The sequence below is a fragment of the Myiozetetes cayanensis genome, unplaced genomic scaffold (assembly GCF_022539395.1).
Source record: "Myiozetetes cayanensis isolate MyiCay16 unplaced genomic scaffold, myiCay2020 scf31, whole genome shotgun sequence".
NCBI lineage: Eukaryota > Metazoa > Chordata > Aves > Passeriformes > Tyrannidae > Myiozetetes > Myiozetetes cayanensis.
This window is the reverse complement of record NW_026087533.1, coordinates 261,437-318,366: the sequence shown is the minus strand read 5'-3', so window position 1 is coordinate 318,366 and position 56,930 is coordinate 261,437. Positions and strand designations below refer to the sequence as shown.

Here is a 56,930-nt window from a genome sequence, read left to right as displayed (position 1 = left end):
GGGGTTGGCCCTGCATGATGACTCCTGAGACACAAAGGGAACAGTGGAGAGAGAGATCGGTGTAGGACCTGTGTTGTGGTGGTTTCTTTGACATCTTGGTACAGGTGTTGCTGGGCAGTGGGCCTCAAGGGAATGAAAGAGGTCAGGGTTATTGAGAAATAGCCTTTTAATCCTTCCTTATCCATCATAAAGCGGCTAAACGGGATATAAGCCATTTCTTTTCCACTGCATTGAGTTGAATTTTAGTGTTGTGGAGATGCCCGTAGCCCAACCACAGTACAAAGTACATGTCCTTCTGTGGGCCTGCTTGAGGGTACCATCCTTCCTGTAATTCCAAAATAGCTTCATGCTGGGGGTCAAGCTTCAAGCCTTAGAGCTGTCCTGTGCAGGGCCAGGAACTAGATGATTCTTGTGGGTCCCTTCCAACTGAGGATATTCCATGTTTCTAAGTTAACTCCACAACAGACAGTTCCACTTTTCTTTATTGCACCCCAGATACAAAGTTTGTTGTTAGAGTAACCTGCACAATGAAATGGAAACTTGATCATTGGTAAAATCCAGAAGCTGGCAGCAAAATAACTGTAGGTGCAGAGAGGTGGCTGTGGGTGTGTGCATGATTGTCTGCCAGTCCCAGTTAGAAACCAGAGCACACCTGGTCTGAACTTCAGTGAACTCCATCATCTCCTCTGTGAAACCACCCACATCCATGTGACAGCTCCTCTACCTGAGTATTGTCTGCTGTGATGAGCTGCCTTATTATCTGTCTGCCACAGCTGCTGTCATTGCCTCCCACACCTGAGTTCTGCCCCCCAGCTCCCTCCTACGTGAAAGCTTCCAGAGCCTTCAAGGGAGAAGGTCTTCACACTGAAATTCTGTGAAATCTGGTACTTTCCATGCCCTGGCTGCCTCGGCTGGGACCCTGTGGCTCTGCCTGCCCTTTGCTTTGGGAGCCTTCCTTGGCTCTTGGCACCCCTGTGCAAACTGGAGCTGTCTCCTGCAGGGCAGTGAGTGTCTCCCACCACATTAGAGATCCTAAGGCCCCTGAAGTGCATTAAAATATTTGGGGTTTCATGATTTACATATGCAATTGCCCCCATCTTCCCTGTGCAACATGGGAATGATTTCACGCATCCTGTGCCTGGTGCTGCAGTGGGTGGGGTGCTGAGGGGCTGCTCCCCAGTGCCTCATCCAGGGCTTTGGCTGGGCTCCAGAACAGCATTGGGAGACCCCCTCCAGCCTCAGAGTAAATCTGTGCTGGGGCCACTGCTCTGTTTCTCCTCCTTACTGTTTATTAGCAAAAAGAAATGTTTTCCTGATGCGTGGGAAGTATGGCCCTGGCTGCAGCAGACAGAGATCCTGCTGTGGGATCTGCCCAGAGAGAGAGAAATACATTCATATTTACATCTGATACACAGGTGCTGAACCCAGAAAGACTCCTGTGCCAGGCAAAGCCCGAGTGGTGGCTGTGCCTGGAGAACTGGCCAAGCCAGGCCCTGTAGGCAAGGGCCCCTCTCCAAATGCACTCTCTTCAATGTGCTGGAGTTTTCTTTTACTCAGTGGGCTGTACGGTCTCGGTGTCCTAGAATTTGTAGAAGTACGGGACATACTGTGTTGCCTCAGGATAAACACAAGACCCAGCTGTCACCTCCTAAGCAAGGGTAGCCCTACAGTTGCTGGTCCAAATGTGAAGACCCTGCTAGACCTCTTCCCCAAGACCCAGCCTCCCTCAGAGGTCAGGCTGGGGGCAGCTGTTCCAAAATGCAGGCGTTTGGAGGAGTCTCTTCCCTTTTTCCTCTTCTCCCTTCCTTTTGGATAACCCAAAGGGAGGTGTATCCCTGTGCATGGATGTGGCTGCCTGAGGGCTCACGGCTACAGGAGTGGCTTTGGACGGTGGGTGCCTCCTGAGCAGCAGCATCCTGGCAGGAGGGAATTGCTGGCTGGATGACAGGTGCAGTGAGGATGCTGTTTCCAGGGATATGTGTGCAGAGGAGATGCTGTGACCTGAGCTCACAACTCCAGTGCATGGCTGGAGGCAGGACATGACTCCATGTCCTTCAGCTGGGCTGAAGAGAACCAAGGGGGGAGGTTTTTCACGTGGGATCTGATTGTTTGGCACATTTGGAAAGCTCTGAATAGAGGAGGTTACTGCAGGATCTGTGTGTCCCCTCAGAGGTGCTGTTTCATTGAAGTGTGGCCTTGGCATCTCCCTGGCATATAAGTCAGGACCTCTGCTCCCACTCTGCTGGCTGTCCAGGGCAGAGGAGCTCATCCCCCGTTCTGCCCTAGTCCTTTTGGTTGCAGGTTTGGAGGAAGCCACACCCCTGCTTTGGGAGGTTTGTGGCAGTGTCTCCTCGTGGTGCTCAGTCGGCAGCAGCGGGGGTTGGTGCTGCTTTGCCCACCAAACACTGCTGTGAGGAGGGAGGCACAGAGCAGGCTGGACTTGCAGCCTGTGCTCGTCATCCCTGTAGGAACTGTGCAGGGCTGTTGCATCCATCCCACACTGTAGATGTTGCCCAGCTATAACAAACATCATTCATCCAAGACAGTGGGGCTGCAGAAATCCACCCATCTTGGCTGGTTAAAAATCTTCAGTGCTTACCCCCAGTGAGGGGAATGAATTTGCAAACTCCCTAGGGCAGGCACAACAGAAAAGCATCTGTGGCCTGCAGGGTGAGGTGTCCCAGCACCATGGATGGTGGCTGCTGTGAGGGGCTGCAGAAGGTGACCCAGGACTGCCCTTGCACTGCTGGACCGTGGGGAAGGCACGAGCCCTGTCCTGTTTCTGCCCTGGAGGCAGGGGACACAACCAGCCATCCTGCTCTTGGTGGCTGTCACGGTGCTTCCTGCAGGAGCCCCTGGGTCCTCCCGGCTTGTGGCAGTCATCCTGCCTGTTCCTCTGTCCAGGGTTATGGAGTTCAGCACAGCAAGGGTCTCCTGGCTGCAGCTTTTTGCAGTGTCCTGGTAAATGATGATGATGGTAAATACAGAGCAGGGGTGAGGCAGAACACAGCCTGGGTGCAGTCAGCTGGGCTGTGCCAGCTGCAGGCAGCACCAGCGTAGTCAGTGCTTATCACAGGCAAGGGTTTGCCTTTTAGTATAATTTTCCCTTTGTTTGTTTGTTTGTTTTAATTGTACAAAGAAGACATAAAATAAAACACAGGTATTGTTCATGTTCATATTTTGTCTCTTCTCCTGGCTCCGTCCAAGGTGATTTGGGGTGAAGTGAAATCAGAATAGACACGAGTTCGAGGGAGTTCCTGATGCAGTGTAGGCTCTTAAAATATTTCCTGTGTAGTCCTGGCATATTCTGATCAAATGCTGTGGTGTAGCATCCTAGGGAGTGTGGTACAGAGGAGACTGCTTACCAGAGAGGAGGAATTTGATGATTTTGAGGACTACAGAAATAGAAGTAGGACAAATGCAAATGTGTTGAGTGAGAGGAAAGGATGGTCCCTTCATGGGGAGATTTTGCACCATCCTGGGTCTGTGATGTGACACCTTCCAAAGAGACACTTCTGAAAACTATCATAAAATGCATTTGCCCATGAGACTCCTGCTAGAACCATCTTTGTACAGGCATATCTGCCTGATCTAATGTTTACATAGACTCTTGTGAGCCTTTTGAGGAGCTCACATGAAGGTTTGGGTGGTCCATGTTAAATCAGCAGCAGCATCGGGAAGGCTCTCCCTGAGCAATACCTGCAGTGGGACCAAACTGGGACCGTGGCTGAGGGGGTGCCTGAGTTGCACAGGAAGGCTGAGGAAGCCAATCCCCCGGAGCCATGCCCTGCCACGTGCTCCTGCTGAGGGCACAGCTGGAAAGCTACAGAAAAGGTGTGGGCATGGATGTGCAAAGCAAAAATCGGCAGGATCAGCTGCAGATGAAACATGAAGAAACCATTGCCGGTTCTGTAGCTGCCGTGGCCTCGGGATGTGGTGGGAGGACAACAACTAAACTGCTGCTTTGGACACCTTCCAGCAGTGCCTGCTCTGGGCTGAGAGGTGTCCCCAGGTCAGGCATCAAATAGCAGAGGGTTCTGCTGCGTCCAGAGGAAGAGGCTTCTGTGTGAGAGAGGAGACAAACTCACTTGGATCCAGGTTGACATACACGGAGAATCAGAACACAAGGAAGGGCCAGGATGGGGTGTGCAAACATCACACACAGCCCTGCAGAGCCCTCTGACACCTGCTGCTGGACCATCAGCACACACATGGCCATGGGGCTGACTCAGCTGTCCGTGCCCTCTGCATGGCACTCATGTCCATTCCTGCTTTAGGCAGAGCCAAGTGTGAGGGATCAGAACACCCAGGACAAGCTTTCATGGCTGTAGTTCAAAGTCAGCTGCTGGGATTTAAAAGACATATTTGATTTAGGAGCAGGTGCCTCTGTGGTGACCAGCAGAATGCTGGGAGGCTCTCAGGTAGCAGAATCCCAAGGTACAGGAGCTGTGATGCTTCACATTTAAGGCCCAGCAGCCTCCAAAGTGCCTCATTCTCCCTCAGAGATGCCAGAAGAAAAGGGCTGAAAGCCTAGTTTAAAATGAGGACACTAAAAAGCACGTTGCATCAGCCACCTGGTGCGAGGAAGTCACTCTGACTGGGATGCACAGTCTGTAACACCTCCAGTGCCAGTGGCAGTGGTGCCATGTACTGAGGAAACATCGGTGAAATGTGGCTCAACAAATAACACAAGGCGCTTCTGGAATGAAGTTACAGCCTAAAAGCTAACGGGATAGCTGGAGCTGGCTCAGGACACAGAGGGACACTGGAAAGGCTGAAAGCAGGAAAGGGGGTAGCAGAGGAGGTTTCAATTTCCTAGCAGGGATTGGATGTGATTCTGGAACTGAGTTTAGGGACACCACACGTGATGAGCAGAGAATCGATAATGCACAAGAGAAGTGACTTTTGACCTGGCCTCGTTGAGCACAGGGTTTGATTCACCTGTATTTAGTATGATATATGTGCAGGGGCACTAAAAAGACAATCTGCAGTAGTTTGATGAGAAGTAAAAAGGTCCTGTTAAAGGTGTAAGAAAAGAACAAACCAAAGGGTCCAATACTTGCAGAAGGTGTGAAGCCTGATTGAAGATAAAATAGTGGTGTCTTATACCTTTTATGAAAGCCCTGAGGGCTCCTCAGCAAGGCTGAGAGAGCTCCTGGAAGTGAGAAGCCATCAGTGTAAAGAAAGTGATCCTGATTTTGCCCAGACTGAGGCTCTAAATTGGAGTCAAATGTTAGAAACTATTGGAAAAGTGCTTAAAAAGAATACAAGATGTTTTTGCAATGCTTTTAAAATCCCTGGCCTGTCTGTATAGTGATGTGGCTACAGCATCCCTGAAGAAGGCAGGCTGACAGGGAGGAGTTCAGAAAGGAGCAGCAAAGGTAACAGAAATTATGGAATAACTTGTGTCAGAGAAGGGACTGAACAGAACAGGACAGTTCAAACTGCACATAAAATGCCTAAAAAGTGTGTTCAGGATTATCTCATGTGGATTGGAGGGCTCAAATATCCTATTTACCTCTTTCAGAATAGGAGCTGGGATGTCAGAAGAAACTGGTGGATGTTAACCAAAACACAGCTGGTCCCTTCTGCCCTTGGCACACAGAGAGGCACGTGGACATGGTTGGCTGTGGGAGTCCAAGGCGTGAGGGCTCACATGTTCTCGGAAACCGGTCTGAGAAGAGAACCCTGTACCAGCTCAGGAGCCCCTGAGCCCCAGATGGGTCGCAGGGGGGTGGATTCTTTGGGAAAGCATCACTAAGTGCTGCTTGCATGATACAGGCCACCTGAGCTGCTTCATGGAGGCAGAGGATGCTGTGACTCACATCACCCCATGAGAACATTGTGCCCTGAAAGCTGACTGTGGCCAGTGGTAGTGGAATGAGGAGCCAGGTGAGAGACCTGGAGCTCCTCCAGCTGCCTCCTCTTCCAGCTGATGGAGGAGGTCAAGAAGGCATCTGAGAGGGAAGTCTTCCCAAGTAGCCTGTGTGCTGGGGGAAGGTTGCCTTGGAGGGAAGTGGATCATATGATGAGGGGACCACGGCCCAGCAGGTGGTGGACCACGATGACTGGATGTGCAGTAGGGACTGGGAAAAGGAAAACTCCTTCCCCAGGGAGTACAACCCCAGGCCAGGTCACCAGAGGGGTGAGGCATCTCCAACCCTCATCAAGAGCTGGATTAGGCAAAGCCAACCTGAGCTGGTTTGGGGGATAGTCCCTACGTGGGAGGGCAGACTGCAGACCTCCAGGGGTTCCCAGTCCCTCAAACAGCAGCTTTAACTGGATGTTTTCCATGATGTTCCTCCATCCCAGACGTCTCCAGAGCCACAGGAAGTTGGTTCAAAGATGACAACTTGGATAAATGAAAGTGTATTGTAACCACACCATGTTAAATAATGCAGCACATGGACAGCATGGAAGTTAATTTTTAAAATGTTTGTATGCACCAGTTCCTGATTGCTTTCTCAGCTGTGGCATATCCTCCGACCCTCTTCCTCTCCACGTTACTCAGATGCTATTGTTTCCTGAGAATTTCTCAGAGTTACTGGTACTTTAATGTCTTTTTTTCCCTGTGTATAATCACTGTTGATTTCTTTCTGCATTAAAAATAAGATTATTATGTAATTTTTCAACATAATGTCTTGGCTTCTTATGAGGGAACAGTCATTGAGTTAAATTATTGATGCAAGCCAGAAATAGAAAGTGCTGGGGCACAGTCAGTGTGTCTGACTCGCTGAGGATCGATACAGGCTTTTGTCATGCACTCAGTGCTCAGTGCTGGCCTGGAGCCCAGCAGGGGCCACTCCCAGGGTGACACCGTGCAGGGTGGCACGGTGGGATCTGCCATTCTCACAGAGCAGCAGCTCTGCTCCCAGCACGTCTCCATCCTTGAAGGTTTGTGTTACCATCCCAGGGTCTTGAAAGTGTCTGGAGGAGGCACTGGCATGGAAAGGGGCAGGGTCCAAGAGCTGCACCTTGAGAATGAGCATCCAGGTGTTTTGGTCAATTCAGCCATCCCAGTCCCTTCACTGGCAGGGTCTGTTGCTGCAGCTGGTTCAGCCCTTGGCCAGGCTCTTGGTGGGAAGGCTGTGTTCCAAGGGTGGATACTCAGTGCCAGAGCAGGAGGGTGCATGGAATAGGACAGCCTGGAAGGATTCACGCTTCGTCCACTCCCATGAATAACTAGTGCCATTGTGGAAAATGGAATATGGAGCAGGCAGAAATTTGAAAAAGACATTATGAGACACTGTAAAGACCAGGTTAAAGTTCCAGCTTAAGTGGACAAACTGAAAGCAAAAGAATGCTCTTTGGTAGACATGCTGCCTGTTATTTCCCCATCACTGGAATAATCAATGCATAAAGACAGCACAAGAAACATCGGTCTGGGGAGCAGCCTGACAGGAGGCAGAGATTTGTTGTAGACCTCCAGGTACAGCTAAAACAGCTGGGCACGCTGATGTGGAAATGGCAGGCACAAAAATCCTTCCTTTGCAACCAGGAGGAAATGCAGGAGCACCCAGCAGGCAGCTGACGCCCACAAGGACATGGCCCAGGGAGCCCCTCAGCATGCCTGGGAGTCCCGTGGCTCTGGGGTCAGGGCTGTGGCTGGAGGGCTGAGGGTGCTTCCTCAGTCGGGTTGGTGAAGGAGGGGTGGGTAGTTGGATCCATCACCTGAGTTAACCAATCCTGGTCACAACTCCTGGGCTAAAGGACTCCAGGATTCTTCCCCCTAGAAGTCCTTCTAAGTGCACATCTCAATCCCTCAAAATCAGGTCAGGGTTTGCTGCTGGCAAAGCACCATTTCAAGCACAGTGACACCACTTCCATGAGGTTTGCAAAGCATGCAACTCTTCAGTTTGTTTCATTCAAATATAATATCCTGTCTATTTTAAGATGCATTTAGTGAGCTAGAGGAATAAGGACTTTTGAGGAGAGCCAAGAGTGCTGTGGGTGAGATGGCTCTCATGGCTGGGTGTGGGCAGTTTGGGTGGGACAGGGGCAGGTGTGGGTTCTCTGTGCACAGCAGGGGGTGGAGAGCACAGCGGTGCTTGGGGACAGGAGATGGGCAGGTAAGAGGTGGTTGGTAAGGCTCGGGGGATGGACCCACATGGATCAAGGAAAGGAAGCAAGTGAAACCAGGGCTGCACTGCTGGCTCTGTCACTCAGAGATCTGGTGGAGATCAGCCTTTACAAACAGCAGCAGCAATCGTAAGGTGATGGAGTTCAACATCCTGAGAGAGGGAGCAAGGGAAATACAGAATTACACCCACAAACTCAAACCCTGCAGGGGGTGTTTTGTCACAGCAAGTTCTTTGGACTCGTGTCTAATTAAGCAGGGATTTATTCTTAGGCGTGAGGACCCTTGTCTTTCTCATCCTGCCTCTGATCACCTGGGACTTGCTTCTGGTGATGCTCAAGTGTAACAGGGAATAGGAAGGTCCGGAAAGTTCCAGGCAGGTGTGGCCTCCCAGTACTTGAGGCATCCCTAGAGGGAACCTTGGGCCTTGGAAACAAATGAAACATTCAGCAGTTTGGCTGCTGAAGAAGGTCACTCTGGTTTTCCACTTGAGGGATTTCATGTTGTGAGGTTCAGCTGCCGCAGTGCTGCCCCAAACAGGACCAGATGTGATGCTGCCCCTTTGGGCCCGAGTTCACAGTGGAAAATGGTGATCCTGGAGAGGTAGTAGAGAGGTGATGAGGAGAGCAGTGGTTTTGGTGGGCTTGCCCCAGGGTCTGCCTCACAAACTGTGCTGGTTTTGGTGTCCACAGACCAAATCTGAGCCTGGAGGGCTTGGATCACTCACCCAGTCCCCATGTGCTTCAGTTTGTGGTCTGTGAGTTGGCAGTGGGGAAGGTCAGTGGGGGCTGTGTGGCTCAAGGGTTTGTGGAGGAGAGAGGGGACTATGGTGTGGAGAAGATCAGGCATCACATCCTGAACGACAGTGAGCTTTGGAGTCCAAGGACCTATCTCTTCTTTTGGGTAGAAATTATTGTTCTTTGCTCCCCGTTTCCCCCAAAGAAAACTGTGTCCAAGGCAGCTGTAACCACCACGAGGGCAGAATACAAGACTGTGTCTGGTAGACAGTGAGGGGAAAAACCCCTTGGCATGAGGTGCATGGGTGCATCCATGGCAGACAAAGAACACAGTCTGAGTGGTAAAGACAGAAGATATATAAATGAAAAACCTCAGTAAAACGAGAGAGAGGGTGACTACCTCTCACAGCATCGTCCTTGAAGGGGACACATGCTGGTTGGCAGGAATGTGGAGATCCAAGCATGTGCAGCAGCAGTGGGGCCAGTGGGTGTAGCTCCTAGAGCAGGCTGCAGGCAGCATCACTTGTGAATTCAGTGGGGTGAACAACAGAGGCAACCTGAAAAGAGCAGCACAGCAGAAGTATTGAGACAGCTCATGCCTGAGGGACACCTGGAGGGTCAGATCCTGTGGGCAGAAAGGGCAGGGAACATCCCAGGTGGATGCTGTTCTCCCTGCTTTAGTAACCCAGCTCAGCTCAAGGGCAGTGCTGGCAGGTCTGAGTTAAACTCACAGGTAGTTTAAGGTGTATTTCAGTCACACTCATATATTTTTCCCAAAACAAGCAGAAAAATAAACTCAAATATCTGGTCCACACTGACCTCCTGACTGGCACTACCAGACCCAGAGGGACACAGCACCCAGCACCCTCCAGGTACAGCATCAGGCCCATCCTCCTCTCCACACAGCTGGGCTGGCCAGTGGTTCCCCTGCATAGCTGTGGGGCTCATGGCACTGTGGATTTATCCTCGTTCTCTTGGTAAAACTAACTCTAGCAATTGATGGTGTTGGACTCACTGCAGCCATTCCTGACAGAGGTTCAGCTCAAACTTTCCTGCAGACTGGGAAAGATCCCTCAACCATCATCCCATGTATGGGATGGGGCTGCTTCCAACCACACACCCGCAGCACGTGTTGATGAAGGGCTGTTGCTGTGTGGTGCTGGGGATGGTGGTGTCTTTACTGGAGCACAAGAAAGGACCTGGTTAATTTGCCAAGTCTAGCTGAGTGTCCTGCCAGCAGAGGCTCTCTTGGTTCCTGCACTGCTGACCCTGCTGCATGTTCCAGAAAACACTTTGGCACATCATTCATGCCCCTGGCACCCAGAAGGTGGCAGAAAACTCCTGACACTGCTGCACCAGACCCATCCCTTGTCGTGAGCAACCCTGACCTCCAGCCATGCAGGAGGTGGCTGCAGCTGCCATGGCCAAGTCCCCGAGGATGGGGCTGCCCCTGCCATGAGCAGGAGACAGGCAAAGTCCCAGCCCTGCTGCTGCAGTTCTGGTCCTGTGAAATGTTACAGCTGAGCTCATTCTGTTTGACTCCCCAGGACTGTGGAGAGAGCAGGGGAGGAGGGAGAAGACCTGGGCTACCTGCAGGGAGGTTACAGTGGGTGCCTGCACAGTGGCAAAGGTAGGGGATGCTCCTGTGGCACACATAGTTCAGTTCTAGTAGGCACTTCTGAAGGACTGTTTGGAGACCAAACAAGTGCATGGTCACGGTGGGTGGTTCACTGGAGCTACATGAGAAGCCAATCTGCCACCTGCAGCTCACATGGCCCTGCACAGCCAGACAAAATGATTCAGTGTTTCTGAGGTGCAGGGACTCTTTCCACCTCTCTTGTAAAAGATCCCAAAGTATCCTGCCAGGCAAAGGCCAGAGCAGGGAGGACAAAGGTTAAGACGTGCAGAATGTGGGCTGGGGGCAGTGGTTGGCTGTGTGATAGGGCACAGCTCCCTGCAGATCTCTGGAGATGGAGGGGGCTGAGCACTGCAGGTGTGCAGGAGTAGCTGCACAGAGCTGCCTGTGTTGGCCTCTGGGATCTGGGGCCTGGCCAGGGCTTCACAGAGTCTCTGGCAGGAGCAGTGATGAGGTGAGGGGACAATTGAGGGTCACATCATCGCAGGAGGATTTCCCCTTCTTGCAGGTTGCCTTGTACTGCCCTTTCTTTGCCTGATATCTCAGTTTTGAGATGTCACAAGAACTAACAGTTCTTGTAGCAGAACATACCATAGAAAATTATTATGACACAACTTAACAAAATCAGCCAAGCAAGATGAGAAAACAACGGGGAAGGGAGCTGAAGCAGCTGAGCAGGCAATACTGGGTACAAGAATGAGTATTGTCTTAAAGAAGTTCATAAGGCAGTCACTGAGAACTTTGGGGGCTCCAGACACAGATGACTCCTAAAGACCCTCGGTGAAGCCCCTCAGAGACTTTATAAAGTTATGTATATATGCTAATAAGTGTTGGAAAACGGGCAGGGGTGCAGCAGCATTGCCCACAAGGCTGCTGCATTCTCTCTGCCACCACAGGGCACCCATGGCCTGCTGAAATGTTGGGTCCAACGTGCTGGAGCACAGACACTTCATGGCATCCCGGACAATAAAATCCAGGACAGATTACAAACAGTCTGACAAAATGTACTTTTACATCCTTCTGTGCTTCCCCCAGCGTGGGAGTCTTTGGGGCTGAACAGGGGCCTCACACCATGGTCAGTCAGATGTAACCAGTGCAGGGAACATATCTTGGTGATATGCCTTGATTCAGGTCCTGCAGTTCCTCTTAAATCACACTTGGATACATCAAGCAAGGTCTCTGGGCAGTAACTGCTGTACCCCAAGAAAGGAGGTTTAAAATACGCCCTTCTGGCCATTGTTGCAGAGTATCTTGTCCTTTGGTCTCACTGATTGCTCAGAGAAATCACAGGATGTGCAAAATTAGATACAGATTTTTCAACACCAAAGGGCAGAAGCAACAATGCAGAGGCAGTAATAGCACAATACTTAAGAAAATTTTCCTTATTTGAAAACAAGATTCAATTCATTATATTTAAATCTTACAGACAAAAAAGATCTGCAGAGGGTGTTTTTGTGGTTGATCTGCATGAAATCTCTGGCCAGCTCTCCAGCTGACCTTCGCATCTTCCAGGAGAAGCTGCATACACAGGACCAGAATTCGTAACGAAAGAGTGAGCAGAAAGAACAAGCAGAAAAAGTATTGATTTTTCTAAGCCCTTCTTGTCTTTAGAAACAGAGTAATGCACACTTTAACTATTTGCCTCTGCATTTCATTAATGATTGTGGTGTATTAAAAGATAGTAGAAGAAAGGTTTTTATGGCAAGACACAGTTTTGTCACTATTTGTAACACAGTAGCAGACACTGAGTTTCCCCCCGACCAGTGAGATGCCCCACACTTTGTAATGATGTCATGGCCCCACACAACCAGGTTCAGGGCTCCCACACTGAATTGCTGGTGGTTTTAATTTTAACCTATAAATCTGAAATGGAGAGAAGAAACTTCCCAGCAGGGAAGTGCAGAGGGTTCAACAGCACCTCCACATCCAACTTCCCTGGGTTAATCTCCAGGTTAGAATTACAGAATCACAGAATCTCCTGAGCTGGAGGGGATCCACAAGGATCATCAAGTCCAACTCCTGACCCTGCACAGACACCCCAACAATCCCACCCTGTCCCTCAGAGTGTTGTCCAAACCCTCCTGCAGCTCTGGCAGCCTTGGGGCTGTGCCCACTGCCCTGGGGAGCCTGTTCAGTGCCCAACCAGCCTGTGGGGGAAGAACCTTTCCCTGAGATCCAAGCTGAGCCTGCCCTGACACAGCTCCAGCCATTCCCTGGGGGCTGTCCCTGCTCCCCCAGAGCAGAGAGTGGAGCTGCCTCTCTGCTGCACCTCATGAGGAAGCTGCAGGCCCCAATGAGGTCTCCTTTTCTCCGGGACAAACAAACCAAGTACCTCAGCTGTGTCTCATATGGCCCCTCCAGCCCTTGTTGGCTGGTCCTGTTTGACCTCATCACATCACTGCCAAGTCTCTGAAAACCAGCAAAATCAAGGTACAAGCTGAAGAGCTCACCTGAACCAAGACACAGAGAGGGAGGAGTTGTCCTCCCTAGTGCCTCTTCCCTTCTGGCCAAGGACTGGATGCTCACGGAGAAGGAAAAGTGGATGTCTACTGCTGGGACCATGCCTTGGGACACTGGGATTGGGAGAGAATGGGAACAGCAGAAATGAGTGCTGGGAGAAGGGAGAGCTCCCTTGAAGCTCAGGACTTCAGTGGTTGTGCTCTTTTGTTTGATGGGTTCCCCTGTGCCCAGTCTTGGGTTGAGCCTCCTCCTGTCCCCATTGCAGGGACATCACCATCCCATCAGAATTTCTTGCCAAAGCACACCCTCTCTACGTTCCTCCACATCTTCACAGCCATATACTGTTAAACAAATGAGCTATGATTTGTTAAACAACTCTTGCTGCTTTCTACTATCAACTCCTGTGTTGATATGGACTTAAATCTGAGAAGACATGCCAGAAGTTCAGGAATGTGTCAGAAATGGTGCAGTCAGCCCTGGGAAAGACAACTTCCATTTAGAGGTCCTTAATAAGCTGTAGGAATGGGTCAGTAGGGGTCTTATGAAGTTCAACATAGGAAAATGTCTGCTCTTGCCCAGGGTAGGAACAACCCCATGCAACCAGGACACGTGGGGGACAACCACTTGGGGAGCAGCTCCCTAAAAAGACCTGCTGCACAACAACTTCACAGGAGTCTGAAGAGCATCCATGTGGTGAAGAGGGCCAGGCATATTCTGAGTGTTGGTGACAGAAGAGGCAGAGGTCTAGGGAAGTGATTAATCCCCTTGAGCTGGCACCTCTGAGACACACAGGTCAGCACTGTGCCCGCTCTGAGGCTCCCCAGGGCAAGGGGGATCTGACAAAGTGAAGAATCTAATGGAGGGACAGAAAGATGATTGGGAAGGAGAACACAGGATGTACAAGAAGCTGAAGACGTATTAGGGATGATCAAACTTCTGTCTTCAACTACCTGAAGGGAGGATCATAATGAAGATTGGACCAGGCTCATCTCACAGGTGCACAGCACAAGGACAAGAGGTATCTCACACAGATTGCAGTGAGAGGAACTGTGATTGCACATCAGAAAAAAATTGTTAACCAAGAGGACATCAAGGCACTGGAGGAGGTGCCCAAAGCTGGTAGAATCTGCATTCTTGGAGATTTCCAAAACCTGACTGGAGAAAACCCTGCTAGATCTGCTCTGGCTCCAAAGTTCATCCTGCTTGGAGCAGGAGGTTGTACAAGATGACCTTCAGAGGTCCTTGCCAGACTGAATCTGTTTGTGATTCTACTAGGAGATGCAAACACCTTAGGCATGGGAAATCCAGGCATACAACTGGTTCCTTATTATTATCTTCCATATATCTATGGCATCAGCCATTCCATTCTGCCAGAGTGGCAGGCAATAACTGCAGGAGTGAAAACCAGGAGCACAGCCTGACTCGGTTTGGCAGGGATCAGGAGTCCTGAAATGGAGTAACAAGATTTTTCGTGCATAGTTTTTGTTTTTATCCTCAGTGGGACAGAGTTGAAGCTCTGTGAGGTGCATAATTGTAATGACCATTCACCAAACCCTGTGGATGTCCCTGATATCTGAGTGGGCCTTGTGGGGAAGTACTCAGGGTAAAATAAAAAGACTAGTCAAGACACCCACCCGTGTGGCATCTGGTGCCCAAATTGGGGTGGATGAGGCAGTTTACCAAGGTGCTCTGATGAAAGGACAGCTCTTCATCAGTTCAGTCCCTTTGACTTTAAAAGAAATGAGTGTTAGGAGAGGCATTCAGTGTTCTCTGGCGGTGGCACATCCTCCACACCGCGGAAAGAGTGGCTGCAAAAGTTTGTAATGGAACAAGGCATCACAATAAAGAGTTAACAGATGGGCAGAATGTGTGCTAAGGGAGCAGAGGAGTGAGCAGTCCAGCCCCTCTGGCTGTGCTGCACACCTACACTGCATTCTTTACTGCAGCACAACATCCATCGTTTTCCATCACGTGCCCTCTACAGACCTGTGTGACCCAAGATCTGTTTTGATGCGTTTTCAAGGTCAAGTTTTGCTTGAGATCCAGGCAGATAGTCCCATTTAGGAGGAAGACATTAATCAAATGCAGCTAGTCTGAGGAGGAGCCAATGGCTAAATGTAGCTGGCTGAGGCAGAGGCCATCGAAGTCCAGAATTTCATAAGCACCTCCTTTGGCTCTCAGGCAGTGTCCCTGCGGGTCAGCTCCTTGCCCACTCTGCATTTCCATTAAAAACCCTGTCTTTCCTGGGTTCATTATTTAGTTCTACTTCAACAAGAATTTTAGTGAAGTCCATATGGAGGATATTTTCCATAAAATCAAATGGTGGAAGTATCAGGTTCAGCCAAGTTCAAATGTCAGCAGATGAGCAGCAGGTGGGAGCTGGTATGGGAAGGAGCAGAGGTGCCTCATTCTGGACTTTCTCCTGAGGTTACTGAGAGGTGAAATGGGGCTGCTGGGGATGTCTGCATGAATGGTGAGCACAGGAGATGGGATAGCACTGCCTGCTGGCTACAACAGGAACATCCACCACCCATGTCCAGAGGAAAATGGATTCTATCACAGTGTACCAACATCATTTTCATGACTGTGGCTCCAGTAACCACCCCTGTTTTCTTGGTCACTGTCTCTTCTGCTGATATCCTCAAGTGTCTCCCAGGCCTTGTACTGGACAGGACATGGTGGCAGCCAAGCACTTGCAGCTGCCCTGTCAACACTGGGGAGCAGAGGAGCTCCCCTTCCTGCCTAGACACCGAGACCTCTCTGATTTCTCAACCAGCTGTACACAAAAAGGCTTCAGAGACAGAAGGGAAAGGAGGAACCCCTCCATCCACTCTTGGCCTTGCTTGGCCATTTTTGCCTTCACCTTCTCTCCTCTCTTCTCTACAGAGAAGGCTTATTATTTGCATCTTAAAAGGGGAGATACATCGATCCTTATGGGTCCCTTCCAACCTGAGATATTCCATGATTACACCACCCTAGCCCCTCATGCAGTTCTTTTTCCTTCCTCTAAGTGCAATTATCTGTTCTCTTTCATCAGCCCCCATAACCCTTTTGGCACTGGTGGCAGAGCCAGAGGAGTGGTTTCTCCCTTTTTAATTTCCAGCACACAGTTCCAAACACCTGCCTGTGAATCCCTCTGAAATTTCACCCTTTAGCCCTCCACAGGTTGCTTTTTCCTTGCAAAGTGCCAATCCTGCCTCGAGCACGTGTGAGGCTGCTCTGACATGGGCAGGTGGAATGGAGGGGAGGGAAATGCCTTTCCAAAATCAGTCTCCCTTAACAGTCCTCCTTGTCCAAGTCCATCTTCAGAGATAGCTGAACACCAGCCCACTTAAAACAGGTAGAGACAGTAAGGGACATCACTGCCTGCACCTCAGGACACATCACTGTCTCCTAGGCTGACAGGGGATGCAGGGAAAGAAGGGCAGGGAGCACAGAGAAAAATGACAGCTCCCTGCAGGGTCTGTGCCTGCACTGCACCGTGGACCACTGCCCTCCTTCCTTACCAGTGGAGGTTCCTGGCCAAGAGGCAGTGGAGAAGGAGTCCCTGGGGAGGGGGGTCTTCATCCTTCTCACATACCTGGAAAATCTTGGTGGTCAGATGTCCCCGAGCTCCCTCCCCTCTTTCCTACCACCACTTCCCTTCCTCCTGCATCCATGCTCAGGAGTTTGGTCCACCTACAGGGCCCGGCTGTCATGGGCTGTCCCCCCACCTGCCATGGGGGGTCTGCCCATGCCACCCATCAGACTGTTGCCCTGGAGCAGTGGGAAGTTTCCAAGGGCACCCTGGCTGCATGCACTGAGGCCTAAACCTGCCCCCAGCATGTCTTTAGCCTCTCTGCACCCCCAGTCCCCCACATCACTACTCAGCAGACACTGAGAACCCCACCCCGAGCCAGCCCCCTGACCTCTGTCAGTGCCTCCAAGTTCATCATTCTCCTTCTTCATTAGTGATCCTCTGGAAGTGTCCCTGTGTCCCCCTTGTGCTGTGTGGGATCACGTGGAGGGTGATGCTGTGCCAGGGGTTTGCTCCTATTGAGGATGGGGTGGGAAAGCCTGGCACAAAGGTCACAAGGTTATTTAGAAGAAGAAGCACCTTAAGGGGTTAAGGAGGGCCCTTGCACTGAGATGTGGGTGAGATGCTCAGTCTTCTGATATATTTAGAGGACTTTCCTGGCTAGGAAGGTTCCCAAGGGAACATACTCTCCTAGCTCCCCTCGACAAAGGGGCAGAACCAAGGCACGAGGCACGGCAGACCATGTTCCTGATAACACCACAGCAGTGCTCAGGAGCCAGAAGGGAGCCTTGACTCATGCAGCATGTCTCCTGGCACCAGCACTGCAGTGTGCTGTGGATTTGGCCCCATATGCCTCTGCTTTCTCAGCAGGCAGAACAAGGGATTAGCTCTCTTCACAGCACATCATGAGACTCGCCCACCTGTGAGAAGCATTTTGGACTCTCTGTGCTCACAACACTGTTTTTAGTTGCTAATGAATGAGTCTTACAGTCTGGCTCCATTTGAGGGCTCCAGTTTTCTTTTCCTGTCTTTTTTGATATACTTTTCATCAGTGCCAATCTAAAAGCTAACCAGGGTCACTGCAACTCCAAAAGCAAGCAATAAAAAGGTCCTAAAAGTCTTGCAGAAGACAGTGTTCCTTGAGATGTCTTCATTGCCAGTAGACAGGGTGCAGGAACACACTCTATGATGGGAACACTGAACTGTTTCAAATTATTTAAAAATACAAACTTAGGTCACTAAATTGAAATTAGAGCTCGACAGATTTATGTTTCTATTTCGTTTGGCAAATCAGCAAGCTTCGGGGTGGCAGAAAGTCACCAAAGAAGTTAATGTAAAATTATGATAAAAATGTGGAATAGTGGACTCTTAGAACATTCAAAAAATATTCCACTTGACCTGAAATAAGGCGTTTGCCTTTGAAGTATTTATAACTAATTAAAAATCAGTGATCAGCTGAGTTCCTACAAATGCTAATAGCCTAAGACAGGCTGTGGTCTCCCTTTATTCATGAGAGGATGTAAATTTTTTTCCCTCTCAGAAAAGGCAGAGCACCCTTACTCTTCCTGTAGTAGCGATCTCCATATTTCTCATTCCTCTTGGAAAGAGTAGTTTTCCATTTATCTTCTGCTAACAGAAATTTTCCTGAGCTCCCAGAGCTCATTGGTCAGCAACCTCTACAATCAGGGGCACCTTTACAGTTTTGCAGGGCATCCTGGGAGTGTATTTCAGCAAGTACCTTTGGGGGAGGAGATCAGAAAATCAATCTGTTTCTCGCAGAGGAGGGGCAGACTGTGTTTTTGATACTGGTCTACTCAAGCTGAGCTGTACTGTAAGCCCTCTTCATAAATCAGATATTTGTCAGGAAACACTGGAGTTCTGTGCCTACTGATGACATCAGTGTGTTTCAGCAGGTGCAGGTTGCTACACAGTCTGTAAAATACTAAATACTCTCTATTTGGGCATGGAAAGCCCCAGCCACTCACTGAAGCACACAGGGCTATCCTTCCCAGCCCACCTCATCAGAATTTGGTGACAAGCTTCTCAAATAGCAAGGACTCTTCATAGGATGCTTGCTCTGGTTCTATCAGGACCTGCTCCTCTTCTGCTTGGCAGATTCAGCAGTCAAAACAAGAAATAAATTTGAATGGTTCAAGTGAGATTGTCAATGTAAGTGTCAGCTTTACTGACCATCTTCTGCCTCCTGCTGGAGCTGGGCAGCGAGCAAAGGCTGAGATCCCTCATGCCAGGCTTCACCCTCCTTCATTTCAGAGGGTTTATTATGTCCAAATCCAGCCTGCTGGGTTCCCTGAGCACAGGGCAGGCTTCATGGGGACAGCAGCCTCATGGGAAGGGGACAGAGGGAATGGGGAATGGGGAATGAGACCCACATGTGGTGGAGTTTGCAGCTCTTATTTTTTAATTCAAAATCTGGCAGATCATGTGAATCACTGCAGGGGCTGGGAGGTAGTGTATGCCTGGCAGTGGGGATGTAAGTGGTTAGAGTGATGCAAACCTGCAGACTTGTGTGCTAATTTAGGGTATATAAGTGTTGGAAGTAATTTAGCACTAAGTTACCACTAAAAATCCACCCTGCATCTGATGAACTGTCATGATGAAAGAAAAACGGTTTTCAAATTCTTTTGAACCCTTTGTTGAGGAAGTTTTAGGACCCTTGTCAGAACAAAATGTATGGGTTCTATCAAGTGGTGGAACTCGGGATCTGATTGTTTCATGAAAACTGAAGGCCAGTTCGTAGAATCCCAGAACCTATAGATTTGTAGAATTACAGTTCCTCCAGGTTTCTAGGAAGTTATTGGTAGGGCTGAGCAAACTCACTTTCTGTGGATGGTCTGGAATTATGCCTGTTCCACTGTAGGAAATGAGGTCATAACTCTAAGCACTTACTGTGGGTGTCTGAGTTTGACAGGTTGACCTAATTCTTTTGCTCAAAGATAGCAACAAAGACAACTCCAGGAACAACAACTTGTGTAGGGCTTTTCTTATCCATGCTCGAGCTTCCAAGCTGTCAACATGATAGTGTTGGAAAATTCAAGTTACCTGCACTAGGAACTTCATTTTTCTCCTGCCATGTTAAAGCTGTATATATCTCATGTAATCCTTTTCTGAAATGTTCTGTGCTCCATATGCCTTGCATAGTCTTGTTTATTCCAAGTTGGTCTCTACAGCTTGAATATATTCCACAGCAATTTCCAGCAATATAGGAAAATATTTTTTTTGGCAGTAAGTTCTTCCAGTCTTTTCCCAGAAGAACTCTGTCATCCCACATCTCAGTGAAGAGCCAGGAAGTTCAGTCAGGAAAAGTTTTGCATCATGCAAAGTGGTGACTCTGGGAGAAGGTTTCATCCTCTCCAATCTACTTGAGCCTCTCACAGCTCCTTGCCTCCCCAGGTAGTGTTTTCACACACAGGCTGCTCTGACTGAACAGCAGCAAAGGCAATGGGCACAAGTGCAGAAAGGGAAAGCCTGAACAGGCAGAACCAAAAATAGACTTCCTTGGAGTGGCCAAACACAAGGGTAGAAGCCTACAGAGGCTGTGGGGGCTGCATCAGTGGACGTGTTCAAAACTTGACTGGGTCCTTACTGACCTATTTTTTGTCCAACCTAGCCCTGCTTGAAGCATCCAGCTCCTGGGACAGCAGCCTTGGCTCTGGCTCTGGCTCCTTCTGTTCTTGACCTGGACTCCAGGGATGGACCTTGGACAGCGTTCAGCACTGGCCATGTCTGTCACAAAGGACCCCATTACCAGTGGCCAGCCCTGCCCACTGTGCTAAGATCCTGTCAGTGAGGGCATGGCCTGTGCTGGGATCACCCTCCACACACTGCCCTCAGAGCAGCATCTTCTCCAGATCCTGCAGCAAGCAGGCAGCCCAGGCCTATGAAATCTGGTGAGGTGCCTATCTTGGATGCTGGAAACAGGAGCAGAAAACTCACACAGATGCCACACTCTGTTAACTCAAATGGTAGGTGTCTATATCAAGCTAAACTTCTGTAAATTACAATTATTTTTTTCAAATTGTTTTGTTCAAATGTGTACCAAATCATATTCTAAATAAACTACATTGAAACAGTAACTAGATTTAAACACCTAGGTGAGCTTCCTGCAGAGATAATAGAAATCCTTAGTATTTTGAATATGAATGAATGAACTTTCTTCCCTCTAGGCAGTTCCCGATGCCTCCTGCACTCATCAGCACTCTGTACATTATTTTAGGTTCATGCTCCCCTTTTACCAATAACAAAAAAAACCCTCTGCAAGGAAAAAACCCTTTATTGTACATGCTTTGTTACAGTTCTTGCAATAACACTCCATTTTGATTTTGGTTTCCCTGGAGGCCAAGAAGGTGAAGAGAAACTTTGGGTCATTTTTTGATCTGTCGGTCCTACAGGTAGCTAAAGCTGCCCATCACTGGGCGTGGTTTAACAATCGGTACTGGGTGCTTATCTAAGGGAAATCAGTATTTTTTTCTGCAGTTAAAATGATTTACATCAACCTAGAGATGTAGGAAAAGGGTACTACTTAAATATACTAGAACTATAGAAAATAGACAGAGGTTATTTTCCAGTAGGGCTACTAGAGAACTTGTCTATCAGTTCTCTCAAATATTTTTAACACAATTTGAACACATGAAACTGTTGCCCACTTCTAGTCACTGAAACACACAGATTCTGACCATCCAACACTTTTGTCAAGAGTTGTTCATGGACCTGGGGGTGATATCAAGGATGCTACACAAAAAATGGGACTCAGTAGAAATTTCCCAAGCAGTGACTACTGGTTGTGGGCAGATCTTTTGAGAGTAGTTTTCAACTCTGGTCTGCCACACTTATTGTCAGAAGAAATAGAGTTGAAAGGGATCTCCAGGATCAGTCAATCAGCCCCAGAACTCACAGATGACAGTGAGCATCCTCCTCTTCATCAAACCCTTGAATCAGCTGTGCTGTTTATTCCTGACTGCCCAGCAATGAGGTGGTTCTAGGCACTCACTGATCTCATGCAGGGCACATTTTCTTCCTAGGGTAAATCTAGTTATGAGCTTCTAACACATAAGTTTTGAGCTTAAACCCATGAGCCTCAACCCATGGGTTTTGAGTCATATTTGTCCTTTAGGTAAGTTGAGCCTTCTTACCCACCTGATGTACCCAAAACCATGATCCAGTTGCTGCTCTATCCTTTTCTGGGCCACCATTATTCCCAGGGCTCTTTTGAAGCACAGGAGGAACACAGCAGTGCCTGCTGTTTCCTAATTGTTGCACTTTGTTCTTCCCCCTGGCACTGCTGCACCCATCATTCATGGTTTCATCTCATCTTTGATCTTGCTTATGGTCTGGCCTTCATCTTCCTGTCTCAAAATGTTCTCTTTAATTTCCTGTGGGAGGAAGAGGCTAGTCCATTCTTGTATGTGGAAGAATCATATATAGGTTATTGAATCTATTTGCTTACAGATTGCCAGCTGGATGGGGGGGGCCAAGATGGCGGGCGGGCAGGCGGCCCCGCGCTCGGCGTGCTCCTGCAGCTGGGTGGTGGGTGGTGAGGGACCCGCTCCTGCTCTCGCGGCTCGTCGTGGCCCTGCATGCGTGGGAAAGGCTGCAGCACCGATCTGTGCAGTCGACCTCCTGGAGAAGCCGTCGGGAGCTGTGCTTTGACGTCGGAACGGCGGAGCGGTTGGCAGATGGCCGGTGGCCATGTGGGGCCGGGCCGCGGGACCGGGCCGCGCCGGGTCGGACCGGGCGGGTGCGGGGAGGGGGCCGGACGGTCCCGGGGGTTCCCCAGACCATCGGGGGGGCGGGTAGATGGTCCCGTTCAGCGCGGGGAGGAGATCCCCTGGTCGAGCCGTGCCGGGTCAGGCCGGGCAGGAGCAGGGGGGAGGGTGGACGGACCTGGAGCTTCCCCGGGCCAACGTGGAGGGGCCGGCGGGGCGGCCTCATTTGGGGGCCGCGGACGGGCAGTGCAAAGGGGAGCTTGCAGTGGCACGCTGGGGGCTGAGGTTTGGGGTGGGTAGTGGGTTTATTCTGGAGGCTGGGGGGTTTTGGCTGGGCAGGGGTTGCAGAGGGTGCCCAAACCTAGGGTGAACGCGGGGACTTCTTACACGTGTGTCCGCCATTGCCTGGGGGTATGCCGGGATCGCCGGGTGTTGCAGTGGGAGTTGGGATATGATGGGTTCGGCTTGCTAGTGGCTTCTGCCCAGGAATGTGGTGTGCTTTTATTTTTGTTGTTGTTGTTGTTGTTCTGTGGGTTTTTGTGCTGGTGTTTGTTGTTGGTTTTGTTTTTGTTCTTTGTTTGTTTTTGTTTTGTTTGTGTGGTTGTTTTGGGTTTGTTTTGGGGTTTTTGTTTGTTTGTTTTTGTTTGTTTGTGTTTTTTCTTTTTTTTTCTTTTTTTTTTTTTTCCCTCTTCCCTTCTTCTTCTCCTAGTGTGTTGAGGGAGCCCCTGGTGGTCTAGAGGTAAAGACGCCGCGCTATCACCGCGGAGACCCGGGTTCGATTCCCGGTCAGGGCCACTCCCGGGCAGGTGGGGCTCGTTAGCCCTTAAAGGCAACCCACCTACGTCCTGAGGACCTCACTGCCACCGTCCAAGCTTGCTTGGCCCCGGCAGATGAACCTTAGGATTAAAGGGTGGGCTCAGTTCCGCGCACACTGTGTCTCACCTAAAAAAATCCAAGGCGCAGGCTGGAAGGTGGAAAGACCTTCCCCGGATCTTCGCTCGCGAAGACTGGCCATTAGTGTGTTGAGGGGTGCTCAGGGCAAGGAAGTGTCCCTGGGTTAAACTGTAGGAAGCTGTGAAGGAAAAGTTGGGAGAGCAGGGCTTGTCCAAACTATTTCAGTATGCCCTTATGAGGTTGCGAGCTGTGCTGACGGTGGCATATGCCTCCGGTAGGGTCTCCCATGCCAGACAGGTCAAAACTGAAGGGTCAAATGTGTCCGTGGGCAGGATGAGCTCACTAGCCTTCCGGCAGTCATCCTAGGAGAAGGACAACTCTAATCTCAAACCCGGGTAGATGGAGCTCGCTTAGCCCTGTAAGGCCATCCATCCAAGAGAAGGATACTCTAATCAAACCTACGTCCTGAGGACCTCACTGTCACTGTCCAAGCTTGCTAGGCCCTGGCAGATGAACCTCAGGAGTAAAGGGTGGGATCAGTTCTGCGCAAGCTGAGCCTCACCTAAAAAATCCACTGCGCAGGCTCTAGGGTTATACCCACACTTGTAAAGTCCTGCAGCGACAGGTGAGGGATGAAATGGCAGGTGATAAGGTGCACTGGAAGCTGCAGTCCTAACCCTGCATGCAGGCGGTTCAGGACATTGGTCGCCTGAGTCTGACCCTGGAGATGACAGACTCACTCGGCAGCATCCTGAATGACCAAGCAGCCTTTTCCAAGGAGAGCACTGCTTGCTCCACACGGAGAGGGGCCTAGAAAAGGTGGCCTAACCAAAGCTCATCTCCATCCTTCACCTGGTTGGCTAGCCGCGGCCAACAGGCACCTTCTGTTGCGGTCAAATAAAGATTAAGAGCAAAAGGCACACACCTGCCTCCAAAGGTGTACTCAAATTAACACTCGCATGCTGGAACATCAGAACCATGCTCGATACTGCAAACAGTGGCCGTCCTGAGCGTCGCTCCGCTCTAATTGCCCATGAACTGTCATGACTCAACATCGACATCACTGCTCTCAGTGAAGTTCGTCTTCATGAGGAAGGCAGCCTTAGAGAACATGGTGCCGGTTATACACTCTACTGGTCAGGTAAACCCAGTTCTGAAAGGCATCTCTCAGGAGTTGGCTTCATGATTAAAAACTCTATTGCCTCTAAACTCGAAAATCTGCCAACTGGTCATTCTGATCGTATCATCTCCCTACGCCTCCCACTACACAACAAGCAACATGCTGTTCTCTTTAGTATATATGCCCCAACCCTCCAAGCTGACCCTGCTGAAAAAGATAAATTCTACAACGACCTACGCCACCTTATCCAAAAGGTTCCTGCAGATGATAAGATCATTATCCTTGGTGATTTCAACGCCAGAGTAGGAAAGAACTCTGAAGCCTGGAAAGGAGTACTAGGCAAGCATGGTGTTGGGAACTGCAATGATAATGGTCGCCTTCTGCTAGAGTTTTGTGCTGAGCAGCAGCTTACCATCACCAACACTATCTTTCAGCAGAAAGATAGTCTGAAGACAACCTGGATGCATCCCAGGTCCAAGCACTGGCACCTCATTGATTATATCCTGGTCCGACAGAGAGATATCCGCGATGTTCGTCACACCCGCGTGATGCCTAGTGCAGAATGTCAAACGGATCATCGCCTCGTGCGCTGTAAACTTAACCTCCACCTTAAATTCAAACCTAAAAAGGGCAGCATTCCTAGAAGGAGACTTCAAGTTAACAGTCTTCAATCAGCTACAGTGAGGGACAGATTCCAGGCAAATCTTCAATCCAGGCTCGAAGTTCATTCCACAGACTCCTCTCCCGAAGCACTTTGGCAACTTATTAAAAGTAGCATTCTGCAGTCCTCTGAAGAATCCTTAGGGTTCTCCTTCAAGAAAAACAAGGACTGGTTTGATGAAAACAATCATGAGATCCAGGAATTGTTGAGGAAGAAGAGAACTGCTCACCAAGCCCACCTTGCTCAGCCATCTTGTCATATAAGAAAAGCAGCCTTTCGACTCGCATGCAGCAAGCTGCAACAGAAACTTCGTGACATCCAGAACAAGTGGTGGACCAATCTAGCGGAAAAAATCCAATTATGCGCAGATACAGGTGACTACAGGGGATTCTATGAGGCTCTGAAAACAGCCTACGGTCCTACACACCAGGTTCAAAGCCCATTACTCAGTGCAGATGGCCAAATGCTTCTCACAGATAAAGTTTCCATCTTGAATCGATGGTCTGAACACTTTCAGACTCTCTTCAGTACTAACCGTGTAGTTCAAGACTCAGCATTGCAGTTCATTTCACAACAACCCGTGAAAACTGAACTGGATACTGCCCCCACCATGGGAGAAACTCTTAAAGCAATACAGCAGGTGAAAATTGGCAAGGCAGCTGGGGTTGACGGAATCCCACCTGAAATCTGGAAGTACGGTGGCCAAGCACTCTGTGCTAAGTTTCATGAATTTGTGGTGCGCTGCTGGGAACGAGGTGAACTACCTTCAGACCTTCGTGACGCTGTCATCGTCACCTTGTACAAGAGGAAAGGAGATAAATCAGACTGCTCAAATTACCGAGGTATTACTCTGCTCTCCATTGCTGGTAAAATCCTTGCAAGAATTCTGTTGAACAGATTAATACCCGCCATAGCAGAAGATCTTCTACCTGAAAGCCAGTGTGGTTTCCGAGCCAACAGAGGTACCACAGACATGGTATTTGTTCTCAGACAACTGCAAGAGAAGTGCAGGGAACAGAACAAAGGACTCTATGTTACCTTTGTTGATCTCACCAAGGCTTTCGACACTGTGAGCAGAAAAGGTCTGTGGCAGATTTTGGAACGTTTAGGATGTCCTCCCAAGTTCCTCAAAATGATCATCTCGCTTCATGAGGACCAGCGCGGCCAAGTGAGACATGGTGACGCACTTTCTGAGCCGTTTCCAATAGCCAATGGTGTGAAGCAAGGCTGCGTTCTTGCACCAACCTTATTCACAATCTTCTTCAGCAAGATGCTCCAAAGGGCCACGGCAGACCTCGATGATGAAAACGGTTTCTACATTCGATATCGTACGGATGGGAGCCTGTTCAACCTAAGGCGACTGAAGGCCCACACTAAGACCTTAAATTATCTTGTCCGTGAGCTGCTTTACGCTGATGATGCTGCCCTCGTTGCCCACACAGAAGTAGCTCTGCAGCGTCTGACATCCTGCTTTGCAGAGGCTGCTGAGCTGTTTGGACTGGAAGTCAGCTTGAAGAAGACAGAAGTTTTATATCAGCCTGCACCTCAGGAAGTCTCCCATCATCCCCATATCACCATTGGTGAAACAGAACTCAAATCAGTCCAGCAGTTTAGTTACCTGGGTAGCATCATCTCCTCAGATGGTAAGATTGATGCAGAAATAGACAACAGGTTAGCAAAGGCATACAGAGCTTTCGGTAAACTCCATAAAAGAGTGTGGCAAAACAAACACCTGAAGAAAAGTACAAAGATCAGCGTTTACAGAGCTGTTGTACTGTCTACTCTTCTATATGGGTCCGAATCATGGGTCATTTATCGGCACCACTTGCGTCTCTTAGAACGCTTCCATCAGCGCTGCCTCCGTACAATTCTAAACATCCACTGGACTGACTATGTGACCAACACGTCTGTCCTTGAACAGGCAGCAGTCACGAGCATTGAGGCCATGCTGCTGAGAACACAACTGCGCTGGGCAGGGCACGTCTCCAGGATGCAGGACTACCGCCTCCCTAAGATTGTGCTCTACAGGGAACTTACCACTGGCTACCGCAAGAGAGGAGCCCCGAAGAGGAGGTACAAGGACTGCCTGAAACAATCCCTCAGCCTTGGCCATATTGATCATCACCATTGGTCTACCCTGGCCTCCAATCGGGAGGCCTGGAGACACACCATCTATAACGCTGCTGCTGCTTTTGAGAACACACGCAGGATCACTCTCGAGGAGAAAAGACAACGCAGAAAGAATCGCGTCTCGTCGATATCACCTGGGGAGTCTTTCTGCTGTGCCTTCTGCAACCGGACTTGTCTATCTCGCATTGGCCTTTTTAGCCATCAGCGCGCTTGTAGCAAGCGTGGGTAGAGCCCTTCTCAAATCTTCGTTCGCGAAGCCTAGCCATGATGATGATGATGATGATGCCAGCTGGATGGATTTTAAGGAGGGAAGTGCCCAGTGTTTCAGCCCAAAACCTTGGCTCCATAAACAGAGGTGAGAACCTGTGTTAGTGATGCTGTCAGATGAAATAAAACCCTCCAGTGTCTGCTCCTAATGCACTGTGTGATGCTGCCCATTCATTTTGTACCATATAAGTACTTGTTCTGTGCCAGACTGGAAGAAGATAATGCATGATGACCAGCTGGTAGTTAGTTTGCCTTTAGAGCTTCTCTAAGTGACTTACCAAGACTGACTTGCTATAATCACCTTTCTAGCATTTCCCAGCCTTCAATCAATACCTTGCTCTTCCCCTTATACTGCACAACAGGACATGGAAAATCAATCCTGCATTTCTCAAGAAACCCACCTTGAGAGACTGAGCCCCAAGAGCTGACTCAGTTCAAGGGCTCTGCGATTCACAGACTTCTTGACTGGAAAAAAAAATAGTGACAATTTAATTTCACTTGGCAGCAAAGTCAGCAAATGTCCTGTTGTCTCAGCTTGTGGACCAGTGTCAAAGGCAAACCCAAGCATGGTTGTGGACCCATGGTTAGTGTGGAGCTGCTTCCACTGAAGAGACTCTTCAGACAGGAGGGTTCTCACCCTGCTACCCAGACAGCCTCCTTGTACAGGATTTTCTAAGAACACTGTCGACTGGAATCACATTTAAATATGACCATGACTTGTGATCCAGGCTGGGCAAATGGACATGAGGCCCACAGAGTAAGAACCATCCAAGTTCTGCTCATTTTTATCTTTCCCTGTTGGGAGTGTCCTTTGGCTGTCCACAGGGCGTGATTTGCCTGGATTTGTTGGCTCACAGGTTTGTGCAGCACCCTGAGTGTAAGCACCTGACTCTGCACTGGGATCTTTCTCTGACTCCTTCACCAGCAAAGGAGTCTTCCCAACCCCTCCTTTTTTGTCTACCTGGGTTACTTTCTTGAACACATCAGGAGTATTTCCTTGCCAGGGGGAGAGTTAGTGTCTCCATTGTCTCCTAAGGGAGGAAGCTGCCTGCCTGCTGGCTGGGATGCACAAGGGCACACAAACTGGGTGCCAGGTATTTGCCTTCCACACAACCCTTCTTCCAGTCCAGGAAGCAGTCAGGTGTTATTTTAGTGCCCAGAGAGGCCTAAATCAGAAATAGGCTGCATGTGAGAAGATGAAAACAGCATTGAGGACCATCAGCTAATAAGCTCTTTGACAAAGGCAGTCATCATTTATTTGAGTGAACAATATAGGAAACACAGTACAGAGAGGGTAATCTCATCCCATATATCCTTTCCAAGCTTCTGGAAGTCCATGCTTTGAGAATACCCTGAACAAGGGAACAAATTCAGCTACAGAATTTATTTTCATCTAATGGATTTTTTCCCTTTGAAACGTAACATTTTTTTTTCCAGGGCAGAAAGTTTTATAATTAAATTGACCAAATGTCCCTGGTTTTGGTTTTAAGCCCATTACAGAATAACTTTAGGGGAAGATTTCTAGTCTTTGGAATGTGAGAAGGTAAGTAATTGTTTCCCTACCATCTCCTCTGCATCTGTGGTTTTCTATTCATCCTTCCAGCCTGGTGGCTCCTGGTCTGTTTATTCTTCTTTCACTGCAAAACTATTCCCTTGCTAATCTTTTGTCCTTCCTTTCAGAGACCTTGTACTCACTTGGAATAGCAGTGCCAGAACTCCACCGAGCATAGGTGTGCGCACACAAGAGGTGGTGACACCTGTGGAACCACTTACTTTTTGTTCTGTGATCTTCTACTCGCAATTCCATAATCTGATTTTGAGCTGGAGCTGAGCACAAAGCTCCTTTTTTCATAAAAGTGCCCCCAGAAACTACATGTGAGTAAACAATTTCTCACTATTGTGGATCTTCAGAATTGCCGCTGCTGCATCCACACCCAGTTTTCACCTCCTGTCACTCCATGCTGGAATGTGCTCTGGCAGTGTGTTCCAGCCAGGATAGGGTTCATTTTTGCAGTAGCTGGGAGGGGGCATGGCCAGGGCCCAGAAGTTATTTTCTACCACCTCAGGTCGTTACTGGGGCCCGGGGATGGGTCTCCCCTCTTCTTCAGGGGAGAGGGGTTTCCTGTCGGTCAAGAAAATGTGGCAGGATGGCAGAAGGGGGGGAGTGTGTCTGTCCGATATTGTTTAATTGTTGCAGGGTTTCTGTGTGAATCTTTTGTTGCTGTTACTGTTCATTTTCTTATCTCATTGCTGTTTCTAATGAATTGTTCCTATCTCAACCTGTCATCTTTGCCTTTTGTGCCTCCAGCTGGAGGGGTGGGGGTGGGAGGGAAGGAAGCAGTGATTTTAGCCAGAGTATGGAGTTGGAGAACACCATTCCTAAACTGCAGCAGCCGCCCAGCACTGTGCTCTCCAAGCGCTGGGAAGTCAGGGTGGGCAGCTGAACTGGCAGACACTGAAAGGCTGTCCTCTTTCCCTGTCCCATGGCAGAAGATGACTGATACCTGTGTCGATGTAAAGAGAGAGGCAGCATCTTTGGTGGTGGCACGAAGTTTAGGTGGCCTGTTTGAAACATCACACCTTTAGTCCAAGTGAGAGGGTGCCTCGAACAGTGCTTCAAGAATGAGCAGGAGGAGCTCCAGAAATGCTGACTGGGTGGCACTGGTTCATTTGGGTGGAAAATGCTGAGTAAGACAGGTTCTGAGTGCTACTTTAGATGAAAACAGCACATTCTCAGTTGAGCACTTGTGTTCTGCATTTTGTGCCATTTTCTATTTTCTCCTTGTGAGTTTTCAGTGTTTCTGCTTTACTGATGCAAATACTCACCCAAAGCACTCATTGAGCTGGCTATAATGAGCACTTGGCTGCTGAAAATTTGGGATTGCATCTGAAATTCTAACAAAAATGTCTGTCAGTTTATTCTACAAACTGTAAAGGACTGTTTAATAGATCATGCAATCACAGGATGGAAGTAGCAGGAAGGGACCAATTGTAATGTTTTGCTTGGGACTTTTTCCAGTTGGGACCTCTCGACAGGCTAATTCATCTATGTGGCCACTCACTCAAATGACAGAGGAAAGCCTTTCACACATCTAAGCCAAAATAAGTGTTTTTTGACCCTACAATCTTCAGACTAAATAGCAATTTGTGACTGTTATTATTAAAATGTTCTGGATGATAAATCTTTCCCTAGGAAATCCATGATATCACCTCTGGAAGCCACTTGAGAACTTCTCTGAGTATGGTTATAAAGTTCCCAGAAAAGAAAAGAACAGGACCACCTTGGACACCATTAGTCCTCCAACCATCCTATTTTCTGAGCATCAAGTACAATACGTTGACTTAATGAAGACATGAATAGGAAGATTTGCATGTCAAGAGTAGGAATGTGTCTCTGGTACCAGGAGGGAATATGAGAATTTGCTGATGAAGGCACTAAGTGGCTGAACAGGACATCAGCTGGCTTTCATAGAGCCCTGTGTGTCAGGTGAGTGGTGCTTTGCATGGGGAGGGAGCAACAATTCCGGCCTTTGTGACAGCTTAGATGTCATTCCCTGAATAGTCTCAAAAGAGTGTCACCCAGGTTTGGATGGCAGGTCAGTCTGCAGCCAGGCCCAAGGAAAACCCACCAGAATTAGCTGATAACAGCTCCCTGAGCTGTTCAGGGTAAAGCACTCCAGGATTCCACAGTCTCCAGAACTGCAGGTATTCTCTCCAGCCAGATCTTCACTTCATATGATCCTTTTCTGCTTGTGCCTTCTTCAGTTGTTTTACCTTATTCTGCCATGAAAACACTTGTCTACTCTTACAGAGTTGCCCTAGAAGTTTTAGCAACTGGCAGCTCTGCAGGACTGCTGAAACCTGCCAGGCTTTGCTCTTTTCCCTGCAGCCTTTTGGGCCCCCGTGAAGGCAGATGGTGCAGCATGTTAATCGTGCTGTCTCCAGCCATCACTGCATGCAAGTAGACTTCAATATATAGGTGCCCTAAGCATCTGTAATGTAAATGCCAACAGTCCATCAACAGATATGCACAGCACACTGAGAAGATGCCCTACCAGTGCCTCTATCTCTGCTCCATGGTCAGGTGCCATAGGCTGAGTGAAAGCTGCCAGCTCCGTCTGCCCTTCCACAGCTTTCTTTCATTGCCCACCAACTGCCAGGCAATATGTATTGCAACCAATTAAACCAACAAAACTAAAGGGACATAAAGCCTTGTCATTACTGCTTTTCCAGCACCAATGACTTCTGTTATTTTCTTTGCTGAGGAAATCACTGACACCAACTCTGTTGTCCCCAAAACAGTTCAACGTCAAGGTAAGTCCCCAGGTTCCCGCTAAGGAAAGCTGAAAATTCGAGCTCATGAGGGTGATGTTTTTATCTTCACAGTGGGTTTAACTCAGATATGAAAGTTCTCTTCATATGTTGCCTACATTGTCATTGAAGAGAATGAAAATCAGAGTGGGATTACCGTGATTCCTTTTTTTTATGTTTTACACAAATTGAAACTTTGAAAGAGGCAACTGTAAACAGAGGTGACAAGGGTACACTGGACATACTGCTTTTCATTTAAAGGGAGGCAAAACTTGATGGAATGTACAAATGGCAGTTCCAGGATCAAGTGCTTGAAAGTCACCAGTCATCACTATTACAGTCACCTATTAGACATGATAAATGCTGACACACCAGCAGTGCATCACAGCCCTTTCCAGCCTGGCTGAGAGGCCTTTACCATTTGGTGAAGTGAAAAAATGGACTAGTAAGGCAATGGGGCAGCTGGGTGTTGGTAGCTGTGAAATACCTCCTGGTTCAGAGACTTGTGATAGAAATAGAGTGGGAATGTCTGTGTGTGAAAGCACCAGGAGAAACACAGGGCAAGAACCAAGTGATCAAATTGGTAGCACTTGGAAAAGTGTCACTTGTATCAAAACAAGATGCAGATGAGTTCAGCAGAGCACACACACTCCTACAGCAGCAGGATGACAACAAGGGTCCACACACCAAATCCACTTTTCCTCTTCCTGTTATGCTGACTGGGAGACAGATGGCTGCTACAAGAAATCCAAAATGAGGAAACACAAAGAAAGGGCAGCAGCTTTGGCTAAGATACATGGAAAAAGGAGTCAGCACAATAACTCTTTACTCTTAAAGGGTCCTAGGGGGGAGCAGTGTTGGTTGGATTGCATGACAGGACTGGGAAATAGAGGCTATTTCTTGGCTATAGTAGAAGGATTGTCATCTAAGAGACCTAGAGATGATCTGGAGTCTGGGGATTGCTCCTGCAGCCTCGCAGGGGTGACACCCTTCCCCACTCTGGTGACCCTGCAGATGCAACTTGTCCTGGCTCCCTGAGCATCGTCCTTGCAAACCAAGGTTTGTTCATGAAACATTCCTTGTGTTGGTCTCCTGTGACCACAGATACCAGCCTCTTGTGCCTCTGACACCAAAATTTCTTGGCCTTCATGGATGGCACAGAACAAATCTTGTGCTCTCCCATTCTCTTGGTACAGGTGCTCCAAGGTACCCTGTTCTGGGCAGTGGCAGGATGTGCATAACAGGGTCTTTCCCAGCATAGTAGTTCAAGTTTTTTGAACTACCCTGTTTCCCTTCCATCAGGGCTTGGACTGGACACGTGAAATGGAAAATTAAGCAGCAAATTCTTACAGCTGCTGAAACAGGATAAATGGTTTGTTAGAACAGAATCCCATCAAGACAAGTGGGGTTTTTTTTCTGACATTTTGAAATAGAAGCATTTCTTCTTGACATTTTCAATATTATGGCTTCCCCCCCCATTTTTGTGTTCAAATTTTTAATTTAAAATTTTAATTAAAATCAGTGTAAATGGAAGGTAAACTGTGTCAACAGATACGGGCAAATATGCCTGCCCCCCATATATCCTTCTCACTCCATCACTCCTGCAGGAGGAAAATACTGTATTTCAGATCAGACAGAATTTTCTGTTGGTCCCAAATGAAACATTTTAGTTTTTCATGGGGCTAAAACTGGATTATCTTCATTGCCCCCTTTGCAGAAGCAGATGTTTCAGAGAAAAGTGCAGGAATCTATTTACAGCATTGTTGCTCCAGCCTCACCAGACCAAACCATCTTCCTTTAGGCTGAACCTTGAAAGGGAGAGGGTCTCTAAGGAGGAACATGCAATTTTCCCCCATGGGCTGCACACAGCTGCATCTAGAAATCTCAGGAGGGTTCCGCTGCCACTGAGTTTCTGTTCCTCCAAAGTGGTCCTCTCCCTACAACTCTGTACATTGAGGTATATTGCTCTTAATCCACAGGTTAAAGAGGGCACCACACACAACTATTCGCATTTGCCTGCTGCAAAATTTGTCAGTTCTACCTGGCCCCTTTGCCCTCTTGTCCTCATCTCTCACCCCCCAGAGCGTGGTTACCGAGCCCCTCTAGAGCAGGGTTGGGCTGTGTGAGAAAAGCTGAAGCGCTCAGGGGGGTACAGCTCCATTCACCCTGTGGGCATAAGAAAAAAGGTAACCAAAGGTCTCCAAGTGATGCTTTTGCCAGTGAAAGTCTTGCTGCTTCACTCCTGCATGTCAGCTGAGTCTTTCAGAGCAGGTTTCTAGCAGAGGCGAGCCCTGTGATGCAGCATTTGCGTCTATATTTGCGTGCACAGATAGGAAAGTTCACCCACTCCATGTATAGACAACCTAAATGTGTTGTGTGTGTCAACTGCTTTTTCTGGATGTGCTCACATACCCACTGTGACAAATTTAGGCTGCTCTACAGAGTCATCCCTTCTCCAGACATCCTAGACACATGTTAATGTCTAGTTCCCACAGTGACTGCATTACACAAGACAGAGGAGCCAACACAATCATTCCCCAAAATGCATCTACATCTAACCCTGCATCACCCCCTGTGAGTCACCATCACCCAGATCTCATCACACAAAGGAACATTTTTGACTGTGTGGTCAATCCAAGCATCTGACTGAAAATTCAAACCAGATGAAAGTCAAGTAGAAATTTTAAGAAGATTTTAAACTTTTGAGTAAACCATAAAGACTGGGGAATGAGAGTCCGGAGAGCAGAGCTGGGAAAGGGCCCTGGGGGTGCTGATGGGTGCCAGTTGTCCCTGAGTCAACAGTGCCCTGGCAGCCAGGAGGGACATCCCTGTCCTGGGGGCAGCAGGGAGGGGATTGTCCCGCTCTGCTCTGCCCTGGGGCAGCCTCACCTCAACATTGGGGCACTTTGGGGGGACACAATGGAAGGGAGAGATTGAGCCATTGGAGAGTGTCCAAAGGAGGGCAGAGAGATGGGGAAGGGCCTGGATTTGAAGGTGTGTGAGGACACTGAGGGCACTTGGTGTGTTCAGCTGGAGCAGAGGAGACTGAGGGGAGACCTCAGTGCAGTTCCAACTGCCTGGGCAGGGGCAGAGGAGGGGCAGGACTGAGCTCTGCTCTGGGGGAGCAGGGACAGCCCCCAGGGAATGGCTGGAGCTGTGTCAGGGCAGGCTCAGGTTGGAGCTCAGGGAAAGGTTCTTCCCCCAGAGGGTGGTTGTGCACTGAACAGGCTCCCCAGGGCAGTGGGCACAGCCCCAAGGCTGCCAGAGGTCAAGAAGCATTTGGATACTTTCAGGCACATGGTGTGACTCTTGGGAATGGTCCTGTGCAGACCCAGGAGTTGGACTCAATGATCCTTGTGGGTACCTTCCAAGTCAGCATATTCTGTGATTCTTTGAAATGTTCAGCTTTATATTCTGGGGTTATTTAGCTCTTTAATTACTTGCATTGGACACTAGGTCATTTTTTACATGAAGCTGGTTTTTCTAAGCAGATGTTGAATATTTTCCTTTATAAAATTTTTTGCACCAAAAACTTTCCCAGTTTGTCTTCTTCTGACCTGAGGATTCATCTGCATATTAAATGTAATTTATGAGATATTATGTAAAATATAAAATTTAATTACCCTAATTATAATTTAAATTATAAGCATATTTAATAAATAGTATTTTTTAAAGCCTAATTTCATAAGTACTTAATTGGTCAATTTTTAAGTGGCTTTTCCTTCTCAGCCATTCACCCACATGACCTTTTCTGTAATGCTGGTGTAGTCCAGTTGTGCAATGCTGAGGGATTTCTTTTTAATATGGATTTTGGCTATCGATTATGGTTATTTTTAATATGGATTTGTGGAGCAACCAAGCAGAAGCAGTGTTGCACTGGCATTGCTGCCAACTACAATATTCCTGGAATGGCACCTCCACTGCTCAGTGAAGGTGTTTCTGACCTGCAGGGTCCAGCAGTCACAAGCCTGTGACTGAGGCTGAGAGGGAAGGGCAGTCTCTACCAAGAAGAAGGTCGTTCCCTTTGTGGAGAGGTGGAAAATGAATGAAAGAAACCCCTGGGAAGGCTCCAAATGTAAGTACATTGGAAAAAACCCACTGGTCATCTCTCCCAGCCCAGCATGCTGTCTGCAGTGGCAGATGCCACCAGCAGGACATGTGTGAGCCTGGCCACCTCCATCCCCCCCCCTCAGCCCTCAAGATGCAGGACTGCAAAAGGGTTGTCCCCTCCTCCTCCTCCAGCAGCCAGTCAGGGACCTGTTTCCCATGATTTTGTGCGGTCCCTCTCTGGACCTGCTGCAATCAGCAGCCCCCACAGCAGCCCAGAATAGCTCATCCAGCTCATGCAGCTCATCTGCTGCATCCAGAATTCCATGGTTGTCTTACATCCATCTCTGGTGAGTTCCTGAGGGCTTTCTGTCGTGGTATGGTGGGACTGGGTGAGCAGCTCAGCTTTCAGCACGTCCCCTGCCTTCAGGATTTTGTGAACCTTGATCACACTGCCTTCCTCAGTGTTCCCCTAACCTTTTTAGCCTTTCCTTGGAAGGCAGCTGTGCTCTTCTCTAGACCATTTTTGCCCCACAATTTTTGTTGGTTTTGTAAAACCTTTCAGAGATCCTCACAGTCCACCACCAGTGTCACATGAGACTACTCAGAAGAGCTTAAACACAGTTACCTGAACTTTGTTGTATTTGGAGTCACATCTCTTAAAATAAGGTAAGAAAGTCTTAAAAATCTCTAATAATAAAAAATGACAAATCAGACTTTTGAAACTGCTAAGTCAGGTGATCAACTTCATTTAATTTGTGTTGGGATGCAATTCTCCCACCTTAAGAAGAGCAGGTTTTATCTGAGAATAATTCTTGAGGAAGGAAAGACTGAATGTGGTCTCCTGTGTTGGCGAATTCCAACTAAAGAGTGCACCTTTGGAGCATCCAGAAGGACTTTGGGGAATTCTGTACTACAGAGTCAGAGCAGTGAGAAGCTCTTGATACCTGGTACAGGCAAGACCATAGCTTGTCACCCATGATAAGTGTGGGGAGCAGATGTGGGGAGCAACTATTTCTCCAAACAATTTCAGAATCGAAAGATCAACAACAAAAAGCTGCAAGTGCTAAGCTATATTTTGGAAAATGGGCAGCTGCTCATTACAGAGCACCTTGTTTATCTTCCTGTTCTCCTTGTCTTTAACACACTGCTTTTTTAAAACACTTGCATCATCACTCCCAAGCACATGTAGTTCACAGAGTTCCCAAATAGCTGAGTTGATTTGCTGGGTGTGAACTCGGGACAAGGCTTAGACTTGTCCCAAAGAAAACAAAGAAACCCAGCCTACACATAACTGAACTGGAGCTTTCCAAGGGAAATGGACTGTTGGTTCAGTCAGACCCAGGATCAATGTCAACAAAACACACTAGTTCTATAAACGATGAATACCTGGAAAATCCCATCAAGGTTTATAAATGAAACTCTGAAGCCTGTACTGGAGAATCAGCATATCTGGGTGCCTCTTTGAAAGGCCTCTACACAGCAGAGGGACCAAAGAGGCAGAATCAGAGTGTGTGCAGCTACAAGGACATGAGCTCTTGGGATCCTGGAGACGTGGTGGGATGGTTCACACGACTGCAGTGCTGCAATGGATGGGCTGAAGCTCCCTAGGAAGGATAGGCCAGAAGGGCGAGGACAGGGTTGCCCTTTATGTGAGAGAGCAGTGGGAATGCACGGAGCTCTGCCTGGGGGTGAGTCAGGAGCCAGTTGAGAGCATAAGGGTCAAGTTTAATGGCCAGAGCAACGAGAGTGCAGTAGCAGTGCCTGTCTGTTGTAAACATTGTGATCAAGGTGAAGTAAATGAGACCTTCTTTGAGCAAATGGAAGAAGCCTCACATCTGCAGACCGTGGTGGTCAGCTTTAAGGTTCCTCTGCAGTTGATCTTGCGCTCTCATCTTCTGTCCACACATGAAGACACCCACGGTGCCGTTTGTGATGAATATCACGGAATCACAGAATGGTTTGAATGGTGAACCACAGAATGGTGTTGAAAAGGACCTCACAAATCATCTTGTTCCAACCCACCACCGTGGGCAGAGACATCTTGCACTAGACCAGGTTGCTTCAAGTACTGTCCAATCTGGTTTTGAACACTGTGAGGAGCAACCACAGTTTCTTCTGGGCAACCTTGCCAGTGCCCCACCACCATCCCAGGGAAGAATTCTTCCCAATAGCCAGTCTAATCTTGTTCTCTCTCAGTGTGAAGTCATCCCCCTTGTCCTGTCACTCCAGGCCCTTGTCCAAAGTCCCTCTCCAGCTCTCTTGGAGCCCCTTTAGGCACTTGAAGGGGCTCTATGGTCTCTCTGGTTCTTTCTCTTCTCCAGGCTGAACAATGCCAGCTCTCTCAGCCTGTCTCTAAAATGGGGAGAGGCAGAGTTGATGAGTAGACTTTTAGATGGATTAAGGAAGTGGTTGGATGGTCATATCCAGAGGGTAGTGGTTAATGTCTCAGAGTCCTGATGGGCACCAGTGACAAGCAATGCCCCTCAAGGGTCTGTACTGGGACATGTATTGTTTAATATCTTCATTAATGGCATCGATGAAGGGATTGAGTGCACCTTCAGCAAATTGGTAGAAGACACCAAGCTGAGGGTGCAGGTGACACACCTGAAGGGTGGGGACATCCAGAGGGACCTGGAAAAGCTTGAGAAGTGGGCCATGGGAATCTCATGAGGTTTAATAAGGCCAGGCACAAGGTGCTGCACCTGGGTCAGCAGCTCCCAGTATCAATCCAGGCAGGTGATGAACAGGTCGAGAGCAGCCCTGGGGAGAAGGACTTGGGGGTGCGGGTGGATGAGAGGCTGGACATGCCCCAGCTGTGTGCGCTGGCGCCCAGAACCCCCCGTGCCCTGGGCTGATCCCACAGTGTGGGGAACAGGGTAGGGGGTAATTCTGCCCCTCTGCCCCCTCAGGTGAGACCCCCCTGCAGAGCTGCCCCAGCCCTGGGGAACAGCACAGGAAGGGCACTGACCTGTTGGAGCAAGCCCAGAGGAGGCACTAAGTTGATTTGAGGGTTGGAGTATCTGTCCCACAAAGAAAGGCTGAGAGAATTTGGATTGTGCAGTCTGGGAAGGAGAAGGCTTGCAGTGATTGTGGCATTGCAGTACCTGAAGGGAGCCTACAAGAAAGACTGAGAAGGACTTTTTACAAGAGCATGTAGTGACAGGGCAAGTGGGAATGGATTCAAAGTAAAAGAGAGTAGCTTGAGATTAGATATTAGAGGAAATTCTTTGCTGTGAGAATGGTGAGGCCCTGGCACAGATTGCCCAGAGAAGTTGTTGATAACCTATCAAGGGGCCTGGTTGAATGGAACTCTGAGCAACCTGGCCTAGGGAAAGGTGTTCCTGCCCATGACAAGGGGTTGGAACTATATGATCTTTAAGGTTCCTTCCAAAACAAACCTTTCTGTGATTATATGACTTTAAGATTCTTTGATTCTATCTCCATAGCAGAGGTTCTCCGGCTCTTGGAGCATCTTAGTGGCCTCCTCTGGACTTGTTCCATCAGGTCCATGTCTTTCTTGTGTTGGGGGCCCCAGAGCTGGGTGCAGAATTACAGGTACTGGGGTGTCTCATCTAAGCTGCCTGAGCCTGCAAAAGTAAGCTGTGGTGCTGAAGGAAAGCAGGTCAATGAAAGGATGCAGCTCCCAAAAGCAGCTCTACATGAAGTGCTGAGGAGAAAGGCTGGGCTGTCCCAGTGTGGAACCAGCCATCACACAAGTGATCCCAGCACCAAGCTGGGAACAGACAGCGGGCAGCAGTCAGGGATGGACAGAGAGACCAGAGAAGATGCCACATGACCCTATGACACACTGCCAACAGTCTCCTCATCCTCTCAGACAACTTTTGCAGATATTGCCCACCTGTCTAAGCTAGCTGGTGGAACGGGCAGTGCTCTGGATCTTATGCAGACAAATACTGTAGGTGGGACAATGTGGATGTGGCATGGATGTGGCTCCCCCAGAAAGGAGATACTATCCCAGGAGATGGATTGGCACCATCAGCTGCAGGAAAAGCTGGTGCCAAGCCTGCTTCAACTGCCAGCTCACTGCTCTGCTGCCATGAAACCATATCCCATGGGAGCCAATGTGGACTCTCCTTGCATGTGGATAGACCTACACATCCCAGAGCCTGCAAAACATCGTGACAGAGTGACTGGCTGAGGGTAACACACCAAAACCTGACTTTGTCTGGTCATGTGGGATGTTCTCTGCTGTGCTAGAGCTGGATCTCATATCAAAGATGTTATATCTTCCATACACAAACGTGCTCATAGGCAAATAAGATCAATTAAAGAAGTGAAGCAGCTTGTAAATCAGCTGGCTCTAAGAACTCCCCCAGCCTCTTCCAGTGAGTGAGTCAGAGCACATGGATTCAAGACTGCACCAGGCATCTTTAGAGAACACAACAAATGCAGGCTAACATGTTCTGCCCAAGAAAACTGATAATGGGGATGAGTGCCATCTGGTTTGTGCCAAAGAAACTCCAAAATTTGAGAAAGGCTGTTTGTTTGACTGAAATTTTCAGGAGCAGGAGGCTTTGATCTCATTAACTACTTTATGTGCCTTGCTGACTTTTCAGTTCTGTGAAGCAGGCAATAGCCTGGAACTTGTATGCTTAGGCTTTTAGAGGGAGACGAATTATTATCTCCAGGTTTCTAAATACCAAATCTTTCCACTCTGAAGTGGGGGATCAAGCAAGGGAAGAGGAGCCCAGTAGGGTTGTGGAGGCTCCATTCCTGAAGATATTAAACATGAAAGGCCCACAACAACTTAAGTTAGTTTCAAAATTAACCCACTTTCAAATGGTTCTGCTTTAAGGAGGCTGGCTGGAGCAGGTGGCAACCAGAAATCCCTTAATACCTGTATTACTCTGTAATTCTGAACTTCATAAACAAATAACAAAGAAGAGGATAATGAATGGTCATTCAGGTTTGAGCCAAAGTCCCAAGGGGGTGCATTTGGAAGAATACAAAGCTGTGATGAATGTTGTTTTGTAATTTTTCCCTCCAGTAGTCCTTCTCCAAAGCATTGCCATCCCTCATTGCTCTGTGCCAGAGCCCTCTCCAACAGGCCCTTCCTCACACAGCATCCTCAGTTAAAGATATATGCAACTCCCTTCTCGTGAAGTTTAACATATTTGACAAAATGTTGGCTTGTACCCCAACCACTGACACAAAAATGCAATTAGAACTGCCTTTTAAAAGTGACCTGGCATACTGAAAAGTGATTAAAATACATTTCTGTAAATTGGTCATTGCATAATTAGAAGTTTAAGGTCAATATATATTTAAATAACAGATGCAGTTATCTCCATCTTTCCATTTAACAGTAGTAAGAAAGCTGCATAACTACAGGAGGAAAATAAATGGGTTTTAAGGAATATTTAGTAAATTGTATGTTGCAAAAATTCCCCTGAATTGCAGCAGCACAGATTCTCCACAAGTCATGACAGCTCTCAGGATAAAACAAGGAGTTCCATGCCCACCAGCTGCTCATTTCCATGTGTTTTGTGTTTCACAAAGAGGTGAAAATCCCATGCTTGCCTGGTGGGATTTTTGCTCTCTGGGACAAACAGACTGAGTGTCAAAGCTCCATCCGTTACCAGATCTTGACTTGAGCCAATGCTGGTTTGCTTCCCGTTGGTGCCGTGCGATCTCCCTTCCAAACCCAGAGCTGTTCCTCTCATCTGTCATCACACAACAGCACCAGCGCAGTCGAGACGTGGCCTTTGGAAACCCCGTGGCTATTGATGGACTTTAAATTGCATTTAAATGGTCATCACTGATCAATACATAGGACAAAGTCATTAAAACCAGACGGCGCAGGGAACCGCACAGTTCACTCTGGTACTAATTCCCTATGGTAGGAATTCCTTTCCTTCCTCACTTTTTCCTTTCCTCACTGCAAAGTTCTCCCAGCCTCTACCCAAATGCAAAGTCAAATCAAGACCCCAGTGATACGTAAACACCTAAGAAACAACACAACCAACAGACCTGGGGATGATAACAGAAAACCAGCAGGCTTTCCCACTGCATTTGACAGCGAAAGAAGGTTTGGGCTGGTACTACACCCAAAGGAGTTGTATAATAAGGAGGCATCTTGTGGCAGTGAATAAAAACACGACCCTCCTGGGATGGTGAAAATGGACAGACTGCTTTATTAAAACTGAACAAGTTCCTATATATTCAAAAAAGACACGGTCACAAAACGTCCTGTCCAATCACTTCAAAGCTTCTTCCCGGGGCACCCATAATTGGTCATCCTCTCATGGGCTTCCATCAGGGCTTCAGCTCCCAGTGTACCCCGTGACCATTACACAATAGATATCCCATATTAATGTGTTTATAACTCCACACATCTCCCTCTTTTATTCATTAAAACAAAATTAAAACCATACAAACAATACAACTCAGCACTTACACTTTAAAACAGCCTTATTATAAGTGCTTATTGAACTGAGAACTTGTTCTTAAAATCTTCACTAAAAATGTCCATCCTTATAAAAGACTAAGGGTCACGATATTACATTTAAGAAAACCAAGATTTATATTATTAGATCTGAGGAAACTAAGATTTGTAAATTGCTTTAAATCTGTAGGTTATATATAATTAGAATTGAACATATTAAAACTTAAAAAAAAAATATATAATTGTATCTTAAAATAAATAAATTTAAAAATTCATGTTCTTACACACAACACACATCCACACACATCTGGCTCTTTAAACAATTGCCTGTCCAGTGGGTGATTGAGGAATACCTGTGGTAAGTGATATTCCCCAATCAGTAAGGAAGGTTTTAATCCTTACTGAGCAGTACACAGAACCATTGTCTGTTTTTATTAACTTTGGTGCTCCCAGAACTGCAAAACAAGCCAGTCAATGTTGTATTACATCTCTTGCCCTTTCTCCAGTATGTACTGTAGTGTAAATATACCTGGAGTGAGTGTCAACAGTAACATGAACATATTTCAACCTACCAAATTCAGAAATACGTGTGATATCTGTTTGCCACATTTCATTTGCTGTTAAACTTCAGGGATTGACCCCTTCTTTTGATGGCATAGGAATGTACTGCTGACAATCAGGACAAGACATGATAACTTCTTGAGCTTGGTTCATCATTAATCAGAACTGTCGCTTTAATAAGCGAGCATTCTGATGAAAAAGAGGAATGAGATATCTTGGCTTGTTCTGAAGTTTTGAGAATAACAATGGTCATGGCAGCAGCATCCACTTGTTGATTTCCCTGTGAGAGGCCCAGGAAGCTCTGTATGGGAATGAATATGTAAAATATAAACCAAAACCATCTGTGATTGATCAAATACCCCAGTGTGCTCAGATCTACAAACAGAAAAGGGCGAGACACCTCCCGGGGGAAAGAAGCTTCCAGACATGAAACCAACCCTGCAGTGTAGGAGGAATCAGTAACTGTCATGGAATAGCTCAAAGGTCATATGAATAGCAGCCAACTCCAGTACCTGTATAGACCCCTGGCTCATGGCCTGTGCCTTACTGTCCCACTCATTTGTGATAGGATTAACCCATGTTACTACTGCCTGCTTTGATCATCCAGCAGCATCTGTGAAGGCGCTCACACCTGGTACCGGCTGGGTCTGGCAGCAGCTATCAAAGCAGTGTAGCTGTCAAAGGCAGGTCACCTATCTCAGCCCACAGGCCATGTTTGGGGAAGTGAACAGACAGGTCACCCTTGTAGTCTGCAACGCTGTTTGAAATCCTGGGTCCTCAGTGAGAAGCCAGTCCAGATTGTCTCTGGTTGCTGGGATGTAGATTACTTCTGGGTCCTGTCTGTCCACGGTCTGTAGCCGTTCTCTACCTTTAATGATAAGTCTTGCAAACATATCATTAATTGTCCATACTGTCCTAGGTGGAGAATGAGATAAAAACAGGCATTCTAAAACCCCCAGGGGGTCAGATTCTGACTGATCCCACTGAAATAGGACTGTGAAAAGCTGAAACCTACTTGCTCTAAGGGTTAGATAAATAGGCAGGTCTAGATGTCGTTTCCTGCTCTGTCTGCTCTTGATGGCCTGCGAGCACAATTGCAAAGCCTGCTTTGCCTCCTTTGTCAAGGTCTGTTTTGAGGACAAAGCAGGATCACCCTTTAGCAATTCAAACAAAGGATGTAACTCTTCATTGGTTATTCCCAGTATAGATCGGAGCCAGTTCATGGCTCCCAGTAATCGCTGTGGGTCATTTAAAGATATTGTGTCTGTTACCTTGATGGTTAAAGGTTGAAGAGTAACTTCTTATTGGGCAATTCACCAACCGAGGTAAGTGCATGGTTCCATTTGTTGTATCTCTCTGGGGCTATCTGCAATCCTGCTTCTTGGATGACACTGTTTAGTGAATGTAACACGGCTTGTAAATCTGTCTCTTGAGCAGCAGCTATCAGAATATCATCCATATAGTGGTAAATAGTGACGCAGAGAAAGAGCTTTTGTACTGGTTGAATAATTTTGGCCACTACTGTTTGACATTTCATCACACTGTTTCTCATTCCCTGCAGTAAAACTACCCAGTGATACCTCTGCACTGGCTCTGCGTGATTTATGCTGGGAATAGAAAAAGCAAAATGGGGAGCATCTTCAGGATGAAAAAAGATGGTAAAGAAACAGTCCTTTAAATCGGTCTCAAGTAGGGGCCATCCTGCAGGCAGCATTGCAGGTGAAGGGAGTCCTGGTTGTAAGATTTCCATCGGTTCAATCACTCCATTAACCACTCTTAGATCTTGTAACATGTGCCATTTACCACTTTTCTTTGGAATACAAAACACAGGAGTATTTCAGGGAGTAGATGTTGGCACTATATGTCCCACTTCAAGTTGTTCTTGGACCAAATTCTGTAGTTGCAAAAGCTGTTCCTTCTTCAGGGGCCATTGTTTGAGCCAGATAGGTGTGTCTGTCTTCCACCTCAATTTAATGGGTCTCTGGAATGGCATCTCAATGGCCCCTGCAGAAAAACCTGATTTTTTCCTGATGTTATTTGCACGGTGGTGCCAAACTGTCCCAAAACAACTCGTCCCCACAAAGTACAAGGAATTGGGGCCACAAAGGGAGCAATCTAAGCTGTTTGCCCTTCTGGCCCAACTATAGTGCATAGGTGTGCCCTTTGCTTAGACCTTTGTGTGCCACCTACTCCCATGATATCAATGCTGGGAAGACCGTAGGCCAATCCAAAGGCCATTCAGTGTCTTCGATGATATATACATCAGCACCAGTATCCACTAACCCATTAAACTTATGCCCATCAATATTCATCATTTTGAATGTCATCAAATATGTCATCATTTGCTGGGAAGCAGAAATTGTTTTTGCCCAGAAAATCTGTGGCTTTCCTGTATTTCCAGAAACTCTACTACCTCTTTGCCCCTTGCCCACGGGGGAGACACTATAAAAAGGAATTAACTGGGCAAGCAATTTTCCTCTAGGGACATAACAGGGTGGAACAGGCGTCCAGACCATTATTTGTATTTCATCATGAGTTGGAGTCAATGACTCCTGGCAAAACAAATAATCCCAGCTTAGCTGTAGAAGAACAGCCAATTAAGAGTGCACAGACTGCAGATCCTAAAGGCCCCCAAACCCTTGTAATGTCACTTCAGTAGATGTTAATGTTACTGGCTGGCTGGAGGCCAAATCCAAGCTGGTGCTGTCCCTGTAGCTGTGATGAGCTCACTTGCCAAGTGTTTGGGCTCAGATTTCCTTCGCTGGTTGGGGGGTGTAACTTCTCTCCCCCTCAGGGGTTTCCTTGATGTGTAGATTCCTTTTTGCTGGACTGGAAATCTACAATCACTGACCCAATGCCAGCCCCGCCCACATATGGGGCAATTCCCTGGAGGGAAATTCTTTGGGCAGTTTTTTTTAAAATGACCAGACTCCCCACACCCATCCTGAGCTCCTGCTCTTCTCAACGCATGCGCGCACGTAGCTGTGCTGCTGATGCTCTCTTGATCCTTCCCTGTTGTGATACAAAGCATGGTCAGTGGGCCAGGGCTCTGGGGGAATGTCCCTCCTCCATTGCACAGTCCCCAGAGGGTACATTAAAGTGCTGGTGTAAAAGGCAGAGTTCCAAAGGAAGGCAGCTGTTGATCTTCCTGTGCTTCTGCAGGGGAGATGCTGGAGACAGAGGCATGCTGGAGGATGCACCAGTTGCACTGGGGAAGTGGTGGATGAAATCAGTGATTTTGTCCAGCCCAGTGCTCCCTTTAGCAGTGAACTCACTGGAAGGTGCAGGTAGCCAAACCCAAGGAGGACCTAGAGCAGAACAGTCACTTTCTGGGAGACTCTGCTTCTCACTGTCTTTCCAGGGTGACTCATTCAGACGGCTGCAATGTGGAGGCTCAAGGAAAGTGATGTGAATGCTGCTTCACAAGGAAAGCTAAAAAGAAAGCTGAACAAGGAAAGGTAAGGAAGCAAAGAGGGTGTGACTTCACCCACAGCAAGGACCATGAATTACAATGTCAGCAAGGAGAAGCGCTCTGCACAGGGCAGTAACTAGCAACATGCCAGAGCTCCTTTCTGTTCCTAGCCCCGTTCTTAGCTAGAAGTGGAAATCAAGAGCGAAATGAAGCATCGCCCTAATTTTCTTTACTTTGTGCAGCTTGTAAGGAAACTCACTGTGGGAGAAAGTCCTTCAAAGAGCCAGATCCTTCCATTGTGAGAGCTGAAGGGTCTGCAGACAGCCAGGTAAGTGCTAAGGAGCTTTCCTGCAGCACAGAAGATCCAAAAAGTTTTCAAAGTGAACATTTTCTAGGAATGTAGCATATATCCCACTGACATTGAATATGCACGACTGCAGCCTCAGTATTCCCATGGAGAGAGAGGGATGGGTGAGTACCTGAGCCCCCAGGCAGCTGCAGTGCCATTTCAGCCCATCCATCAGATTTTGCAGTTGGTGAGGTGCCCACTCTGTATGCAAGTGTTGGGGCAGCCACAGCAAATACAAGAAGGAAGTAGAATAATTAGAAAATATCCTTTGGACAGTTACCTGGTGATGGTCCACCTGCTCTGCTTTGCTTTGTGTGTTTCACCTTGCTCCTGGGCAATATTCACCTGTAAGTGGTCAGGGAACTGCTGGGCCACCTTCAGCTCAGCAACTGCAATTCTCTGAGAGGGACATCTGGAGAGTTTGTTCTGGGTCACAGTCCCCTTGTGCTTAACCCTTAACCAATGTGATACAAGGCAGTGATCACCTTCATGTGTGTGGCTTGAGTGGAGAGGAGAAATTCCCATTCCAAGGGTCAGTGTTAGTGCCTGCCCCATCTCTGATCCTGCCCTTCCTCAGCAGAGCCCAGACACAGGGCGGCTCTGCCTGCCAAGTTGCAGTTCATCTCCTGATGGGAACCAGGAAGCACATGGAGTGCTCTGGGTTTGGATCCACTTCTTTGGGCCAACTTTGTCTCTAGGGTCTTTGGATTCTCTGGAAGGAGCAGTCCTTTACTCTGCTGGGTGCTGCTCTGCAAGGGCTGCGCCCATCACAGGGCATCAGGCCTTGTCTGAGGAGCTGTGGGCCAAGCAGTTCTATTCCAGAGGCAAATTAAACAGTATCTACTTCTTTATTTGACATTTAAATGCTATTAAAATGCTTGGCTCTTTCTTTTCTGCCATACTTAGAGGTTTCTGAGGTATTTTAATATGAAAATGAACAATATCTTTATCTGTTGAACTTCATGAACAAAGCATTTATCTAATATATCTGTCTGCTAGAATTTAAGAGAAGTAAATTACAAAGTTTCTTAGGCATTAGCTCCATTGTGAGCTGCCTCGGTATGGATGGGGGTGCTTGCTACACTTTTCAGGAAAAATTTGGATCAGACCTAGGGGAAACATCCAAAATACCTTGCTTTAGTGACAATGCCAGATACCGAAGCACCTATTTTGAAAACACAGAATCTAAATATGATATTAAAGTGAAAGTAGCTCCATGGTTATAAAAAGGGAGATAATAATAGTAAAAGCCCCTCAATAGCATGCATGAATGGTAGCAAGCTACTCAGACTGCCATGCTATCTGAGGTATGATACAAATATAACACAAAAACTCAATAAGCAGCCTGTTGTCCTTATGTCAATATTCTAATTATGGGCTCATTTCTAAGCATGTGGACAGAGAGCCCACAGCTGTGTTTTGCAGCGTGAACTGGGAGAGGACAAAGGACTGATGACCTTTTTTTGTGTTGTATGTTCCTCTATGAGATGGAGGTGGATTCCACATCTAGTGATGTGGAAGCACCATTTCCTCCTCAGCTCCAGCAGAAGTCTGGGCATCTCTGTAGTTCTGGAAGGAAGCCTGGGCTACCAGTGATCTGTATTTGCCCATGCACATGGCTTTGTGTCCAGGAGCTGCAAAAAGCCCCAGGAGAAGCAGCTTGTTCTCTGATGGGGGCACCGAGACCAAGTGCACCGGTCAGCCCTGGGCAGTGTGGGACAGTCTGACTTCATGGATAGAGAGCAAGATGTTACCTGTGCAGGAAGATCTCCTGTCAGCAATGCAGTCAATCAGCAACATCTACTGCCTATGCTGAAAAGGATCCAGAGCTGATGAATGATGCCTTTTGTGGCTGGAAAAGGAGCTCAAAATGGCAAGATGTAGGGGTCTAAAGTTTATGTAGAGAAATATTGCTGGGACCGAATGAGACCACATGAAATGGGCCATTGTGCCATGCACAAATCTCTTCTCATGAGTTTTAATCTCCTTCTGGGGCAAACAGTTTCTGCAGTGAAGACCTGGAGGGGCTTTCCAGGCTGCCTTTTTGCCATCTGTGTCTTAGTTGGCCTTGGTAAGATTTTGAAAGGAATCAGCAGTCAGTGATTCACCAGAGCCAGGGAAGCAGAAGTGCTACTGCTTTACCACTGTACATTCTGTAGAGCCATTGCTAACTAATTAGTTTCTAAAAGGGTCCTTCTCATGCAGTCTCTCAACAGTCAGTGCCAATTTTTTCAGGAGCTATGTCACTCAGTCATGTTTCCCATTTAGGTAATCTCTTAAGATCTGGTTAAGCTGTGCCTGGAAACAGGGAAGTAGGCACCAAAAGAAAAGCCAAATAATTTTATCTCCCTAGATTTAACATCCTTCTCCAGTGCTTTTGTCTTTTACCCCTGGAGCCCCCACTCATCTTCACAGCATGGCCCAGGGCATATCTTTAACATAATAATAATGGCCAGTCTTCGCGAGCGAAGATCCGGGGAAGGTCTTTACACCTTCCAGCCTGCGCATTGGATTTTTTTTTTAGGTGAGACACAGTGTGCGCGGAACTGAGCCCACCCTTTAATCCTAAGGTTCATCTGCCGGGGCCAAGCGAACTTGGACGGTGGCAGTGAGGTCCTTAGGACGTAGGTGGGTTGCCTTTAAGGGCTAACGAGCCCCACCTGCCCGGGAATCGAACCTGGGTCTCGGCGGTGACAGCGCCGCGCCTTTACCACTAGACCACCAGGGGCTCTATATCTTTAACACTGACTTGTAAAATCACTGCTGGCACACTTGAGCACTCCTAGCTGGAGTGGGAATGAGCACAGACTGTGTGGAAGAACGAGATGGACTCTCTAAATGCACTGGCAGAAAAAGAGATGCTAAAAAACTGCATCCCTTTACTTAACCAGGCAGAGGACTTGAGGACAAAGGACATGGAAATGGTTGAGGTAATCTGTTCAGCCTGGAGAAAAGAAAAATAAGATCTCATGGTTGCCTGCAGGTATCTAATGGAAGGGAAGGCTGAACCAGAGGTGCTACCTGGAGGTGCACAGCAAAGGACAAGAGCTTGTGCGGGACACAAGCTGCAACACTGGGAATTTCAATGAGGTATTAGGAAAAAAATTTATTTTGAAGACAGTCAACCAGTGGAACAGGAGCCCAGAGGAGTTGTGGACTCCTGATCCTTCATTTATAGCTCAGCTGAACCAGGCTCTGCACAACTGAATCTGCTCAGAGTGGCAGGTGGGGTCCAGCAGCCTCCAGATATTTCTTCCTTCCTCTTCTTCTTTCTAAGTCTAGATTACATCTGATCAAATGGCTTTTATCTTCTCTCTTCTTTAATTTCATTTTTGCAGTGTAATTTTTGACAGGATTTAAATCAGTGCAAATAGTTTATTTTTTTCACTGATCAGTTTTCCCACAAAAAAAACCCCAAGTGAGACAATGCCAAATACAAGGAAAAGAAGAAGATGGAGCAAAAGCAACAAGAATCCACTCAAAATTTTGTATATGAAAAAAAAAAAAAGAAGGTAGAAAGCAAGAAAAGAACCAGTAAAAAATTTAGAAACACAAATTTTCAGAAATTTCGTAAGAGGTTTTGGAAAAAAGGCCAAAAATATATTTTTTCCAATTGCATAGAATGAAAATTACTATGAGATTTTACCCCCCAGTATAATTTTCTCCACATGGTTTCTAATTTGTGATTACTTATAAATTTGCAAATTTTGATGAATTATTCATGATGTTTATACATTCTGTCTTTCTCCTGACTAGAAACACCAAGACTAGTTTTTCTAGGTGAATCATGAAGCAGATCTTCCATTCCTAGGCTGATCCTTCTCCTCCTTTCCTACTTGAATTTTTTGCCTCTGAAAAAAATGAAATGTGTCATTTTGAGTCATGCATTAAAGACATCAACATTCAGTTGGGTTTGATTTTGTATCTGTTTTGTCTCTCTCCTCTGCTATGCAATATAATCCTTTGGAACATCTTGCTGGCTGCTTGCCGGTTGTGCTGTGGGAGAAACACCTTTCTCTGGGATGTGTCAGTGGGACCACTGGGATCACTGGTGGTTTGCCATCATGGGAACTGCTTCCAAAGGGAGGCAACACTTTACTTCTCTTCTTCACCCCCTGCTATCATACGAATCTTGCTCTTTAGGAGCCTCCATCCTCACAGATTTTCAGGTCTCAGCTGGATGAGACTTTGGTCTTTACCTTCCAGACTGCCCACCTTTGAGCAGGAGGTTGGACTGCAGACCCCCAGGGATCCCTTCCAGTTATCCCGTGATTTAACTTGTGTTTCCATACCCAGGGGCTATTTCAGTCTCTGACATTCATGAAAATAACATGAGCCAAGACACCACCACCACAGAGGACATTCCCACTCTTCACCCATGTTGCATTGCTAGGCACCATCCTGCATGCTGCACCTCTTTACTGGAGAGAGGGAACATGCACTTCCCATGGACACCTTTGTCGCACAGCTCTGAATATTTTAATTTCTCTTAGCAAAACATATTTTTAGGGACATAATAGGAGTTGATAGGGACAAGTGTTTTTCTAAATAAAATCAAAGTTCTTCAGTATTTGCTATTTTCTCTTGTTCTTCTCTTCACTCAATTTCATAATAGCCTGTAAGGCAAGGGAAGGATGGCAAAGGACAAACAAAAATCTATCACTTTTAATCAAGAATACAAATATTTATTTAATAGCCTTCCCATTAATGAGCATCTGGGGCAGAAGGACATTTCCTCTACAGAGGATCTGCCAAAACAACAGAGCTGAATGGCAGCCCAAAATCCAAGATTCTTGGCTGTTGCATGCAGGGATTGCTGTCAAAAGAACTAAATGTCGACTCAGCCTACTTAGAGCCCTTTCCTTTCCATGCTGTGATTGAGGATTGCTTTACCTACAGCGACCCCAGACCCAGCCAGTGACGGCCACGGTGATCCCACACTGTGCATGGACGTGCTGCACAGGCTCTGAGTACTCTGTCTCAGCATCTCTTTTGGAGTGAAACTCACAGGACAGCTCACGCAATTTCTGTCGCACTGGCAGGGGGGTGCAGAGGACATCCTGCCCTGCTCCTGGACGGTTTTACCTGAGAGGAAGCAGTAGTTGCAATTACAGCTGGTAACAGCTTAAATTTAAAAATCGACCAATTCAGTGAGTCATGGACGCTTTGTCCCCAGTTCCTGGTAGACTGCTGCCTTGCCCTTTGGCTCTGAGTAGCCCAAAGGCAAACACCTGAGTTGTGCTGCTGAGGAATGTATCCGGTGCAGATCGCTCAGTGTGCGGCTGCAGTGCCAGCTGCAGATTGAGCTCTGGGTGAGAGCCCGAGACAAGAGGCCATGAACTGTGGATCCTTTGCATAACAAAGGGCACGAAGAACTGTGGTGCCAGCCAGGGGAATCGACACTGGGATACACAGCAAGAGCGGGAGACTCAGGAGGAAAAGTGAGACCTGCGTGCAGGTAAACTGTGAGGGTATAAAAGCCCAGGGATCCTTTGCTCAGGGTCCCTCCTCTGAGGCATCAGCTCGGAGCTGTTTCTGTGTTACTGCACCGTGAATAAATTGCTGTATGGAATGAGACATCTGAGGCTCTGCTGGGGGAAACCTGGGGTGGGACCGGTGAGGAAACCTGGTCTGACTGTGTGAGTGTGGTCTGTGTGGGGAATCAGGTTGGTCACTGGAGCCACCCGCTGTGGAGGGGCTCCAATCTGAGCCTTCGATCCCAGCAGTGAAAGTCTCTGACCTGACAGTCCATCTTCCCTTCAGCAGTGTGAGGGCTAGGAAACCCAGGTAGGGCTCCCAGGGTACAGGACTCTGGTACAGCCCTGACGGAGGCAACTGCCATGCAAAATTAAAAAGCTGTGTACTATTTGTAGCTGGGAGAATGCCGAAACTTAAACCAGTACACCATTGAAAGCTCAACAAAACAATATTTATTACAAAGAATTTGCCAACAAAATGAGAAACCCAGAGACAGGAAAGAAGAGGAGGGAAATAAGCCCTCAGTAAAACCCCCCCTCACGCAGGTGTGTTTTATGAGGGGTCTTACCGACCCCAGAATAACCAGAATTCCCCACAGCAGAGGCTGCATCCTCAGAGGGTCAGCAGGCTCACAAGAGAGCGGGTGTCCCCGCAAAGGAACGTTGTCCTCCATGTGAAGTGTGAGTCCCCGAGCACCAGCCATCTGCTTTTTTATATATTTTGGTTGGTGACGTCTCCCTGGGCAGCAGTGGCAGCACCACCCAGCCAGAGCCCTTCGGTCCCTCCCCTGGGCTGCCAGTGGTGCCCCTTCTGCACAGCCAAGGTGTGGACATTGGAATTTCCTCGCGCCTGTGGGATACGCCTTGGGGGGTCTTCCCTAAATGAGTCCGGGGGCTCACTTCATCACCCTTCACTTTCTCCTTCAAATGCCCTTGGAGGGCTGTCAGCCAATAGTCACCAATTAAATTTAGTTTATACAAGATGCTTCCTTTAAGGATGAAGTTCTCATTTCTCAGTGCCTGTTTTCTCACAACTTGGCAGGAAAAGAACAGACTCTCGCAGGTGGCTGGGCCAAACACAGACCAAAAGTAGCAGTGTCTAGTTAAGCACAAATACATTACAGATGTGCCAACATCTTTACAGCTGTTAAACATAGCATCTCCATAAAGAATAAAATAAAACCAAGTTTATTTCCCAAACCCTATTTTTCCATGGAGCTGTTTTTTTCTGATATTAGATGAATGGAGTCTACTAGATCTTTGAAGGTGAACATCAGAGCTCCTGGTTCAAATTCAAACGATTTGAAATGCTTTCAGTGTTTCAATATCCACTTTCTAAGTGTGAACATGACAAATAGAGTCTCAGTCAGATGTGTTTCACAGAGTCTGACATGGATCACTTTTTTCCTGAGACACCAACTGCAGGACAAATGGAAAAGTCATGTCAGCCTCACTAGATGGTTGGGATCAAAACCAACAGCTCCTCATTGACAGTGTGACATTATGTTTTTTCATTGTAGCCAGTACTGAGAGCTTTGAGGTTGGTTGTCTTTGCCTCAGAAGAATCAACTGGCAGAGGCAGTTACTGGAAATCACAGGAGAAGGACCCTGTCAGGAGTTTGCTCATGAATCTGCTATCCTACCATGAGTCATTCAAAGCTGTTGCTATGCCAAGCAGTGCTGCTACTCTCCTTCCCCTGCCTGCAGTGTTGCCGTGGATCACAAAGCTGGTTACAGATCAGGACACTTGCACCTTGCCTCCAAGTCCAGATATCTGCTCAATCACTCAGTGAGTTGATCTGCACCATTCCATTTCCCTGCCCCACTCCTGACAATTCCCAGAGCTGTAAGGAATTCACACCTTTGCTTCACTCCTTTATGACAACTGGAAAATTTCCAGTGAGAGAGTGTGATGGGCAGGAGCTGCCACTCTCCTTAGGGTCTAGTTGGAATTTCCCTTGCTGTGACTTTTGTTTGTTGTCCTTCCACTGTGCACAGCTGAGAAGAAGCCCATCTTCTATAACCCCATGAGTTAACTGCAGACTGCAGTTGGATCCCGCTGTGCCTTCACCATGGGTGGGCTTCGCGAACGAAGATTTGAGAAGGGCTCTACCCACGCTTGCTACAAGAGCGCTGATGGCTAAAAAGGCCAATGCGAGATAGACAAGTCCGGTTGCAGAAGGCACAGCAGAAAGACTCCCCAGGTGATATCGATGAGATGCGATTCTTTCTGCGTTGTCTTTTCTCCTCGAGAGTGATCCTGCGTGTGTTCTCAAAAGCAGCAGCAGCGTTATAGATGGTGTGTCTCCAGGCCTCCCGATTGGAGGCCAGGGTAGAGCAATGGTGATGATCAATATGGCCGAGGCTCAGGGATTGTTTCAGGGAGTCCTTGTATCTCCTCTTGTGTCTCTATGGGGAACTTGCCACTGGCTGCTGCAAGAGAGGAGTCCTGAAGACGAGACACAAGGACTCTGCTGTGCTTTATCTTTTCCAAAATGAACATGCCGGGTGCTTCAGCCTTTCCTCAGGCAACGTGGTCCAGTGCCCCTCCTGCCCCTGTGCCCTCTGGTGGACTGTCAATAGATCTGATGTCAGAACCATGCGCTGTCCAGAAAAATGCCTCACTAAGTCAGTGGAAGAACAGTGCTGACAGAATTCCTCTTCCCTGTGGAAGAAAATGAGTGTCCACCTGTAACAAAATGATGTTTTTTTAAATGTGTAAATAAGAGCTGTGACCTCACGGAGCTTCAGTGAGCACACACAACTTTTTGGGAGATGGCTGTCTTTCTCAGCCGTCTTCTGCATCACAGTTTGAAACAGGTTCAAGAAACTCTTTGGGAAGACAGCTGCCAAGCAGTTTCAGGCTCTGGTACCAGTTACCTCAGCAATTATAAGACAGGTTTTGTATTTTGATACTGTACCAATTTCTTAGCATTTCTCTACTTGATAAAGAGAAGGGAAAGAGAGCAGCCTCAGGAGAAGGAAGCATCAACTGGGCTGTGGGCTATGGTCCTTTGCAAGACTGAGAATAAAGCTTTAAAGCCAAAATACACCTTCTGTAGAGAAGCAGTGCCTGAAGAATTCTCCATATGCCAGTGTCTGTGAGGTTTGGAATGTGACAAAAAAGTGGAATTCAGAGGAAAATGACTCATCTAGGGAAAATAAGAGTTTCCTCCTTTTTTGGAATGTCCATGTCTTTAATTCCGTTTTCAATGATAAAGTAAGGTGACATCAAATATGAAAGAGCAAATTCCTGAACCAAAAGGAGGGACCTCACATGATGCATTTGCCTTCCTTGACCAAAGTAAATTTCTTTCACAAGAAGCCAGTACATTTTATTGCCTCAGAAAAGAGTTGATTGGTTACTCACAAAGGGTAAATGTCAAAGAAGGAGCCGCTGAATGCAGAAGAAATAGATGTAAACTAGCAATGGGCAAAATTAGGATGAAAATTAGGATGGTCCGATGTATTAGTGTTCTGAGCGTAGTTTAACAGTGAACAAAAGCTCAAGTTCGAAGTACTCAGGGTAATTCTCAGAATGACATCTGCCTTCCCTCTTCTCTAGTCTGCACTTGGCAAGATCTACAGAGGGAAAAAGAATTATCTCTGTTTACACAAACAATGGATCTGACTGAGGTGCATCTGCAGGGAGCCACGCTGCTGATGAGGAAGGAGGTGTTTTTACTTGAACACCATCCAGGCCACAGCCATTTTAATGTCATTTCCCATCTTGTGAGGAGGATGAATTCACGTGACAGCTTCCATGCTGAACTCACTGCAATTGCTTGGTCTACTGTCTCTCCCATCTGCTGGACAATGTGACCAGCACAGTTTTCAGCTCCTGGAGAACTTCAGCTAGGGCAGCAAAACAATTCCAGTCTCAGAGTTTTTGTCTGGACTTGTGTGAGTGGTGCTGTGTGTCTCTCACCTGTGTGAGCAGTGCTGGTTCTCAGTGTAACTCAGCAGTCTTTAACCAGAACCAGATTAGTCTGTGTCTACACACAGTCCTGCAGAGCCCTTTGGTACTGATTGCCACCCCTCCTGCCAGCTCAAACAAGTAAAAACACTTCTCCAACATTTCTGGGAAAGTTAAGTAGTTACTATTATTCCACTTCATAGACAAGTCACAGTAGGAAAAGCAACATCACCCCAATATATTTGAACTTGAGCTAGATCAGACCAGAGCAGTGCTCAGACCACAGATCGTGGGCTCACTCTGGGACAGCCTGGACAGCCAATACCCTTGGGAAGGAAAGCATCCATTTTGCCTTTGATGGTCTTCCAGATATACCAAGAAAGGAAACTGTTTCCCACACTGTGAAAATATGAAGTTTTCAGACTTTCTTCTGCAGCAAAAGAATAAAAACCTGAGCCCTTTGAGATCAGACATCCAGGAGATGCTCTAAGGTGGTGAGCTTAGAGCAATCAACAGTCTGGTCGATATGGTGAGGATTCTAAGGAATGAGGTTTAATTCTCCTTGTAAGGTTCTGTGACCCTTACCCACCCCACCCACACCCTCCTGCAGTCCCAAGGACCAAAGACTCAGCTGCATCGTAACCTTGGCTCAGGGTGCTGGGGAAAAGCTTAAGCTGTGAACAACAGTGGTGAGAAATTCTGAGAGTCACACAAAATAGGAAACAAGATTAGAGGTAGGAGTGCTGAGATGGGCTGAGTTTGAAAAGGAAAGCTGAAATCAGTCTTGTGAAAGTAAAATAACCGGATTAAAGGAAGAAACTCACTAAAAGTTGTGTGTGAAGTTCAGATTTTCTCCCAAGGACCTGCCTCAGCCAGTACCAAGTGGGTGCAAATGGGCCTGAGCTCCACTGATGAACAGCTCTGACAACTTCAGCACAGGGGTCTGCAGACCAAGCATCGTCAACACACTGCTGTGACTCTGCCAGCCTTGCCAACGCAGCTATGGTTTATTTCCCTAGTGTTAAGCAAAAGACAAGACTTGTTTTAAAGGCTTCTTTATTTGTAGATCTGCATCTATTTGTAGATCTGCCTGTCTTACTGATGCACATTTGTACTGGGTCTGTGTGCACGAATTCTTTCTGTGCACTCGCCTGAACAAAAATGAAGACAACATATCTCAAAAAAAAGAGTAGTAGTGTTATTTTTCTAAGCACATTCAACACAGG

General features: G+C 47.6%; 1 long non-coding RNA gene across 2 annotated transcripts; it reads left to right on the top strand.

Annotated features, from left to right (window-relative positions):
* Positions 1–29,629: 29,629 nt before the first annotated feature.
* On the top strand, positions 29,630–50,112 carry LOC126645617 (uncharacterized). 2 transcript variants are annotated; one of them, XR_007630141.1, is made up of 7 exons: positions 29,630–30,709; positions 35,484–35,608; positions 36,146–36,249; positions 44,112–44,208; positions 45,912–46,008; positions 46,205–46,290; positions 49,295–50,112. It is a non-coding gene; the product is annotated as an uncharacterized LOC126645617 (long non-coding RNA). The 2 variants fall into 2 exon arrangements; XR_007630140.1 differs by lacking the exon at positions 49,295–50,112 and having other exon boundaries at positions 46,205–46,907.
* Positions 50,113–56,930: the final 6,818 nt, after the last annotated feature.